This window comes from Juglans regia, chromosome 4 (assembly GCF_001411555.2).
Source record: "Juglans regia cultivar Chandler chromosome 4, Walnut 2.0, whole genome shotgun sequence".
In the NCBI taxonomy this organism is placed as follows: Eukaryota; Viridiplantae; Streptophyta; class Magnoliopsida; order Fagales; family Juglandaceae; genus Juglans; species Juglans regia.
The window spans coordinates 1,875,284-1,935,689 of NC_049904.1; the positions used below are offsets into that span (position 1 = coordinate 1,875,284).

Genomic DNA, 60,406 nt, shown 5'->3' on the forward strand with positions numbered 1-60,406 from the left:
TTTTCATTACTATCCACCCCATGAAGTAATGACTCTTGCAGAATTAGCATTTTGCTTTTGTTTTATTTTTCTGTAGCCCGACACTTGTGGCTCATCAATTTATATAATCTGTTCACAGGTGGGGAGCCACTCTTATGAACTCTTTTCTATTTAACGTTGGTCTTATTCTTCTTTGCTCCATCAGGTTAGTATCTTTGATCCTTTTCATTTTCCACTCGTATATTTGAAGTAGAAACTTTAATAACCAATTCTAGTCCCACTTATTGTTGAAGTATTTTACTGTGTACCATGAAACTTTCCACGTATTGTTTTTAACTCCATCAATTGTATAACATTGTTGAATCTGCAATTTCGCTTTAGCTTTTAAGATTAGATATCATATTTTTTTTCTCATGAATCAAATTGACAGGGTAAGAAATGCCTTTAAAGAAATAACTACCCTCTAAAATGCCTGTAGGCAGTTACATGGAAAATGGTCTTAATTTTTTTGTTCTCCTATCTCAGTGTGATACAGTTCTGCTCTACAGCATTTGCATACTATGCTCAAGCAACTGCAGCACAGGAAATATTTGGCCACACGCTGCAATCACTTCGTGGAATTAGATATTTGTACAAGTGAGTTATAATGGTTATAATGCACCGAGTTTAGGGGTGAAAAATTTTCGGTCCAAACCGGAAAAACCGACCGGACTGGACTGAAAATCATGTTGGTCGGTCTCGGTCCATGGTGTCTGAGGAATTCAGTTTCAGTCCGGTCCTGGGGTGTGGCTTTTTTGGATTGGACCGGACTAGAACGGACCGAAATGCTTACATATAAATATTTTTAATATTTCATATATATATAATATTATTTTATATAGTAGTTGTATAAGTTAATTATGTAATTTTCATCTAATCTATTACCATTAACCATATAAAATGTAAAATAATATATGTTATTAATTAACTAATATATCATATGATAATATATGTTTTTGTTTTTATATGATAATATATGTTATTATATGTAGATACATACTCTATTATTTACACCTAATTGAAGTAATTAGGTAATTTGTTTTTTTAGATACCTATGTTGCAAGTGAGCATGAATAATCTATGGACAATGAAATTATTTAATATTCATTAACCTTATATAAAATGTTAGAATTTTAATATAGGTCATTATGAATACTAAAGTAATAAGTTAGTAATTATTAACATTATAAAAAATTATAATTTATTATTTTTTTAATGAATTAGTTACATAATCTACATTAAAGAACTCACTTAATATTAATTTTACTAATTTAATTAATTTTTTTATTAATTTTATTAAGAAAAAAGGAAAAAATATTCCTAGTTCGTATGGGACCGAATCGGACCGATAGCTAACGGTCTAGTCTGAAAAAAAGGTGGACCGAAATTTTCGGTCTGTGACACCCACAGGGACCGAACCGATTACACCTCTAGCACTTATTAACTCTGATTTGGCAGGCATACCACTGTTTTGCTTGGAATATTAATCATTGCATTTGCAGGTACAACGTGTTTCAAATTGCCTTTGTTTGTCTTGCGGGATTGACCTTTGTGTATTACGCTGCTTTTGTAAGCTTCCTGCGCTGAAATTTTTGTTTTTCCTTGTTTTTGAAAGCACGTGTTGAGCCTTGCCTGAACCTGAGGATCTTACATGTTTCCTTCAAAATTTCAGGGATGGAGAAGAAGAAAACCCAGTGGCAGGTTTCAACTTTCCACTTAAGGTATGTTATGCTTAGAAGAGCATGCACCCACCTGGTGGCGTCAGATTTTCAGTTAATTCTCTCTTTTGGGGCGATTTCATGTCGGATGTGTATAGCCAATTTCTGCTCTACGTTGAAAGGTCTGATTTGGAAGGTCAGAAAAGTAGGCAGATATCATCCAAGTTGAATTGGGTTGCTGCAGTGAGAGTGGCGTGGGGAGTGCTGCGAATGCTGCTACTGTTTATTCTCTCTCTCTCTCTCTCTCTCTCTCTCTCACACACACACATTCTGTATGTATTATACCTTTGTTTAACTTGTGTTATATATTGGCTTGGGCAGCACACGTGGGAACAGGGTTTTGATAATTTACCCTTGATGTAATATAGCCATCGAGCACAAAAAAGTTGTAAGAGCCATCCGTTTTTACGATTCATAATTTTGTGTTTATACCTTATGTTGTCTTGTACTAAGTTCGAAAAGTATTAGAAAGGCTGATCAGAAGAAAAGCCTTTGCGTGCCAAGGAAGATTATGGAAGTTGTTTGATTTGATTAACGTGTTCTGGATTTCAGCATACCGGGTCTTGTTTTAAGCTTAAATGAATTTTCTTTTTATTTTGCCCCAAAGTTGCATTTATCACTATCCAGTTAAAAGTATTACCTTTATGGTTTGTTGGATGGCTGGACTTGAGAAGGCGAATTTGGATTTGAGTCCTTGAAATCTAAATCCCTTGTTTGGTTCTTTTTTTTTTTTTTTTTTTAAGTACATCCCTTGTTTGGTTCATATATATATTTTTTCTATTTTTGGATTTGCACTAAAGCCATATAAGATTTTTAATTTTTTTTTAATTTTGAATTTGAAATCATAATTGATTAGAAATTTAAATTCAGTTTTTTCTCTTCAAACTCAACCTCAAGTATTCCATGTTTCTTGAGTTCATTATTATTATGTTTGGACTTTGGAGAAAGAAAATATTATGTTTAGAGAAAGAAGAATGTTATGTTTAGAGGAAAAATTTGTTATGTACTACACTCTCATTTTACATATATCTTATTAGGGTGATGTAGCATTCTTTATAACCTCGATATCAATTCTTATTTTTTCGAAATGAAAAAAATTAGTTGTTAATGGATAATACCATATTCACATGATGGGGTATGAGTGTAGTATATAACAAACATCTCTTAAGGAAAGGATTTGTTGGATGGATTTGAATTGCTTGCTCAATGGATTTGAATTGCTTGCTTAATGGATTTGAATTGACCTCTAGGTAAAATTCATCTTCTTTATTTTTTATTTGTTTCTTTTTCACATTTTTTTAACATTTAAAAAAAATTAATACACTATAGTCACTTCCTTAATCAGTAAGTGAAATAAAAATAAAAATTAAATACATGAGCGGTCAAAATGAGGGGATAAAATGAGAGGGTATGCCAGCATTATTCTATAAAATAATGTCAAAATCAAGCTCTTGTAAGATAAAATCTAAAATGAGAAGAATCTTGTAATAAAATGGGAGGTAGCCAAGCAATTGGAGAGACGTTTCGTTTGTTTTTAAAAAATATCTCATCTCAATTAATCATTATAATTTTTCTAACTTCCAATACAAAATAAAATAAATAATTCAATTTTTTCAAATCTCAAAATAAAAATAATATTAAAAAATATATTCTAACAATACTTTATTCAATTTTTTAACTTTAATCTAACTCATCTCATAATTCCAGGGCTACAATCTTATTTTCAATAGAAACCCAATAGACCCATACCATCAATGAATGTTTTAAAAAATTCCTTCCATTCCATGCCAACACTGATGCCTAGCACAGATATGAACTAACCAAAAAGATCAGCCAATGCTTAAATGAAAAACTCACAGTCAATCTATTAAGATAAATGATATTTACAGTCGTGTAGTGCATAATTATCGTGCAATTGTTTTGAAAAAAGTGAGTAAATGCGAGATCTGCATAAAAAAAAATTAATTTTTTAATAATAGATCATACTCTTTTTCAAAATGATTACACGATACTTACATATTTTACGATTATATGTAGCATTACTTATCTAGTAATTAGATTTCAAATTGAACTATTAAACTCATACCTACTCGGTTTCACAGCGAATGCCATCATAAATTTAAACTCACTCGGATGAATTACAAAATCAGTGAACATGAAAGTAGAGAACAAAATCAATCATCATGACGTTCGGATTAAGAGTAGAACTGTGGTGGCGAAACGGCATGTCGTTTTCGTATTTACTTCGTTCGCTGGGTTCCTCGGCGTTGGGGTCAAATACACGGCGTGCGGGGCCAGGAAGGAAACAGAGAAGGAAGCGTTGGCTAGGTCTGGTCTCTCTGGTCTGTAGCGGCAGCCTGGATTGAAAGAAAAAGAACGAAAAACAAGCAAGAGAATGGATATAGCTTTATTCTCTCCATCTTCGCTTTTCCCCGACGAAGATGACACTTCTTCTCGTACTCTGTCGCGCTCTTTTTATTTTTATTTTTAATGATTGCATATAGCTCTCTCGCTCTGTTCGTTTCATATCAAATACAAACCTGCCCATTTCCTTGTAGATAATGAGAAGACAGAGGCTCAGCAAAGCTACGAGGAGAGGAGGCATGAATTTCCCGGAATGGTAAAGCTTATTCCTTTACATGATCAATACTGTTAATTTGGATTGATTTGCTAAATTGGGTTTGGTTTGTTTGTGCGAAAATTCTACCCATAGGGGCATTTCTTTTTCCTTCTTTGGGAGTTCATAAGCGAAAATGCAAACCTGCACTTCCACATAGCTGGCTAGCCAACTGGGCATTTAAACGGGGTTATATTCCTGTTCTTACACTACCCATGCGTTTGCTTGTATGTAGGAGTTGTTCATCCGGGAATTTTCGTTTCACCAGTTGAATGCCAATTTACTCTGGCCTGGGACATTTGCTTTTGCAGAATTTTTGGTTCAGCACCGTTCATGGATAGAAGGCCGGCGATGCATTGAATTGGGCAGGTGGGTCTATTGCTCGTCGTTGTTAGTATTTGATGAAATTGTGACCGTATTGGTTCATTCTTGGCAGTCTTTAGCATGTGATTGGCACTCCTGTTGATAGTGATTTTTTTTTGCTCCTTGATTTTGTTATGTGCAGTAAAATCTTGTTTTGTTGTTTATTTGCGACTACTCCATATTCTATCTATTATGTGGATGTACCTTTTGTCTCTAGCCTGGTTGGAGCAATATGGGTAATGAATACATGTCAATACCCAAACTTTGTGCTTATGTATGAGGTTTGTGCATCGGTGACTCATTCTTCTGCAGCATGAATTCATTGAGGCAGTGGCTTGGGATATGAAACTAGTATGCCTTATTGAATTTTTAATCGTGGTTACTGCACATTTTAGGTTTCTTTATCTTCTGATACTTGTTTTTTATTGCTTACAATAATAGGCTACACTTAATTACCGATAAAAAAAAAATAGGATACACTTAATTATTCTTGATTAGTGTGCAATATGGTAAGTTCTCTCTGTTTAAACTTGATGTGTAAAGGCTGTAGTGTTTGTCTGTAGATTCTAAGTATTCTTTCTAATGGCAGTGGCACTGGTGCTTTGGCCATATATCTCCGAAAGTCTTTTTGTCTTGACATCACGACATCAGACTATGATGACCAGGAAATTGAAGAGAACGTAGCTCATAACTGCAGGGCTAACGGGATTATACCTGTCCTTCCTCACATAAAGCGTGGGTTCTCTTTTAATGCCCACGAACTTGTGAGTCATATGTGGTCAATTACTGAGGAGTACAAGTTTTTTAATGCAATCACTCTATAGAATGTGGCATTTCTCATTCACTGTTATTGGATTTTCATAATTGATTTTATTTTGGTGTAGTTGTCGTTAATACCAGACCATGCTTCTGTTTACAGATACATGGGGAGAAACCTTTCCTATCACTGACCCAGATTGGGACCTGATTATTGCTAGTGATATCTTATTGTGTAAGCTTCTGATCTTTTTTTATTTCACTCAATTAAACTGGCCTTTTTTTTTTGTGGGGGAGATAGGGGATATTTTCATGCAACGAACACTTCAAAGTACACGATATGCACTGACAGAAATTGGCTATTTAAAACAAAAGAAAAAAAGCCATGCATAAAATTAGACCAGCAAAGTGGGGGAGAAACCCACCATCCAAAGCTACAAGTTCCATACATTACAGTCTGGAGGTTTGGATATTCTTGAGATATTGTTGTTGAAAACCAATATGGCTCTTCCAGTGAAGAACTCTTTCCCAAGTCATCCCTGATTACATAATTACTTCAATGGTTTTAGTAGTTTTGTAAAGATTTCTGAGCATTGGTAAGATGCTAAAGCATGTTCACGATATTTTTTGACTCTTTGGCTTTGTGGTTCTTGGATTAATTTTTCAACTTGATTATGAACAATGTAAATCGATGAGAATTTTATGGTAGAAAACCTTGAATTAATTTCCATCTTAGAGGGAAAGAGCTAGTGTTTGTCTTTTGTCTTCGTGCCTATAAAACAGGAAACTACACTTTTTTTTTATTGGCACCGGGTGTCTGGGAACAGCGTCCCGACTAATCCCGGGGATGCACAAGCCCTCAACTAGGAGTTTCCTGCAAGTGCATTTCGGGTAATTTAAGGAAAAAATCCCCCAATCCGATGGCCCCTAGGGGCCTAGAGATTGTTTGCCGCTATGGGATTCGAACCTTGGACCTTGGAGGGAGCATACCACCAAGACCAAGGCCTTTACCACTTGAGCCAACCCAGGTTACTTGAGTGAACCCCTAGGGGTTAATTGCACACTTCTAGCGCCGTATCCCCTGCCCCATCCTGTTTGCCCTCCATATTTCTCTCCGAAAAAAAAAAAATAGGTCTTAATGTGTTTTTTTCTTGTCTGCTTGTAGATGTGAAACAGTACACAAACTTGATAAAGACTTTGTCCTTTCTTCTCAAATCTTACAAGCCCAAGGATAACAAAGCAGTTAAAAGGATGGAGATTGAACAGAATGGTGGTACAGTGATAAAAAAAATTATGTGTACATATGTGATGGACTGAATTGCTAATCTTGCTGATATTGTTATGCCTCTTACCTGCAGAAGCAGGGGTCGGGTTTCCCCAGCCAGTATTTTTAATGAGCTGGAGGCGCAGAATTGGGAAGGAGGATGAGTCCCTCTTCTTTACTGGCTGTGAGAATGTTGGTCTTGAAGTAAAGCACATTGGTTCCCGTGTGTATTGCATCAAGCCCAGGCATGCTACTGTTTCTGGAGACAATATATAGTTAATAGTTGAAGCTGAAATTAGAAATTGCAATCAGTTGAGTCGAACAAGGTCAATAATTCTTTGCACTCCCATTTTTCTTTTTTAGAATTTTCAGTAGATATGCTTACATCGGGAGTGTTTTGGTATTCCTTGAGCACAATAGTTATGTTGTCATTCAAGAGTTTGAGATGAATTTTGGTCAGCTTTTTCTTATTCATGTAAAATCATCTGTGGCCTCTCTGTACACAAATGACTGCCATTGTTTTGGAAGATTACCCATCATTTACGACCATGTCAAATATTGTAATGGCATCTTATTGGAGAGGGAGAATTGTTGATGGGGGACCATAACTCTTGTCTGAAGATGTAGATCTTGGCCGATTGTATGGTCTTGGGGATGTACTATTTTCAATTGTCAGGAGCCAACTAGCTAGGCTGTCATAGTACTGATATTCAGTATGTAGCATGTGCAATGTGGTCTATGTTCTCAACTTATGCTCGCATTGCAACCATAAGCCTCGCCCAGGCCAGCTCACATGAACTTGTACTTGGCTCTGGTTTCTTAGAACCCTAGTTGAATGAACCAATGACGTAGAATCTATGAGTTCTGACAAATTTGAAAGGTTTTCTTTTGGACCAAGACAATATCATACTCCTCCCCCTACTCCTTGGATGCCCTTGAACGATTCATCATCTTGGAATGTGACTGGGAGACAGGCTTTCTGAGAATGTTTAGTCTGGAAAAGCTCCCAGCTAGTCATTATAAAAATAGTCCCACAAATAATATGGCTGTCGTTTATCAATAATTGTTGGTAGCTGATTGCTAGTACTGCTATTATTTTGCTTGGACCACATGGCCTCTTTAATTATTTGATCATTGAACTCTTTGGCTCAAGTTCAATTTTTGGACAAAGATTGAAACAAGCATTCTTCATGGGCAATGAAATTCCTGTGTAAAAAGATTAGCCTCGACTGATATTAAATCAGTGGACAAAGGTAGTCGAGGTAGTCGACATAAGTTTCATCTCCTTGACATTTGTATCGATGACTAGGTTGTTGCTTTCAGTTTGTCTTGCACTAGCTTTCCAAAACTACCGATTTCTTTTGTGTTTGCATGTATTTTGAGAGTCTGACCTAAAAAAGTACTGCTTGATTAGGGAGATATCAACGAGTTGGAAATTGGCTTAAGCTCCTATTTCGGCTTGGTTGCTTAAGCATAGTGCATGTGACATGCATTAGATCTGATTTTATTTCAAACACAAACATGTAATGCTCCAAGGGAGCTCATAGTTACATTTGGGCCCCATACTCCCATACTAGTCAAATGGTAATTGGAGCTCTCATTAAGGCCCCATTTGGATTGCGTTTGGATAATGAGATGAGATTATATGATTTTAGATGAAAGTTGAATAAAATATTATTAGAATATTATTTTTATTATTTTAGAATTTGAAAAAGTTGAATTGTAATGATAAGATGATAAATTTGTAATGATGAGATGAGATGAGATGAGATAAGATGAAACTGTTTTGTATCCAAACGGGATCTAAAACTATTATAATGAACAAGAATTTCTTCCTCTCAAATAATCTCGGAAACTCAACAATCAAAATGGATTGAGGAGTTATCATACAAGCATGTTTATAGGCTATATACTCTAATCAGACAAAATCCTTAAGATGGAACTAATATCAAGTTCAAACTTCTAATTAAACCACAGAGAGAAGTGAGAACCAATGCCAAGTTCTAAATCACACGTGGCGATAATATCCTAACGAAGTAGAGGTTCTATAGCGTAGAAATATATATACATCGACATCCCCAGCAGTACTGCATGCAAACAAAAGACATGTCACGTGTGGTATATATGCACTCTCTCTCTCTCTCTCTCTCTCTCTCCATATATATATATTACTGGAAAGAGGAAATCAGAGGTTTTCCAGTATTGCGTGATCAACTGCATTAATCCCCAAAAGACTACCACAAGGTTGACGTTTCAACGTTCTGAAGAGTAGATCAGGACTTCGACCAAGCAATCAAGTTATACACTTTCAGAATCATATTTACACTTTGACACCACAAATTACATACATATATATATATATGTGTTTTTCAGCTGCTATATATATATATCATATGGAAGTGAAAAAAATACACATATAGCAACTGTCCGTACAGAACCGTCCGGTAATGCTGAGGTAGAAAGACGAAGCTTCGCGGAAGCTGCGTAACACATGTAGGGTGGGGGCAAATATATTTTGGACTTTGGTGCTCAGGCTCAACGTTAACCTAGATTGGGATGGGACTGCATATGCATCCATTCCGCGTCCATGTGGGTTGGTTCTGGACTCAAGTTGATCATAATCTATACATGAAAGAGGTGAAGAGATCAATTATAGGAAAGGTGGGCATCAGTTCGGGGTTATCTCACGCATTCTAGTGGCATATATATATATATATATATATATATATATATATATATATATATATATATTGATGCATGGGGACGACAAAAAAATGTATTTGATCTTTTGCATGCCCTTCACATGAAATCTGCAGTGGGCCTGTGATCTCTGGCCATTTCTTGATGACACAGGAGCCGAATGCATGCAAATCGCCTGTAACAACAGCACACACCTCTTCCCACCTGATCAAAAGCTTAAAAACTATATATATAAGCATTACCCAAAAAGATGAAAACAAACAAAATTGCACCGAATAATGTGTGTCGGCAAGAAAATGGTTGTAAACTCGCCATGCTTGATGATCTGAATCCAAAAAACAGATGATAAAGCGATATATATATATATATATATATATATATATATATATATATAGCATATAATATTACCCGTGATTAAGCAGTACTAACCTTCCTTGAGTAGAATGCCCAAAAAAACTCATGTTGATGCAGCCAAATATTTCATCCATATATATACATATATAGCCACAATTTGGTGTTGCAAATATGATCTTATATATATATATATATATATGTATATAGACACCGGCTTGAAGACTAATTTTGCTTTATCTACTTCTACCTGCATATTATAGCTAGCGAAGCTTCTTTCTACTTTCCTTGCCTTGGCACTTTGTGCAGTTTTCATGCCACGATTTTCTTGTGGGGAAACCATAATTAATATGCCTTATTTTAAACATTAGTGCGTTAATAATAAATTACTGATCATGTAACAAGGAAGCTGGTAAATTAATTATAGGCTTATCATGCAAATTAAGTTAATTAATTTGTTAGCAAAACTTGCCTTTCGAACATCCATAACATTAGCAGTTTTGTCCTTTCTATATGTTTTCTCGAGCGTATCATATCATGTGACATGTTAGGGTCATGATAACCGTCTGGTTTTGTACGGACAGACTTGGGAAGTTTCCAGGAAGGGTACTTTCCATGCATGCCACAGTGCTACGTGTACGGAGGAGGTGATTTGTACGTTCTTCTGATCTTATGGACTATGTAGCTCGATCCTGTACGTACGTGGTTATAACCGCAAGCAAAGCTAGCTAGCTATGGCCACAAGAAATTAATTACTTTGGCTGTAAATTATGCAAGTTGGTCTTGATCTTTCGCATCACGGCAATACGAAAGTGACATAAACACGATACAAACAAAGCATTGAGAGGTGAATCATTGCAAAGATTACAGCGTGATACGGTTACTCCCATTACCATTAGATGTTTTTGTGGATGAAAACAGCTAGCAAGTTAACATCTGAACCCAAACAAAATAGAACAAGTTGCATCGTTCTTGGCCCTTTTGTTTTTGATTTTTTGCATGGTTAAGTGGCTCCAGTAGGGAGGTAGTAAGAAATATTGGAATTCTCTTGGTTCAGAATACAGTATCCTGCATGTACCTTTTAGAGAATGATGTTCATGCTGACTCAATTGGTGAAACTGCATGGCCTCATCTGCATTTAGAGTTTTTGACTTGTGTTCATTAATGAGAATTAATGTGAGGGAGACCATCCCAGGTCGGGCCGAATCACACGGGTCCAGCCCGTAAAGCATCGATGGGCTTAAGAGTAGTCTGATAGTAGGAAATTAGTATGGAAGGATAGGATGGGCCGGGCCGAGAAGTGCAAGGACGGCCCAAGAGACCCAAAGAAGGCAGCGAAGTCGGATGCATAGAACGTGAATCCTTGGGTCAGAAGGTCTAATACCACTCCTGGCCGACAATCCCCATACACAGTGTCAGAGACAACCCTGGTCACTAAACATCAACGGCTAGATAAACCTGGAAGGTGGGTGCGCCAGGACGAAACCATGCCGCATTTAATGAAGGTCGGGGGCGGGCACGCCATGACGTGCACCCTGCATTGTCAACTGTTACCATGATCGGGCATGGACGACCTGTTGCTTGGTAGAACATGGGAAGGAGGCACGACCTGAATACAAAACAACATGGCCACGATCAGCTTGCCAGGGGACCACTCCGACCAGGTATATATATATATATATATATATATATCCCCTTCGCTAGGACAAAAAACTCTTTAGGCACTTTCATTTGAAGCTCCCTTAAATCACAAACTGAGAACCCAAGCTGACTTAGGTATCAGAGGTGTTTCTCATCACCCCGAGCCCTGATTTCTCTCATATTTGTAGGAATAGATCGACCCATCGTGGGGAGTTGCTCGGATTGTGAAACACGACATCAACAGTGGCATCATCTCTGAGATATATCCTATAGAAGCGCATCCTTCACATGTGGGCAACGACACATTCCCAGACCAATCGCTTTGATCCGAGCCCTCTCAAAGCCCAGACCAGTCTTTTGGGGCCTCTTTGCCTCGGCGTGTGGGGGCGGCCTGACACCCCCCAACTACCACGAGGGCCTGGGCTCATCCAGAACAGATTCAAAGGAGGGGCCATTGTCGCGATCCTCCGACGCTTCACCCACGACCTTGAATCTCGTCAGCTCAGGCCTTGGGCTCCACCAACACCGTCTCCTCAAAGGCAATGGGCCCCAGGGAGGGGCCTACAGTGGTCACAAGAGCTTTAACTTACGCAAACACTTCTTCTGTCTTGGAGACGACCTCCACCTTAGGAAAATCTGGCTCACCGACAATAGAAGGTTGTGGCACCGCTTCATCTAAAGCCAAGTAGGAACCGACTTTTGGTTCTGGAGAGTAGCCGAGGGAAGGTGATGAGATGAACACACAGCCGTCGCTCAACTCCACGACGAAAGGAGAACTTGACCCGACCTTTTCCCGATCAGTCAGTCGAGAACTTGAAGGGGCAGGGGGAGCTTCGGCCCCTATGATTGGAGGAATGGGGTCCTCCGGTAGGAGCGATTCTTCAAAGGAAGGGAAAGACCCAACCTCCAGTACAAGCCCATGGGTTGCAAGTTTGATGAAGGCATTGAAGAAGGTCATTTGAAGGCCATTGTCACCTTCCTCCTCTACGATGACGTGATCTAAAGACGATAGGGCCACAAGTGGTACAAAGAGGGGTGTTGTGGCTCCTGCACAAGGGCCCTTCGAGAAGGTGGAATGGGGATCCCAGCACAAGACCGAGAACCCCAAACCTCACTACCGGAAGCCTCGCCAATCATGTTGCCCCTCGGGATGGGGTGGGAATTGGAACCCCCAACCTCATGCCTAGACCACCGATAGCATTGCGACCCGCCCGATGACGCTTTTTCTTATCACCTGCTGCGAGACGGCTGGAGTGGCGTTTCTGACTCTGGAGCGAAGGGGGAGCTTCCAAGAAATCCCGACCAAGAACATACGAACTGTCGAGGGAGGACATAAATCTCGTGATGTTGGCAATAGTTAACACCACGTCGGTCTCAATGTCAAGGGGGCGTACCCACCCAAGCTAACATAGTCGCCAACCTCACCTCCTCCCTCTTGTTCAACCTGATGGACAAGCTCTTACTAATGGGCACGTACGATCAAATGTCTTCGAACAGGAGCTCCTAGTGGACCTACTCCCCCTCGGGATACTTCCATCCTGAGCCAGAGATGAAGAAGAATTGTCGGGACCAGTTCTTGATGTGGGAATGTCGCTTCTCTAGGCTAGCAATGAGCTTCTCGGAGGAACGCGCCTGGAAGCTACATAAGCTCCCATCGAGGCATAGTACCTGGTACATTGATAGAAACTCCCGAGCGTCTTAGGACCGGAGTTGAGCACCCTCCGGAAGATCACACAGCTGGCAACCAAAAGCCATTAGGCATTCGGGTGGACTTGTGCTAGGGCCAACCCCAGAAAGTTGAGGACGTCCTGGATGGGGTGGTAGAATGGAAGTTGAAGGCCGTTCGTAAACATCAAGGGATAGAGCACAACCCGAGATGCCATCCCATCAGAGTCCAACCACGGCTACGCATCGCCGATTCTGGAATGTCATACATCCTCCTTAGAGCACAAAGGTCATTAGCAGAGACCGACGTCTCCTAGCTCCGCCTGGCAAAGTACAAATAACGAGCGTCGGAAGATCCTTTGGGAGCCATTGGGAACCAGAAGGAAGAATGAACGAAGCAAGAAAGTGAAAGGGGAGGAACTAAGAAGGAAGGCCCGAATAAAAGTGCAGGAGGATGAGAAGTAGAAATCGTAGAAAATGAGGGAAAGGAGGGGGCTTTATATAGAGGAGGATGTGATGGTTGGCATTCTACAGACAACGAAGCGACCCCGAGCCAGAAATCCAAGGGACATGCCAGGTCTCGAGAAACGCACGAAGTGGCATTGTGGAACCCAACCGATGAGAACCCACGAAAGCACAAAGAGCAAATGACGGGCGCGTGGGAAGCATGGTCCAATACGCAGACCAATGCGTGGGCAGACCTCCCCCCCCCCGCACAGAACTGTCGGATAACAAAGGGGTGGGAAGAACTTGAGGCGTCGTCAAGTCATTGATAGTGCAGCCAAATAGTCGCGAGGTGCCGAACATGCACCAAGGGGAATTTACTTGAGAAAAGTGAAAGGAGACATTTTGAGTTCTCACCACATGAGTATAGTGGGAATTCACGGTGTACTGTGAGGAAAGCCTTTCCTAGGGTCGGGCCGAACCACGATGAGCTTACTAGGGGATCACTTCGGCCATGAATATATATATCCCCCTCGTTGGGGCAAAACATTCTTTAGGTACTTTCATTTGAAAACACATCAGCAAGGAAAATACTAGAGTTGTTCCAAAGGCACAAACTTCATGCATGAGAATTTCTCATCACTGAAAACTTGAACAAGATTTGATTGAGAAGAGGCCAAATTAAAGTACATGTTCTTAAACTTTTAATGAACTCATAGTGGACTGTTTAATTTCATGTGTCTGCTTCTAAAAGCTTTGACTGGACATAGAATGCATTTGACTACCTATAAATTAGTAACACGTGCACATGCAGTATATACTAGTCTAAACTTGAAATTTTACAGCTGACTTTCTTATAGTCACATATAATAATTACTACAAAAAAAATTATTTATTTGTGATCATTTAATTTCAACAAAATAACTATTTACAGTTAAAATAAGTATGTTTTGATCATAAATAACCTTTTCGTCGCAATTAAATAGTCACAAAAATTCATTTTTCTTGTAGTAAATTGCATTTGAATTAATTAAAAAATGTTTTTTGCACACCGCCAACTAGCTATCTATAATATATTATATGCTGATCTATCTCTTATAATTAATTCATATCATTGTTTTTGTATTAAAATTGGTAGAGACAGAAATTAGTTGTATAAATAATCCTAATCTGTATAAATATATATATACACAAATTATGGTACTAATTTGGGTCCACTTTGCGTATTTATTATTCGTGTTTCGTCGCAAAAACTTTTTGACTTGGTTGCCGCAAAAAACCTGATTTCTAGTACTAATATTGATTGAAATTTAAAACTAATTAATTCACTCCCAAATGGAAGATTGGCTTAATTTATAATAACCGACTCATAATTTTTTTTTTCTGCTTATATAGACGTATATATATTAAGAAGATATTTTACAAAAATACATGCAGTTCATGTAAAACATCTTATTAATAAAACGTATCTGAATAATATTTTTATTTTTATTTTTATAGGATATTTTATAAAAATATCTATTATTTAAAATATAATTACATAAAGCGTTATGAGAAAAATATTTGCGTAAATATTTTCCAATTAAAAATACGAAACTTCGAGGAAGATGCAGTACACACTTATCTTGCCTTGCTGACCCTGGCTACCATATAATCATTCATCTCCAGCGCTAGCTATTTATAACGGTAGTACTGCCTCGTTTTTCGTATCTCCCTCCTCATAACGCACATACATACAGAAATAGCTATTAAGAAATCAGCTTTTAAGCCGGCCTGGTATACGTACTTTTCTTGGTAGAGTACTAGCTAGTACAGTAATTTGGTTTTGTGGCACCAAGCATGTCTTCAAACGTAGCACTCCCTCCTCGTCACCATGAACCATGGCTGTTGGAAAATGGCAACCCCAAGAGCCTGAGCAAGGAGATCATGAGGCATGGCCGGACAGCACACAACATGTCATCCTCTTCCCTTCGCAAAAAGTCCGACCTCACTCTTGTCTCAAGAGTTCCTTATGCTTGCCTTAGACGCTTGTTGGCTAACCTTCAAGAAGTTATTCTTGGAACTAAGCTTTTTGTTCTCTTTCCTGCCATCCCTCTGGCCATTCTCGCCAATTGTTACGGTTTTGGAAGAGTAAGTAATAATATTTCATGTTATAAGTTATTAATTATGACAATTAATAATGGACTTGATTGATTAAATTCCCTATTAATTTAATTTCTCTGTTTAGGCTAATTAATTTGGAATAATGATATATCACGAATTAATCATGAGTACTTTGGACATTAGTTTTCATATGAAGTGGTAAATTTAATTCGCTTCATCTTGCTCTATCTTAGATATTATGTGTAAGTACTGTAAGATATATATATATATATATATATATTATAGATGCTTATGATCAGTTGAAAAAAATGGAAATATATATGGCCGTTCGAGGTTCTTATGAATGAGTCCTGGTTCTTCTTCTTATTATTCTTAATATTATGGTGATTGGGGCTAAATAAATAAATTTATTTTCATTGCCAAAAACTCTTTTAAAAAGAAGTACTGTAAAAAGAAATTAAGGATTGAATCTGTTTGCCGAAACGAAAAATGGCTGAAGCTGTTTATAATCATGCATGCGAGCTGTGAAAATGAGTGAACTGCAGATCCAAACAGCTCAAACAGGCAGTACTGGAATTATAATTTATTTTCATATCATATTGTTTTGTATTCTGCAACCAATATATACTAGTGTGCTGATTAGTTTTATCGATCGAAAACAGCCATGGATTTTCGCGTTGAGTTTACTTGGACTGGTACCATTGGCTGAACGTGTCAGCTTTCTCACAGAGTAAGACCAATTATTCAAATTTTCTATACTTCTCTAGCTACATGATATATAGTTTTTAAAGTTCATCATTTATAAAAAGCATTTTATCTGTGGGATCGATGCTGATCATTCTCGTTTTCTCTTCTTTTCTTTCCTCATAAATGCAGACAAATTGCTTACTACACAGGTCCTACAGGTATATAAAAGCCTGCAATCTGATCTCTCCATGCATCTCTCGATTCCAGCTTTTGATATTTAACCACTGAGTGTGCGGACAATTCAACCGATTGATACCAACGTCTTTGTCTTTTTGCATTTAAATGTACATTTTCGAGTACGAGGTCGACATGTCATTGATCAAAACCTCATGTCTATCAAAAGATATAGAATCATGTCATCATTATAAAATTATTGAAGCTTGATTTCTTTTCGTTGGAATATGTGTGACTATGAGGTTGATTAATGTGAGTATAGGATAATTAATAGGTCACACGTCAAATAAGAATATTAATTATATAATTTCAGTTCATGGTTGATATAACTTCAAGCTTGAATTTTGAGATGAAAGAGTGTTGTACGTGAGAGTTTATTTACATGATATCTTAGAAACCTTTAACATCTGAGAAGTACTTCATAAATCACATATTGAAGAGGTTAAATATTACTTTATGTTTGTGATTTTGCAGTGGGAGGGCTCCTAAATGCAACTTGTGGGAATGCAACAGAGCTCATTATAGCAATATTTGCTCTAAAAGACCGTAAAATAAGCGTGGTCAAGTATTCTCTCTTGGGATCCATTCTTTCCAACCTTCTTCTGGTTCTTGGGACATCTCTCTTTTGTGGTGGCATTGCAAACCTTGGTAGAGAACAAAAATACGACAGAGTGAGTTATATATATATATATATATAATAGTATTATGAAAAAACATTTTAAAATATATTCTAGTACTACATGATATTATACACACGTACGTACGGCTGAAGTTGGTGCTCAATTGACTTGATTTAACAGAGACAAGCCGATGTGAACACACTCCTGCTGCTGTTGGCACTGTTGTGCCACTTGTTGCCGATGTTGTTTCGATATTCTGGTGCCTCGGCTACTTTGACTGCCGAACCAGCCCTCCAGTTGTCGAGAGCCAGTAGCATTGTAATGCTAATTGGATACGTTGCCTACATTGTCTTCCAATTGTGGACACATCGCCAATTATTTGAATCCCAGGAGGTAATTTTATCTTAATTTGATATATATATATATATATATATATATATGCCATTCGGATCGAGCCGCATGCCGTATTCTACAAAATGATCTCAAAGTTCTTTATGTCAACTAGAATGCATGCAATGTCTCCTTTTAAAATTACGCAAACTTGGTGTAATAACAATATTATTGGTGCAACCTATGGCAGGACTCAGAACTAGGTGATGATGATGCTGTAGAAGAAACAGCCGTGATAGGATTCTGGAGTGGATTTACTTGGTTGCTCGGGATGACCCTAATCATAGCTTTGTTGTCTGAGTATGTCGTGGCTACAATTGAGGCAAGTAAAAGACATTAATTGAATTGTACACTCGACATGGCATTTAATTGGAGAAGCAGTACCATTGATATTCATGGCATCTGTTTACAATGCATGGTATAACTCATTATTATTCCATTAATCCCCTTCAGGATGCATCAGATTCTTGGGGTTTGTCTGTTAGCTTCCTCAGCATAATCTTGCTACCAATTGTGGGAAATGCAGCGGAACATGCAGGAGCAATCATATTTGCTTTCAAGAACAAGTTGGTGAGTACTATATTATATATATTGGAACTGGCTTTAATTTTCCTGTGTGCCATTTTTAATTAGTGAAATCTTTTGGGCACAAATGCATGCAGGATATAACTTTAGGTGTTGCTTTGGGGTCTGCAGCTCAAATTGCAATGTTTGTGGTGAGAATTTAAAACAGAAGCTAGCTAGCTGCATCAATTAAAGCTTTCTTCATGAACTTTTGACAAAAATACTAAGCAAATTAATATTCGTACGGTGTAAATACTCAGGTTCCATTGTGCGTGATTGTAGCTTGGATTATGGGAATCAACATGAATCTTGATTTCAATATACTCGAGACTGGCTCTCTTGCTTTATCTATAATTGCTACAGCTTTCACTTTGCAGGTAAGTGTATATATTTAGAGAAATGATAGTTGTAGTCATGGGTGGGCAAGCGTCGTACAATTACTTTAAAAAAAGTGAATAAATACAGAACTTACATGAAAAAAAAAAATTAAGTTTTTAATAGTGAACCTCACTCTTTTTCAAAACGACTTACACGGCACTTGCGCACTCTATAACTGTATAGCATTACTCATTTATTTATTCTTGCAGAAGCTCCCTCTTAATTAATTATCGTACTTCATTCAAATTGAAGTCTTTTTCACTCCCAATTTTGTAGGATGGGACTTCTCACTACCTTAAAGGATTGGTTCTCCTCTTATTCTATATTGTCATTGCAGCCTGCTTCTTCGTATCCAAAACACCACTTAGTAAGTACTCACAAAACGTCCGTTATTTTAGGTTATTTAGTCATGTATTCCCCACAAGTATTTAAATCTTAATTATTTGTAACCCCCAGACCAAGCAAATATCATCATCCCAGGAGTTAAGATGACAACAGAAGCAGTCTTCGGCACTTAACAAGTAATTTCAATTTTATTTTTTCACAATTACATGCATAATTAGTTTAACTACATGTAACATAATTATAGAGAATTGTAAAGAAACTTGCCTAAGAAATTTGAATGCAGGCGCGCGCCTTTTCCAGCTGGGGTCACTGATCATCCCCAGCAAGTATGCACTCAATATTCGTCAATCAAAAAGCAACAACAATTCAGGATTTTTGCTCGAGGGTTCATGCGCCTAAAGTTGAGATGGATTTTATATGCATGCTGCATATATGATTACCGAAACTGATGAAGCAGCTTGCTAATTGATGACAATTGGCAATACATGGTGATCTAGCATATCTCAAGATTAATGTCTTAATTTGTAGTTTTTACAAGAGTTTTGTTCATAAAAATGCCAACAGAGTGCATGGTGGCATATAGTTCAAAAGTTGGATTGTTTTAGTACTCTTTGTCCATGATCAGTAATATACCATTAATAAATGAAAATTGTTGTTGTTTGGGTTTTCAATCCATGAGTTTTGTGTTTCACAGTTTTCTCCATATGCTAGCTAGTTTTACACGTGCATCCTAAGGTTATTTAATGTGAAGCCCAGCCTGAGACCAAAGGCCAAACCCTTGGAAGATTGCCTCGCCGACTAACAAAACGGCATTGTTTTTGACTCCTGATCGTTCACATGAAATCCTAGTTTTCCATCCGTTCTCACTTCCCTCATTTTCTTTCTCCCCTCCCCGTTGTCTTCAATTTCCTCTCTCGTGACCAACAGTGCACCCCAATGCATTTACACCAACCACAAACACCTATGGCTGAACCTTAACCTCCACCGCCCTCCTCCACCAATTTAAGGCCTATGTAAGCGTCGTTGATCTTCCCCCTCTCTTGGTCCTGAAGCTCAACCTCAGCCACACTTGGTCCTCCTCCAGTCATCCTTGTCCTCGCCTCACCTTGTCAGCCCTACGCCGGCGATGGTGAGCTCCTCCTTCTCTTAGTCTCTCTATCTACCTCACTCTCTCAACCCCGAAGCCAAACCCATTTTTGGGTTAAAAAATCCCTAATTGTGTCTCCTCCCTCCGGCCACCATCGCCGACCAAGTTCTCCCCCTCTGCTCATCTCTCACTTTCTCTCCCTTCCCTCTATCTCTATCTCTATCGCTCTCTGTTTCTCTCTTTTCCTCTCTGTCACCGTTGCCCACTCTCTCTCCGATATCTCTCTCTCTTACTCTCTCTCTAACTCTCCCCTCACTCAAGCTGCTGGCTAGCCCTTCTCCCCTTCCTGCCTCCATCCAAAACCACCCTTAAAATTTTGGGTCAATGGTTGTAATGAGTATTTTGGGTCAATGGTTGTAATGAGTATTTGGAATTTTTATTATACCATATATATAACCTGTTGCAATATGAATCATAAAATTATTAACCTCTAATCCAATTCGCATATGATCTTCGTATCATAAACTTAAGAGGGTTGGTATGTTTGCCACATTCACACCAAAACTATATGGACAAGAGTGTTCTAGTTGCCAAATTGGACCTACAATTACATTAACTCCTTAGATGTTAAATTAAATCTATCATAGCTTAAGTAAGAATGACATGTATCATGTGTGCAACTCAAACTCAAAACGTCGCAAGGAAGCCATGTTATTGACTTCTATTACACGATCATTCTAAAGGAAGAAATGGTGAATTTTCTTAAAAATCAAGAACCTTAACTGTTATAGGTACGGTAAAAGTAATCTCATTATTCAAGCTGATTGAATGTGCAGTTTAACACATCAGTTAGAAAAATTCTATGTGAATATGCTACGTTATTATCGATTCTCCTTCCTCCATGGTGATCCTTGATAACATCTTGAATATTTATGCATCATTCTTGGTAGATGATAGCTCCTCATCCCTCTCCAACAAACTTAAAAACAACAATCCTTATAAGCTTATAATCTTGTAATGGCATCTTCAATGTAGATCATGACATTCTAGTTAGTATATTGGCCTCCTTTGCCTCTCTTCCAACATATACACTACAAAAAAAGAGGTTTTGCCTAAAAAAACTATGATTTTGTCATAAAAAGTGTTTTGGGACGAAAAAAAATCGTCACAAGGTTGTCCCAAAATATTTTTTAAGATGAAATTAAACAAAACTGTTCGATGGTGTTCGAATGGCCAAATCTTTACGTCCAACTATAAAAGTATGTTCGAACGCATTGGGTTAAGTGGTCGATCGAAATAAATTCATTTGAACGTATTGACTCGAAAAAACGTTCGAATGTTAAATTATACGGTCGATCATAAAACTATGTTTGAACGCATTACGTTAATTGTTCGATCAAACTATTATACGTCTGAACGTGTTACTAGGAGAAGACATTTGAATGTTGATGTAATGTTCGATTTTGTCAAAAAGTATTCGAATGCTTATTACATTCGAACAAGGAGTTCATTGTGTCCAATTGTTGTTCGAATGTTGATTACAGACTATGTTCAAATTTTTTTTGTAACCGTTCGAATGGTTAGATTGACTATATATTCAAACAGTTGATGGTTATGCGAATAGTAGGAGTTTTTTTTTACCCAATAAAAACCAAATATATACATACATAATATATTTAAAAATGCATTACAATTTGTGCAATAAATATAAAAAATAGTCTCATAAGTGCAAACTAAATAATAATAAAAAAAAACAATGTTCATCATACATAAACAGTTGTAAAATATTTATAAATTAAATCAGTTGCTTGGATGTCTAAATTGTTACATAAGCATATTCATTTGCATCTCTCTTGAACTCCTATTGTTGATGTTCTTGTTGCATCAATTGCATCTCCATGTCTGTTTGTTGTGCCACTTGAGCCTCTAACTTATGCTACTTTGTCCTCAATTCCTCGATCTCAAGACTCACTTCCTCTAAAATTCTAGAAGTGTTGGGGGCATTGTTAGATGATGAGGACGAGCTATGAGACTTGACAATCCAAACCTCTCAAATATCCCGAACGTGGATCAAAATTTTTTGTAAAAATGTCAACATCACTTATTGAAAAATTTTAATCGGATGCAAATTCAGCACGCAAGATAACTATTTTTTCCTACAAATAAGAGAATGAATTAATAATATTATCACAAATATACAAATATGTTTAATTAAAATAGATAATAACACTTTCAAAATTTTCATGGGTATCGGGATGAATTCACCCTACATTACGATCATTATGTGATACATCATAATTTTTTCAGATCATAACTGTTATCTGATTTTTTCTACAAGACAAATATTTTATAGACATAAACTCATTAGAATACAACAAAAAACAAACTTGAGCAATTCATTATATAAAATAGCATTACTAGTTTCTTAGAGATTTGATGGAAAGATCTTGACCTTGCCTGATAATGAATCTTCAAGTTTGATTTATTTGTTTTGTTTATAGAATTTTTCTCCTGAAAATAATTTGTAAATATTAATATGAGGAAATTTTAAAATATGACCCGTAAAACAAATCACTTACTTTATATGCAAGATATTTAAACATGTCATAAAATTTTTCCCAATCGCAAGAGAGACATTCTAAAAAGATTGTTGGCGTGTCTCGCCCTTCTCATCGAACTTATTGTAATGCTCATAACATCTCAACTTATATTTGTGGAATACATTATACATAAGCTCATCAACAGTGTTACGCTCATTTCTCCAACCAAAATTAAGTTCGAAGTCATTATTGAGAAAAAAAAAATATATATATATATGAACAAATCATTTGCATATTCTATATTTTGTCTACACATTAAATAATATGATAAATCAATTAAAAATTACCAAGCAACACTTCTTAATAAGGCCTCTGACATCTTGGGGCACTTAATTACATGAACTCGTAGCCAAATGTGCATAAGTTCATGTAAGAGCACGCATGTGAAGTAAGCCAAGTTGTTGGTTCTCCTTCACTTTCGATATGTTCATCATAGATGTTAACCTTAATCTTACCCATTTTACGATATTTTTGCAGTGTGACGCCTCTAGTAGTTCCACACCCTCGACGAGATTATACAGTTAGCTCTAAATAAAATCATATTTATAGTAGAAACGAATGAAATGAGATACTTAGAAAATATTTAATATGTATGATTTACCTTAATTGAAACAAAATTATTATCAATATTTTACCTTGTTTTGAAAAGTTAATCTTCAATGGTGAGTCAGTCGCAGAGTTAGTAATGAATGGAGATGGGATGCGAACTTTTTTCCTCTTGGGTGTCATGATTTAAAAGTACTGATACATATATCACATAAAAGATTTGTCATAAAGTGTCATGTGAACACAAAACACATTAGTCATCCGTACGAGTTTCAGTTGACCATTTCCCTCCTCATCTGTAGATATTTCAGATGAGTCAACATTTTTCTCAACTGTTACATCAACAATTTCAGCTTTAATATCTTGCCTATGTAAATGAATCATCTCATATTGGTTCAAATCTACAAATATGTCAAAGATAGGTTGACACTGTTGGTATACTTCTTGAGTACATGGATCATCTTCTTTTTCGCCTTGTCCCTCCCTCTATGGGATGAAATCATATATATTCTTGAAAAATACTTTTGTACAGTTCGCCATTGATTTCCTAACTCATGTCCATCTAAGTAGTACTTGAGAATCCAAAATAAAAGGATCATCATCATATTATTTTCGTGATGTATTCATACTCAAGAAATATTCATCATCATACACTCTCATTCGATGATTGCTTAAATCTCACCAATCACACTTAAACATATCTACTACAAGCTCCTCCAAATATCTCAAGCAAATTATATCAACACAATAATCCTATAGAAATCAATATTTCCTCCCTCATGACTTTCTTCGAATAAGACACCACTATTTTATATTTTTTTTATAATGTTCTCGATCCATTGTGTAATACTTATTTTTTAAGAAATACACACAAAATATCAAACTTCACGTCTCAATGGTCCACGCACCAATGCATACAAATCGAGATATCTTTCGGACTACAAGCATTCATTTCTACAACTTACATCGTAAAGAGAGCATAAACATACAAAAAGTAAACCATCATAATATAAATTTCATAACTCAAAAATAGCATCTGAAATATCATCATCCGTTATTCAAACCATTTTGGGAACTTTTCTTCATGTTAATAGTTTAAATCAATTACTCATTATTTTTTGAGCATGTTAATATGATCATTGAAATTGAAAATTACTAAATAATTTATAATCTTACATTTTTTATGGAGATTACAATATTAATTAATAAATAATGACAACTTACTTCAAATGTCTCTCTATCCCAGTGCAATTGTTTAGCATATACCACTGAATTTTTTCAAACTCTCTTTCAGACAAAGCATAACCACGCTCTACACCAAGCGCGTTCGTGTTGGAAAAAACAAAAAAGATGATTTATTTGTTTTGCTTAGTTGACATCAAAGTTTTTTTTTGTCCGATCAAATCTCATGTAGACTCCATAGAAGTACTTGGCACATAATGTATGTCACTCATTGTCAATATATGCTTATTATCTCGCCAAAATAACACAATTATTTTTGCATCCATGTATTATATTGTAATTAAACCCGAGTTCTCACTTCAATTGCTTAATTTCATAGAAGTTATGAGGTAAAACATTGTCCATGGAAATGCTTATTTAAATAGCTCAAGTAACATATTGACAATTTTAATTGATAATCAGCACATGAATTTATATGAAGCAGTATAACTGTAAATGATAACTTACTATGCCTTTTGCATTTTGGATATACCTCACATTGTGAATTCTTCCACAAGCGTGCAAAAGTGTTATGGCCCACATCATTTGCAGTTGATGTGTCCATAGCACTTTTATTCATAAACATTCTCGCACTAATACCACTTAGCATTCACTTCATATCCTCATTGTAATCATCACCACCAACCTCTGGCTGAGCATCTTCATGCGGAGACTCGAATAATGGATATGGTTCACCTTGCAAAATCAAATTTGTATAACCTTAATCAATACCATTGACAAAGAGATGCTCGCCCACCAAGTATATCCCATGAGAACGTAAATTCTTGCATTTTCGACACGAGCATCTAATTCGCCCATCAGTATCAGTTGTACTGTGTGCAAACTCTAAGAATTTCTGAACACTTTCACCATATACGTTGTAATCTATACCTAATTGATCACTAACTTGCATCTAATTTTTATCCATGCCTAAAACCCTATTACAAACAATCGCATGCACATTAACAAGTAAGCATATACTTATCCATTGTGTAATTTCTACGTTTCATCGGGTTGTTTATCTCATTCGATATTGTAAGATCATACTCACTAACCTATCAACTATTGTTAGTCACGTCCAATGAAATTTCTGCAGCATTTCCTTATAGTTCTCCAAATATGCTCGTTTCATTGAGTGCATTGACAAGTAACTTATATGCACCATCAACTCAACTGCATAATCGAAGAACAATATGGGATGATTCTACCAAAATCACAATGTCGAACAGGAATAGACACAGTTGATAAGTTTGCGACAATGATCTTACAATTCCAAATTATTTACTTTGGACAATTCAAGAGTTTTCAGCCCATGTGGGTTGATAACTCCTGAAAAGGTCTAAAGTTTTCTTCAATGCAACATACAATAGATGAAATTATCACAAACAATACATACAAATAATTAAAGATGGATAAAACTTAAAGAGATAAGTCTTTTATTTGAATTATATTTATAATTGTGTTACAGTTTTTAAAATCAAATAAAATAGTAAATTTCTTCTTTTGCCTTTTAATATAAATGTCTTTTTTTAAGTATTACTTTTTTCAAATTAATTATGTTCTATAATATAAATAGTGATCCATTAGAACATGTGTTCAACTGCTTATGGCCCGTTCGAACAATTAAGTTTATGTTCGAACGATAATGATCATTTTCCATTCTGATTGAATGGATTATGACTTGATTGAAATGTGTACACACAAAACAATTAGTAATTGTATTAATGAGACAAGATTGAGTATAATATTTGTTTCCTTCATATTATTATTTTCTTGCATTTTCTAATAATAATTATTTTGTAACAACTATTGTTTGTATTATTTTTAAAATTTCATAATCACCATGACTTATAGGGGAAGGAGATGTGGCAATACAAGTTAACCCTTCAACGAGGATGTCCAAGAGAAAACAAAATTACTCGAGTGTTAGGTGAAGTTGGGGGACTTTTAGGATCTTTGCTAGGAGGGACGGTTCCTTGCACCTGTCTTTATAGAGTGTGATTGGCAACCAATCATTGACTAGAATGATGAAGGGATCAACAATATCGTCTCCTATATTGACATTGTATATGAGTTTTATATAGAGTTTGATGGGGCCAACCAGATAATCAAGCATACACAATCTCCATTCTAGATGTATTTGTAACATTTTTAGCGGACGCAATCGCCAAATTCCTTGGTATTCCTTGACTGCCCACTGCTTATTCGAACGTGTTGTCTAGGGAGTCTATAGTTGAGGGTAATGGGGAGATGGCTGAGGACGAGGGCACTGATGTAGATGGGCTAGATGGCTTCCCTGATCATGAGATTCGACAGCTTGTTGTGAGTCCAGATGCTCCTCCCTATGATGAGATGTAAAGCATCAGACAAGCTGATTTATCATATTTTTTCAAGATAATGAATTTAATCATCACCAACAATATCGATCCTCGGCAACACAAGACTGAGGTTGGCATGGATCGGGCACAGTTTATAGTACACGTCACTCATGGGGAGCCTATCAACGTAGCGAGTTATATCTTTACTAGGATTTGATCAGAGTTCCATTATATTACGATCCATATCTAGCCTATTGGGGTCCTAATCACACGATTTTTATTAGCCACATAGGTCCAAGTAGATGTTGGTGAGTGTGTCTGGGAGCTGATTGGACCAATCAATTACTCCACATTGTCACGCAACAAGGGACACTCCAATAAAAGGTCTCATGCCCCACTACGGAGACAGTCGAAATCTAGGGAGAGGCACATCGGATAGGACATGGGGTATCGGGTGAGGCCTCTACACAGGGGGCAATACGCATTATTATTTATGAGGAGATTGTAGACATAGTGCGTGCAGAGCTCTGTGCACACACAATTGAGGTGATGGATGCAGTGTGTATAGAGATTCAGAGTGTCAGAGAATAACATACGTACATAGATTACTAGCATCTTCATAGAGTTGAGTCGAGATGTGCAGGCAACTTAGGTGACATTCTTGACTCAGCTGACATAGGTCGAGAAATACCTAGCAACAGCCTAGACGGTGGTTAAAGATTTAGGCACGTATTGCCTTGTTATATTTGCACTTTCATAGTTTTTTGTATGGGCATTACATGGGTATGTTTTAAAACTACTTTAATCATAGTACCATTGCATAATTGCTATCATTAAGCATCACTTCTATCTCATTTATTTGCTTTTATTTTTCTCTAATAATTGAGCTTTTTAATGTCCATATGTTTTTTCCTTTTCTAAACTAATTATTAATTTTTATTCTACATATTCTTTAATTCCTATTTCTTAATATAAATCAAATATTTATCCGTAATTAGTTTATTTATTGTTTTGACATTAAAATAAATACAAATTCTAGTCATGTTCGAACATACTATAGAAGCCTTTAAACAGACCTTCCACTCCCGCCAAAGATTTGTTCATCGATCCCTCCAAATTTTTGGTTCGAACTATATATTAGTTGTTTGAGCAAGTATTAGTACCGATTAAGCGTTTACTATCCATGTTTGAACTTTAATATTATTCAGGGCAACATCTTCCGTATCAAAATCAATCGATCGAATGAAATATAAATTGGTCAAAGAAAAAATTCTTTACGTTCGAACACTAAAATAAATCGTTTGAATGGTAAGACAATTTCCTGCTAAACTTATTAACTTATCCCACCAATTTTTCATTCGACATTAATGAATATCCGTTCAAATGTTTATTTCTTTTATGATCGAGGGTTTTAGTATGCGTTCAAACCAAAAATTTATTGGGGAAGTAATTTTTTTCCTAAATATCTCATTTGGACGTAATATTGATTGTTCGAACGATAAACGAATTTGTCAATATTTAGGAATGAAATTTAAATTTTGTCCCTAAAGCTATTTTTTGGGATGATTTTTATTTCGTCTAAAAAAATCGTCCCAAAAAATTATTTTTGTTATAGTGATAAGTTATATGTCATCTAATAGAGATCCACCATGATATAATAACACCTTTGTCAAGCCTTACTACATAATGAGGACAATATATTAATTAGGTTTCCAGGCACCAGTACTATAGTACTATAGATAATAATATCAAGGTTAGCCAAAGGCAATAATATTATGAACATATATAGTAAAGCTTTATTGCTTCATTGAAGTCCTACAAATTCTAGGTTAAAAGTGTTAAACTTATTACAAATTTTAATACAAAAATCATACTACGGTCATGCAATGGGTGGCATATCACCAATGTAAGTATATATTGGTTTTGCTTGGTTTTTATTTTAAGTTTCGATATAACTAGCTGATACATGGGTTCCCAAATCTATGTAATCAAATTTGTAATATATCAATTATATTACTCTTTCTTTTATAAGTTTGTTACCAAATAGAGGAGGAGGAGGAATCCTCCTCCTTTCTCATTCCCCCTCTTCTTCTCTCATTTCTCCATCCTTCATTTCTCTTCTTTTCCCCCTTTATTTCCCTCCTATCTCCATCCCTCATTCCCTCTTCTCCCTTTCCTTCCCTCATTTCTCTTCATTTCTTAATTTATTTTGTTTCCTTCAAGGTTGAAAAGATAGATTTACAGTTCTCTGGCACCTCTTGTGAGACACAAGTAGCACAAGATGTTTCCTAGGCTGATCTTTGGGAAGATAATGGCGGATCACCGGATCAGATCGTTTAGATCTAACTTTTATGGCTGATTTCGAAGTCTATTGGAGTAGATCTAAACTGTAATTCTTCATTTTCATATCTATTTTTCTGCTTTCATTGTTGTTTCCTTTTGTTTAGTTTTTTTTTTAAATCATCTCTTGGATATTTTGTCCATAGAGGGTAGTTGGCTTGTGATATGAGAATTTTTCTGTATATATCCAATCATAGATGTAATTTTTCTCTGATAAGGGTCCATTTGGCAATACAAATCCTCTCAAGTATTCTCAGATATTCTCAAATATTACATTTCCAAACATCACTCAAATACAAAATACTTTTAATTGAAATCTCCAACTTTTCATCTAATTATTACCTAATTATTACAGTTTTCCTAAACTCCCAAACAAAACACAAAAAATAATATTACAACTTTTTCAAGTTTTAAAATAAAAATAATATTAAAAAGTTATATTCAAATAATTTTTTAACCTTATAAAATTTTTATTCAATTTTTTTTCTCATTTTTTAAAACTTAATAAAATATCTTAACTTAAACTATTTTATTACTATTCACAAATATATTGAAATATTTGAAATATCCAAAAGGCACCAATTTGTTTTTGGAGTCTTGCACAAGCAAGAGATGTCTTCTATAACTTTTTTACAGGCGAACATATATATATATATATATATATATATATAAATGGTAAATTTATAACATTTTGATAATTATTTTATAACTCTATCTTAAAGGAAAAATATTTATATAAAGAAAAATTTTACTTATCATCCTCTACATCACACACTAACATATGATTTATTATTTTTGTCATTTTATTTAAACACACATATATTGATGTATAGATATGCGTATTTAAATAGAATGAAAAAATTAACAAATCACATATTGGTATGCAGTGTGGAGATAATAAATAGCATTTCTTTTTCATATAAAATTAAACATATTTTTAATAAAGTGGCGGCACAATTGCAATATAGGCCCTATATTACTTATTATATGAGAAATAAATAACATTATTTTGTGTATTATTCGTGAGAGATAAGTATATTGGAGGTCTAAATCATTCCCTCGTATAGAATCTAATTCTTTATTATGTGTATATATTAATTATAGTCATAGACTACTCTATAAATATAATGATTGTTATATATATATATATATATATATATATATATGTGTGTGTGTGTGTTTATACAAATATATCTAAAGTTCCTTCCAAAAAAATCTAAAGTTAGTTTATAAACAATCGCAAATAATAAAATATAATAGAAATAATTCGTTTAATCAAAAGTAAGTAAACCGAAAATAATATAAAACCTGTTTTTTTTTTTTTTAAAAAAAAAAACGAGTTGTTCTTAAAGGCGAAATGTAATTTTGTCATGAGCTTGACTTATAAGAATAAAATTTTAATAAAAAAAACTTTAACTTCATGCATTTTAGACTCTCTTTTTTTTTTTAATGCAAAATGGCTAACAGTTTTTTTTTTCTTTTTTCTTTTTTGAATCAAACCGAAGTGTACTACTTTCATTCCTCTTCAGCAATTACATTTTTATCTTTTTGTACATAATATTATAATCCTTCATGACCCTCTTCTATCCAAATTCTCTCCTCATTTACATTGAAGGAAAGTTTAGCAAGAAAATGAGCTAAACTATTACATTCTTTGTATGCATGTATAACTTGCCAATTCGATCTGTTCCTCATAACCCCTTTTATATCTTTAACCATCTGACCATACCACTCCTAGCTCAACTCAACTCTATTAAGTGCCTTCACCACATTCAGTGCATCACCTTCAAATAACACCTTTGAAAAACTTAGTTCTGCAGAAAGCATCATAGCTCGCCACAAAGCCTGTAATTCAAATACTAGAGGGTCATTCACATACCTTTATCACTACACAATGAGGCCAAGACTTCTCCCTGATTATCCCTTATCACAACACCAATTTCCATCCTGCTCTCTTTTTGTTTCAGTGCAGCATCCTAATTCACCTTAACATGGCCTTCTGTAGGAGCTTTCCATTTGCATATTCTCCTTGCTCGAACTCCATCCTCTTGGTCTCTGTTTTGTTTTGTTGAGCTTGCTGAAATTCTGCCAGACTAGCAACTGCTTATTTGAAGATCACATCAGGCCCTTCGAATTTATTTTCAAAAACAAAAGCATTTCGCTTCAACCAAATCCTCCTCAGTACTACTGCCATTAGCTCCAACTCTTCTCGATTTAATTTAGCATGCCCATAACTCCTGCATATCCCTCTCACTAGATAACCATTTTTTAACAAGACTTGAATTATCTACCCATACATCAATAGTTTCACTACAGCTCCACAGAGCATGGGATATTGCTTCCTCCTGCCTTTTACATATTGGACAATGATGGTCTTTCACAACTTTTATGCAGAACATATTCTTTTTTGTGGATACAATTATTTAATGCTTTCCACAAGAACATCTTAACCACACCAGGTATATTAAGACTCCACAGTACCTTCCATATTTCTATAACACATTTAGACACATCTTCTTTATCTATTTTCTTTCTGCTTATCTCCAGGTGATAGGCACTCTTGACATTAAACTGTCCATTTCTTGAGGGGGCCCAAATTTGCTTATTGGGCAGACCAGATAAGCTTATAGGTAGATTGCACACCATTTCCGCCTTTTCTTCATTCAAGGTTCCTTTGACCAGCTCTTCTTTCCATGTTCTAGTATTCTCAACAATAAGTTCATTCACCTTTGCATCATCTGCTAGCATTGTTCTTGGAATTTGAATTATGAAAGTAGAAGGTTTTGGGATCCATTATTCAAAGAGCCCCATAAGCTTCTCCACATCACTAATGGCCTATATCCCAGCTTAGAATCCAAAATCTTGGAGTTTTTGAAATATTTATTCTTAAGGACCATGGCAGTCATAGACTGAGAGTTTGACAACACTCTCAAGCATTGCTAGGCTAATAGAGCCATATTGAAACTTTCAATCTCTCGAAACCCCAACCCCCTCCATTTTTAGAAGCCCCCATTTTGACCCAACTCCTCCATTGAATTTTACTGTCATCCTTCTTGAAGCCCCACCACAATTTGGCCATTAGAGCTGCTATTTCCTTACATAATTTTTTTGAAAACTTAAACACACTCATTTAATAGGTTGGAATGGCTTGTATAAAAGCTTTTAACAACACTTCCTTACCTGAGGGTGACAAAAATTGGTTCTTCCAGTTATTGATCTTCTTCCATACTCTCTCTTTAATAATTCTAAAAGGGTTATATCTAAATTTTCCAACCATAATTGGCAGACCCAGATATTTTTCACAGTTACTTTGCTACATTAGTCCCATCTATTTTATTAGTCCTTCTTTCACAGAGGCTTTGACATTGGGGATGAATAGGACAGTAGTTTTGTGCTTGTTTAAACTCTGGCCTGAGGCTTCTTCATACAATTCAAGTATGCCACTTATCGTTTTCCACTCCACCCAGCTTACCTTCCCAAAAATAGTGCAGTCATCTACAAAGAGTAAATGAGTAACCCTTATACATTCTCTTGCCACTGAGACCCCTTTCAGTTATGCTCTACTCTCAGCCTTATTAAGCATTGAACTTAAACCCATAGCACGCAAGAGGAAAAGATAGGGAGACAAGGGATCTCCCTGTCTTAACCCCCTTGTAGGGAATATAGTGTCACCTGGTTTGCCATTGACCAATGCAGCCTATGAAACTGAGGTAATGCATTTCATTATCAATCCAATCCACCTTTCCCCAAAACCTAGCTTTCTCATCACTGCCTCAAGGTAAGCCCACTTTACTCTATAGTATGCCTTAGATATATCCATATTGAAGGCCATACTATCATCTTTACTCCTTTGCCTTTTTGCAAAGAATGAAGCACTTCATAAGCAGCAATTACATTGTTTGAGATTAATCTCCCTGGAATGAAAGCACTCTAATACTTTGAAATTATCTCATTCATTACTCTCTTCAATCTGTTGGCAAGAGTTTTTGTTATAAGCTTATACATAACATTGCATAAGCTTGTTATGTATAAGCTTATAGGTATAAAGTCATTGATAGTTTTAGAATTCGCCACTTTGGGAATTAATGCTACATATGTATGGTTTAGGGTTTGTTTCATTCTTCCACCATTGAGAATCTGTAGCACTGCATCACATACATCATCACCCACAATATGCCAAAAGGATTGGAAAAAGCAAGCTCCAACCCATTTGGTCCTGGGGACTTCAGTGGTCCCATCATCTTCAAAGCAACCTCTACTTCCTCCCTCATGAAAGTCCTATCCAAAGAATCATTCATTACACCAGTTACACTTCTCTCCATTTCTCCCAAGCACTTGTTGATCACTTCTGTTGTTGGATTGGCACTTCTGTACTCTTCAACAAAATGTTCTCTGAAGGCCTCTGCAACTCCATCCTGCTCTACTCTCACATTTGCCTTACCATCTATAACTGAAAGGATTTTACTCCTATTTTTCCTCTGATTTGCATACTCATGGAAAAATCTTGTATTTATGTCACCTAAGTTGTACAAATTCCTCTTGGCCCTTTATTTCCACATTAAATCCTCCTGTTCCATCAAATCTCTTACCTCTTTCTGCAAACTCTTCAACTCCTCCACATTATGATGTCCCAACTCTTCCAGTACTTCTTTAATTCTTTTTTTTTTTTTTCAGCTGCTTAGTCTCCTTCACTCTCCCTTTATCTTTTCTTTTAAAATAGCTCACCAAAGCCCCACTACAAGATTTCAGTCGAGATTGAACCCTCATCATAGGGTCATTTATTGACTGCCCTTCTACCCATTCTTGCCTAGCCTTAGCTCACAATCTTCTTCCTTGACCCAACTTGCCTCAAATTTGAATGGATACTGCCAGCTTCTCTGTCTACTAACAACCCCTCCCATTGACATCAAAACATGTAAGTGATTTGAACTTCTTACTGGCAACCCCTCCAGCCTAACTCCCATAAACAATTCTCTCCATCTGTTGTTAGCCACACACCTGTCTAACCTCTCTTTTGTAAATGAGAGATCAGAATGCCTATTACTCCAAGTGAAAAAACCACTGCAGCAACCAAGATCAAACAAAAAAATTTCCTCTAGCACCTTTTTGAATTGACTTAGTTGAGTTTCAGCTCTTTTGTCTACCCCCTACTTTCTCATTTTGGGAGAGAATCTCAATAAAGTCCCCTACCACACACCATGGTTCCTGCTCTCTTGGTTTCAGGCTTCATACTAAATCCCATGATAACTTCATTTTCCTTGTCTCAGAATGTCCATAAAACCTAGTAAATAACCATTTTCTACCCTCCCCTTCTCTACTAATCTCACCATTAATATGCCAATTAGAATAACTTTTTATTACCACTTCCTCATTATTTCTCCAAAACAAAGCCAAACCCCCTTCTTATAGAATCTGCTACAAAACAACCTTCCATTCTCAATCTCCTCTTCAAACTCTCTAATCTACCAGCTTTAACCATAGTTTTAATCAAGAAAATCATATTGGCCCTCTTATCTTTTGCCATTAGGCAAAGGTCTTGAACTATCCAAGGGTTGCCAAGCCCTCGAAAATTCCAACTGATAAGATTCATAATACCAGGAGCTCCGCAGCCACCGCCCCTAGCCTTTCCTCCTCAAAAGCCTTCCCTACCTCCACTCTAGCTTTATTTTTTTAACCTTCCACCACTCTCTCCCTTCCATACTACCAAAATCTCATTTACAAATGGGATTAATATTAGTTAGCATATATGCAGGCCTTCCTCGAGCTCTTCTTTTTCAACTACTTTTCTTCCCTTCTCAATGACTTTTTTAATGAATTTGAGATTCCTTCATAACCACCTCTAAGCTATCACATCTCATGGACGGATTAAGTTCATACTCACTAACCACCTCTATTGGTATTAATTGAATTTCCTTTCCGGATCTGAGACTAAAATTAAGTTGATCCATACCAACCTCAGTTATAATTGGTTCATCTAAAAGTTACATCCCCTCCTTTATCTCAGCTACCACTCCTCCCTTCTCCCTTTCCACATTCCTCTCCTCTACCACCTTCTCCCTCTCCCCACCACCAAATGCTCCATCCTTATCCTTTGATCCTGTGAATGAAGCTTGTGAATCCTCATTCCTAGTTTCACTGCTCTTCTGCCCTCCCATTTTCTCAGACCATCTACAATTCATTAGCGCAGCTCTCAACCAAGAACCATACTAGAATTCCCCACCATTTATCCTATGTTTCTCAATCTCCCGTTCCATGCATCCCTCATTGTCATGAACAATTCTGCCACATCAAAAACACAACTTTGGTAGTTTCTCGTATTGAAATGAAATCCACATTCTCTTCCCTTCCACCTCAATGGTTCTTCCCCTAGCCAATGGTTTATTCAAGTCACAGTCTATACTCACCCTTAGATATCGACCCCAAGCCAGCCCATCCTCTTGAACATCAACCCCCTTAACTCTCCCAATAGAACTTCTAATCTGTTTTTTTACATGTATTTTTTATATATAATTTTTAATATTTTTAAATATATATATTTTTTAAAATTATAATATCATTAAAAAATACTTCTTTAATTATTAAATAAAAAAATAAATCAACACGCTATCGGACCCAACTTCGGTGGGTTTAGTATTTCTGTTATTATTTATTAACCACTTTAGGTAAGAATATGAATTTACAGATTTTACCCCTTTTAATTTCTGTCTTCCGCTGTGGTCACCAACGGCCGAACGTATCTCCATCCCTGCAAGGCTGCAACTATCTCCTCCCCTGCAACTACCACGCTGTCGAGCCTTATCTCTTTTCTGCCCCTACCCAAGATCTCAGTTTCCGTCCCAAACCATGAGAGAAGAGAGAGCCGTAGTGGTTTTCCGGAAAATTCCAAGCCTCAACGGATATTCGCTGTGCAGTCTCACCGAGACCACGGACCACGAACCGCTATGGAAGACCGCGCAGCTCAGCTGCTCTGGCAGTGGTGCCATTGGAAGTCCGTTTAATTTCGCCTGCGTTTCTGTGGTGGCGGAAAAGAAAGACCAAAGGGAGTTCGAACCGACTCCGGCTCAGCTCCTAAAGCATCCGCTGGCTATAGCCGCTTACGTTCCCAAGGAAGCCGCGATCTTTACTGCCGGTGCCATCTCCGGCGCCGCCTCCAAGACCTTTACGGCTCCACTCGAACGTATCAAGCTCCTTATGCAGGTAATTTAATCGATTATTGTTATCATGTCGTTTGTGTGCTTTTTTGTTCAATTTGTTGTATACTGTTGTTCAAATGCAGGATAAAAAATTCTGTTTTTAGTTGAGATTGCTAAATATATATTTCATATAGGCTTTAATAATCATAAAATACGTGTCTTTTAGTTCCATTGGAGTTTCTCTGTACTTCAAAACGACCTGTGATTTTGTTGCAGACTCATGGGGTGCGAGTTGGGGGAAAAAGTTCTAAGAAAGCCATTGGTTTCATCGAGGTATGAGATATTTCGTTTCGAATGTCATGGTTGTTGCATGCAGTCTTTTCAAATTTCAGGGATTCCATGCATCTGATTCAAAGTTATGTGGTCTAGATGCATGTTCTCTCCGTTCTCTTCCATTGCAACATCTAATTTCATTGATATGACACGAGAAAATAAAATAAAATATAAAATTCACCCGTCAAGGTGCAGCTTGATAGTCAAAGACTCAAAGTGCAGGCTTGGGATGAGGTGTTGACTCAAAGTACCACTTAAACTAAGAGAGGGGCTTACTGAAGTAGAGTTGTGTGTTAGGTGGCTCAACCAACACAGAAACTGCCAAATTTCACGAATATGAATTGTTCAATTTGTTTTTACAAGTAAAAAAGGTTTTATTGAATCATGTAAGTCACCCAAGTACACAGGCAGTATACAAAAGATAACACCTGATTACAAGTTAGGAATTGTTCAAATATATGGTGACTGCTAAGGTCTCCTGAAGAAATGGCTGCTCTACATATTGCTGGATAGAGAAGGTAACAAGGCAAACACCATATGGGTAGGGTATAAGAGATTGCTGGTTCGGTTAATGTTTTTTTTTTTTTTCAGAAGAAAGGGATAGCTCTGTTGCCGGTCTTGTTTCTCGTTATATGATTCTATTCTAATAATATAACCATGATAGATATCATGATACCTGTTGGATATGCTGGCCATTTGCTAAATACTGCACATGGGATGGATCCTCTCTCTCTCTCATTTTCTCTCATTCTTGTTTTACTCCCTTAAAAAAGAGCAGCATTGTTATCAACCAATTGAAGATCTTGCTTACTAAACTATCCAACTATCTCCTTGCTTAATACTTCGTTTTATTTCTCTGGCACTAGTAATTGGACCTTTTGTGGATTCTATTTATTTCTTAGACAACGTATAACAGCAGATTTTAATGCTGATAGCATCCAGGAAAGAGGAAGTTTATGATAATTGAATATTTGGAAGAACACTTTCTGCCTAATAAAGCGGTTCATATATGTGCTGCTTTTTTTTCGTCGGTGTGATTCACGTACAACTCTTGCTATGATCTCTTGGGAAAATGATTAAATTTTATTATAAACTTGCACAGAATATGTATATTTTGCTGGAGATTCATAGTTTATCATCCTCTGAAACTCTGTATCTGATATTCTTATGTTGTCTTACAAAAGTAAAGGCCATAACATTGATTGGGAAGGAAGAAGGTATCAGAGGGTACTGGAAAGGCAACCTCCCTCAGGTTTTTAGTGTTTCCCATACTTGGTTCAGATTTGGATATTCTCTGATAAATTTTGACGAGGCTTCATTAACTTACAATTGATTAGAACGTCTTTTTAAATTGCTCAGGTGATTCGGGTCATACCTTACAGTGCTGTCCAGCTCTTTGCTTATGAAACTTACAAGGTTGTTCCAAAACTCTCTTTATGCAAGTCTTATCCTTTACTTTCCTTGAATCATGTAAGAGTTTCTTGTCTGATGGAGTCTTCTTGTCTATGGATGCTCAACAAGAATCCATCGCAAATCCTTTACAATCCTATATAATTACGGAAATAAATGTCTACATTTTAACTTGCAGAAACTTTTTAGGGGAAAGGATGGTGAGCTCTCTGTTATTGGAAGACTTGCAGCAGGTGCTTGTGCTGGCATGACGTCAACTTTTGTAAGTAATGCAGTAGTTTATTAGATTCTTAGTTGTTGGGCTTTATTGGGTTTTCCAAAGTGTATTGTTTTTGTGTTCTGTCTATTTGTCACTTATCTTTCATTTTACATGTCTTATGTCTATATGCATTTTAAAGCTTTTTTTATGTCTACGTAGATAACTTACCCTTTAGATGTCCTGAGGTTACGATTAGCGGTTGAACCAGGGTACCGAACTATGTCTGAGGTAACGTTAGTTTCTTTGTTGCCTGTATGACAAGATGAACTTTCCATGCGAATATGAATTTTGGTTTGTTGTCTCCAGGTGGCATTAAACATGCTGAGAGAGGAAGGATTTGCCTCGTTTTATTATGGTCTTGGACCTTCCCTGATTGGAATAGCTCCTTATATTGCAGTGAACTTTTGCGTTTTTGACTTGTGAGCCCATTGTAAATTCCTTTTTCTATATATTTTAGGAAAATACAGTTGAATGTTATATGTTAAACATTTTCATATTCTGTGGATACTAGAGTGAAGAAGGCTTTGCCAGAGAAATATCAAAAGAGAACTGAAACATCTCTCCTAACTGCCGTGGTGTCAGCTTCTCTTGCCACAGTCACATGCTATCCCTTAGACACCGTGAGAAGACAAATGCAAATCAAGGGTACACCTTACAAATCTGTGTTGGATGCCTTTCCAGGTAAGTTATTATCATTACTCACCAACTAAATTTTTTTCTTTTTTTTAATCAGTGTTCGCCAACTAAAATTAGAAGGTGCAATATATAGGAAGCACTGAAGAAATAGGAAAATGATCTCTGGGCATTTTATCTTTAATAGTTCATCTTGCTGATTCTATCCAAAGTTTAGATAGTGAGCAGCTCAAGAACTTGAGATCGCTTTTGGGTTAGGGACCTGACCCTCACTCCTCCTCCTAGGATATAATGTTAGGAGACGTTTGGATTCGAAGATGAGCTGGGATGATTTGAGATGAGCTGAGATGAGCTGAGATGGATTGTGAATAGTAATGAGATGAGTTGTGAATAGTAGTGAGATTTATGAGTTAAAGTTGCTAAATAGTAGTGAGATGAGTTGAGATGAGCTGAGATGAGCTGAGATGAGCGGAGATGAATTGAGATGAGCTGAGATCACTTACGAATCCAAACGAGTCCTAGTCATAAAAAAACTTCTTTTTTTCTTCTTTTTGTACTCTCTCCCTGAAATTTTTCTTTTTCAGTGGCTGATAAGAGATATTAACCTTTTTCAAAGCTTTCTCTTATGAAGGGTACTTTCGTTTTCATTTATCCTAACAGACTTGATATTCACCTCCTTGAAAGGAGTATTGAATATAATGACCTCACTGTGAGAAGATTTAGGTTGTACATCTTTTCTCTTAGAGTTTACAGGTTTGGTTTGGCTGTTAATATTTGCAAAATCTTCTTATTAAAAAAAAGACAGGCAGATTTGCAAAATCTTCAATGGTCTGTCAAAGGTGTGAAGTCCCATGTGGCCATGTGGTCATTTGTTTGTGGGGAAGTTAAAATTTTAAATCTATTGTCAAAATCATTGTATATGACTGACTATATACGAATATTTTTGTGCAGGTATTGTGGCACGTGATGGAATTATTGGCTTATACCGGGGTTTTGTTCCGAATGCTTTAAAAACCTTACCAAGCAGCAGGTTCACATTAATATCAATTTCATTTCATATAGAATGTAACCTTAGATTTGTTCTTGTATTGATCGGTTAGTACAGTAGTATAATTTGTACAGTCACTTCCAAAAATTACAGGCATGCTTGCTGCATAATTAGTTGATTCTTAAATTTGTTGTCTCTTTCTTTTCTTTTTCTCGAGCAAACGAATATAATTTATCATTATCATTTTTCCTACACTTTGTACATGATAAATCATTTTTCCATCTTTTTCCTACTGCAGCATTAGGCTTACCACCTTTGACATTGTTAAACGCCTAATCGCGGCCAGTGAGAAAGAGTTTCAGAGGATCGTGGAGGAAAATCGCACCAAATTTAGCCCGGATGGCAAGTAGAAGGCCGGGTTTTATGTTTATAACCATTAGTTTCCTGCACATTGTTCTTGTGGAGATCGTGTCCCCATAGAAGTAGTCATTATTTTTTGGACTTGTATTTGCCAAAAGTTCCTTTGTTATTGTTATATGTAAGATTTTTTGAGAGATGAGAATCCCAGGATTGTATTTTTATGGTAGTAAGGAATTAGGATGCCGATTCTTTATGTGGAAATCACTTTCCACCAAAATACCAGCTCCTTATATGGATTAACTATGATATGTCGAGACACTTTAGATTGCACTGATACCTTGTCTGGAGGTTCTGTTTTGTTATTCAATGAAATTATGCTCATTTTGAACTTTTCATATCTGGTGTAGTAAAAACATAATTAAAGATGAACTGATGCTGCATAATGTGCATGTAAATCTACATGCACAGTGAATTAAAATGAAGTAATTAAGAAGTTGTCAGCACATGAAGTAATCTTATATGCACTATCCATTAACACTGTCAGATCATTTTACCAAGCTCTAACAAGTCTTGGGTTGACTATGTTCCCATGGAAGATTATATGGTAGACAAAAGCTTTATCAAAAGTGGCTTTTTTTGTTTGGACAACAATATTGGACAAGATCTTGACTACAGATAACCTGAGGAAGCATCGGGTAGTTGTGACTGATTGGTATTGTATGTGTAAAAAGTAGGAGGAATTAGTAGATCATTTGCTTCTACATTGCGAGGTGGCCAGGGTTATGTGAGATATTTTTTCACAAGAGTCGGTTTGTCTTGGGTCATGCCTCTTAGATTGGTGGATTTCTTTGCAAGTTAGAGAGGCATTCACGGTAACTCCCAGGTGGCAGTCATTTGTCATATGGTTCCGATTTGTATGTGTTGGTGTATCTAGAGTGAAAAGAAATGTAAGAAATTTTAAAGATTGTGAGAAAACAACGGAATAACTTAAACTTTTATTCTTTAAATTTTTGCTTTTATGAGCATGAACCATTGTTTGTAATGATCTAAATATACATGACTTGCTTCTTTGGATTGTAAACCTTAATTAGATGTTTCTCATGTATATTATCTGTTTACTTAAGTTTTACCTATTTCTATTAATAAAATTCCTATGATCAGCTATCAAAAAAAAAAAAATTAACACTTTGTAGTAATTTATTATTTTGTTTTCTTTTGTAGTCCGGCGGGCAAGCTTCACAGTTCCTTGTGCCAGTTTTTTACAAAATCAAAACCAAATAGCCCAAAAAGTATGGAACTACACGGCATGCTCATCTGTCGAATGTCACTGACAGCTTTGGAATATTTATTATTATTTATAGGTTGTGTAGAACTATTAGAGATTCTCAACACTGGTCTGATTTGACTGAAGTTTTGTTTTTTCTTTAATTCCTGTGAAACAATTCGGGGATCTGCTGGGTCCTGGTCTATCCAACAGTGTCTTTGCACGGCACGATTTCTTTTTTTTCTTTTTCTTTTTCTTTCTTTTTTTCAACTTCTTAATTTGGTGCTCGATCTTTGTTCTATTTGAGCACCTGATATTGTCAACCTTTTTTTCATCTACTGGTGCAAGAGATTAGCAACTTCTACCTGAAAATATATATATATATTCATATGAAATCGTTTTGTTGACGTCTTCTTTGATGATTTGTTCTATTCACCTTACGGTTTTGGTAAATCGGTAGTTCTGAAGATAACGCAAACAAAGAATCAAATCAGGCCAATCAAATATCAAACATCATGTTTTGAAAATCTGTGTTTGATAAGACAAAAGTACCATTTGAATTGAGAGATGAAATGAGATGAGATGAGATAGGATGAGTTTGAATAATTTATAAATAGTAGTGAGATTTGTAAGTTAAGATTAGTTGAGATGGTTTTTGAACATTTTATGTGTTTGGATTGAAAGTGAGATGAGATGATTTTAAGTTATTGAAGAGAAAATAGATGTCAGTCTTACAAATGATTGTATAGCTTTTGCAATGATTTTGTTTTATTTATAAATATATTTATTTGTTGAAAAAGTTGAAGACATAAGCTGTGTTTTTGTCGTGTTACTAATTAAAAAGAAAAGTTGAACGTTTTTCTCCTTTTCTGCTAGCATTATAAAAAGTTATTATTTGAAACTTTGTCGTTTTACAATGATATCAAAAACCATTTTCAAATCAGCATGCGATGACCGTTTGGATAAGAATTAGTTTTTTCGTACAGAGTGAGATGAGATGAAACCCCTATCTCATCTCATCAATCCAAACCACATCTAATTATTAAAATTAAGTGCTATATTCGTCATCTTTAATTATTATATTTGATTCTTATTATTTAACTTATATTACACTACCGATTTATATACAAAACCTTCGTACATGGTATTAAGAGCGAGACTATCGTTTTTCTTTTTCATGGCAGATCCCATTTCTTGGCCTTTAAATTTTATGTATTTAATGTTCACTCCTATCTTTGTTCGTTCAAGCCAATCATCAAACACCTTCTTCTCTTCCCTTTCCCCTCTTAATAATTTCATCATCATCAAACTCGTGAGAACTGCCTTTTGTGGAAAGCTCAAATTCTCCTTAATCTCAAGGGTCATGGCAATATCAATGGTCCTTATCCTTGCAAGATTAGCTGATTTTAGTTGCCTTGAACTACTTACCTTTCGGAACCCAACTTGGCCATGGCCCATGTCACATTGTCACCTGCAAGTGCTTAACCTCTTGCAATCAGAGTCATGAATGAATTTGCATTTTCAGCTTACACTCTAAATTGGAAAATTAGTTGATTGGTAGAAAAATTAAAGTTTCTAGAACGGAAAATGGTTTGCGCTCAAGCCATTTTTGGGAATCTAAGTGCATTCTCAATGGATTAATTAAAGTTAAAGTACATTTTTTATAAATATAAGATGAATTTAACTTTTGACTATTCTATTCATTTCACATAAATCTCTACGTCGGAATAGTTATTTTTTCACTATATAACAATAAAATAATATAAAATAAATTTGGCTTTAGATATTCACATCAAATATTCACATTGGATTATCTATTTATTCATTATATAACAATGAGTAATTAATAATTAAAAAAGTATTTAATTTTTTTAATTATTAATTTATTTTATTTTATCATATTTTACTAATTTCTATCATTCCCATATAACTATATTTTTTTTTATCAAACTTGGACAGAGTATCCATGAACCCGTGCACTTGAAGAGAGCATCAATTCAACAGACATTTCTAAAAATTGGACATGTTGATTTGCTGGAAAGAAAAATAATTCATAAAATAAGAATTTGGCCTATGAACAGGAGCATTCAAATTTGGAAATTGTTTTGAATGTAACTATAGCTATAATCCAGTGTGATCCTTTTTTGTTTTTTAATGGTTAAATACTCAATAGATTTAGTTTTTAATTAATTCATTGAGGATGCTCTAGAAATGCTTGGGAATGAGATGAGATGAAAATCTGTAAATAGTAGTAAAATTATTTATGAATAGTAATAAAATTGTCTGAATCTTGATGTTTATGAATTTTTGAAAAATGAGAGAAAAAAATGAATAAAATATTATAAAGTTAAAAAATTATAATAATATTATTTTTATTTTTAAATTTGAAAAAGTTAAATTATTTTTTATATTTTGTTTAAAAGTTTAGAAAGATTGTAATGATTAGGTAATGATTATATATAAAAAAAAAATGAAAGTTGAAAATTAAAAATTAAAAAATACTTATATTTAAATTATATTTAAAAAACAATAAGATGAAGATAAAAAGAAATAGTCGCATCTTCCAAACAAAAATCTTGCAATCAGACCTATACGGCCACGATAAAATGAAATCGCCCATCGTCCCATTTTCCTTTTGCTTACACACATATTATTTAATAATTATTTAACTATTTTTAAAAAATTAATATAATATATTTACATTGTTCGTGTAAAGCGAGTGAGTGAAAATCTAATATTTCTTAATTAGAATTAAAAATTTTAAAAATTAAACAGTAAAAACTAAAAACTAAAGTTTAAAGTATGTTTAGGAAGAACAAATTAATAAGTTTTTCTACCCAAAAACTATCCTTGCTAAAAAAATAAAAATAAAGTGAATTATATTTTTTGAGATACAACTCTTTTCGCAATCATATATTTAATTGAGAATTTTTTTATAAAATAATGTTACTTTTATAAATTATTTTATAAAAGCGTCTCATTTAAAATAAAAATATAAAAAAAATTATTTTTTAATAAATGAGAATATTTTTACAAAAGATTTTTAATTGAAAATATTTCTACGAAACAACATCATTATTATGAATTATTTTATAAAAATATCTCTTATTTAAAAAATATATATATAAAAGTATAAAAAAAAAAATTATTTCTAACAATTTTTGTGATATCAAATATCTCAGCGTTTTTATTTTTTAGTTAGGCTAAAATTAGGAATTACGATAGTATCTCATCAATCATCATTATGTCAGCACATTTAAGGTATACCAAGGTATACCAATCGAAGCCTGTCTTTCTAAAAAAGAAGTTTTGGACCTTTTGAATATATATATATATATATATATATGTATGTATGTATGTATATATATATATGTGGTGTCTAATTTATCTTCGATTTGTATCGTTTTCAACAATTTACATCTATGTATAAATAAGTCAACTTTAAGCTTAAATAAGTAGTTGGTGGTTAAGTTCGAGTTTTTGTTCATGAACATCTAATTTCTTATTTGAATGAGAGTCTATTCAAATTTTATATATTCGATCTTATAACTTTATTTATAAATAATTTTGATAAACAAACTTTAAGGTTTTATAAATATATATTTATATTTATATTTAAAAGAACTCAAGAAATACACATAATATTAAAAATATAATTTCCTCTTGATCTTTTCAAATATTTAAGATATTCTAACCATAATGTTAAAATAATACTATAAAAGTAATAAATACAAAATTATTTAAGTAATACAAATCGAGCTAAGTTTTACATGTCTTTTATTATTTAATACCGTATTGTAATTTTATATTCATAACCAGCTTATTGAATTAACGAATCGAGCCAAATTCAAGTTTAACTAAACCAATTTCAAATTTCATTTATTTATAGCCTTAGTCATATGCGGAGAATAGCATAATCATATGAGAAATGATATTTGTACTTTTAGGATGTGCAAGTCTTATGCATACACTTTGAAAAAAGTGGATAGATCCGAAATCTACATGAAAAAATTATTAGAGTGCAAGCGACTTTTTTTTTTACAAACTCCTTGAAGTTTTATTGCTAATCAAACAGAAATATACATCAAAATCAAGTTTACATAGCTTATCAACCAAAATCAGATTGAAAATAGCATCGAGTCGATCTTCAATCCAACAAGTTGAGCCCTTTGAAATCGGGGCAATCTTTGCTAAGGTGTGTGTTACTTGATTCCCTTCTCTTATGTAAATGCAATGTTCCAACCCTTTGCTTGCTTTAGAACTTGCTTGATGTCCTCAATGACTTGTCCATTCCATTCTTAGGTTTCTTCATACTTTCGTATTGCATTGATGATCACTTCATCATCACCCGCCAGAGTAACTCTTTGAAAGCCTAACTCTTGATAAAGCTCCACTGCCCTCCTCATTGCTAAAAGCCTATTCCTTTTGTTCCATATGCTATACATGATTGATGCTATTTTTTGCACTTGATACTTCTTAAACACAGTCATCTTTTCCCACTATGAGGGGATAAAACTATTGGCCTTAGGCCCCGTAGGGGACAAGGGAGGCATGCAGAGAGTAAGGGCTATGGGACAACATGGACGTAGGGCTGTCAGGAAGTAATGGGTTGTCAGGGAGGGTAGAGGGTATGGTGGGTGCAGGGGCATGTCAAGGGGGCGCGGTCAGAGGCGTGGCCTTACCTGTAGAGGGGGGGCACGTGGGAAAAGGCATTCAGTATTGTGAGGGAATGCCCATCTTGGAAGGGCCCAAGCCTAGGAAAGTCCAACCACGAAACCCGGGCCAGAAGAAGGGAGCTAAAGACTTTGGGCCATAGAATCAAAGACCGAGCTCGCAATACCTTGCAGAAGGGCCATAGAGACGAAATTATACGTCCAAGGGAGGAAGTCGGGAGCCCGGGGTGAGAGAATCGGGAAGTGAGCACAAACCTAAACAGGATTGGCCTATCGACTCAAGGCTCGGGAGGATCAGGAGGAATGCTTCAGGGGTCGACTAATTAACAAGCCTAATCACCAGGCTGGACGAGCACTACATCGGCATGCATCCAGTCCCAGAGTCACAGACCCAAGGCATAGCCAACCCGAGTCAGTGTCAAAGAATCCGGCGTGCGATGGCAATCCCATGAGCCAAGGACGGCTCACCCGTGATCTGACACCTACTGGCATGGCAGGGAAGTGGCGGCCAGACAGACGTAGGGTGACTGGCACGGCGCGATCTCCCGCTAGGCCGTGGACTCCACTAAAGCAACAGATAATGAGCGATGGCAGGTCTGATGTCTGATGCCACGATCTCCCTCAACAGAAGAGCCCGAATTAGGTATAAATAAGAGATAACCCTCATACGGGAGACTCTTGACTCAATTTGCATAACAATTCAACCTTGTTCTATATTTCATTCTTCTTACCAGAGAACTATTCACTGACTTAGGCATTGGAGTGACCTTGGAGACCACAAGAGCCTGTATTTCTTCTTAGTTGTAGGCACCAAGGAGCTTGGGCTTTACGGAACTGTTCGGGCTGTGAAACATGACATCAACAAGTATAAATAAAGGCTCTCTCTCATTCGTCTAGGGGTTTGATCTTATTCTCCTAGCTTCTTCTTCCTCGTCGACAGTTCTTTCAAACAAGGGAGCTCTAGCGAATGCCTCTTCTTCAATAAATTTATATGCAGCATCATTATTGTACAGTGAGATATGAGAGACCATGAGAGACTGTAAACAAGAATATTATAGTAGATTTCTCCTCCCTAAACGTCTATGGACGTAAGAATTAACCCGAACCACGTAAATTCATGTGTCCATTTCTTTTATTTCTATGTTTTCCATTCACAACCATAGACGTACGCACCGCCACCATATAGCCGTATCGGAACACTACCGGGGGCTCCAAACAACATCAAATGAGGCCCAAGTAGCTCTAGTGGGCCGATAATTACTCTTTCTCTCATTCCGGCCTGTTGAGTGATTTTTACCGTATCAACACCCACATTCTTATAAAATCATCTTCATTACTCAACTACTTTGCACTCTTATTTTATTGAGCAATACTATGTATAGTTCCTATTTTGGAGATTACAATGTAAGCCTAGACAATTTTATCTTTAAAAGTTTTTAAAATTATAAAACTATATCTCTTAAAATGATATTTTTTTTTCATTTAATAAAGAGTCTGTATATACCATCTTTAAATAGAGACTGCAAATAAAATTTCTCTATTTTTATTATATTGACACGAGACTAATTATTAGAATTAAGTGATATAGTAGTTTTAAAAATTAAATATGCCTTAGAAATGATTGGATGAGATTAGTAACTTAATAAACATCCAAAAGTTATCCGTACGCAACAACATTGTCCTTCTCATATTCCATCATTACACTATGATTTAAAATTAGTTTAAGCTGATATCCAACGCTACTGATTGACAAATTTTCTTTAATTATTATTAGAAAATCTACTCAAGTGGACAACCACCTTTGATGTTTAGAAAACCTCGTGCATGCTCCCCACGTGTCAGCGGATCCTGCCGCCACGTTCTCCTACTATTGTTTCTTCCCCACTCATCTCACCACCTGTGGCACTCACACCTCATGAAACATTAACTAAAAAACGGCACCTCAGCTCAAAACCGTCACAACTCGGGACTTGAGATGGATAATGTCAGGAATTTAGTAGTTTGATAGTGGCTATTTGGTCATTTAAGCAAGCCATTGGCATTTGGCAACCTCGCATTAATAAACAGTTGAGATGTATATATGTGAAGAGATGTACTATTACGTGTGCTCCAAGCGAAAGCCAAGTCAGCCCCACCCTCTACCTCTCGCTCTCTCTCTCTCTCGTCCCTGAAACTTCTCCAAAGTGCATGAATTTCTGGCACAGATGCGAGGTAGTTAAGCCCGAAATACTGTCGTCAGGACGAAACGAAAAAAGGGAGGCTCTTTGGCGTTGGTTTATGATTGTGAATAGTTTGGTAGATAGATAGAGTTGGGTTTGTTTTGGCTTGGTTGGAATTGGTGCTTTTCAGCCTTTGAGGTGGGAGTGAATGGGTGGTGGAGTGGGTTAGGGTTATTGCGTGAGCTGTTAGTGGATGAGTTAATCAGAGAAAAATGCGTAAGTCTTTCAAGGATTCCCTCAAGGCCCTCGAAGCTGATATTCAGTTTGCCAATACCCTGTAAATTTCTCCTCCCCTGAATTTTACTTTTTTTTTTTTTTTTTTGTTGTTGGTGGTTTTGGTTTATGAAATGAATTTCCTCTGTTTTTTGCGTCTCTCTCTTTTCAGGGTTTTAGCTTCTTAGTTGAAATAGAGTAATTTTTTTAAGTGTTGGATATAATAAGAATCCATATACGAATGGATTTTGGGTTGTATGTGCAATGGGTTCTGGGCTCCAAGTGATTATGTTGGTTTCATAACTGATTATGTTGGGTCACAGTTATGGACTTCGGGGGCTTAAGCTTGGAATTGAGTCTTTCTTTTAATTGAATTTCGAAGATGACTCTTGCCACTGGTTTTACATTGATCTTCTATTGTAGTTTTGTGGTGTTTTAACTGTGAAAAACTGTGACATATGTTTGATCGGGAATTGGGATGATGGGTCCTTGACGGCAACGCATAAACCTGAGGAGTCACCCTAAGAGAGGATTTTTTTCTTTCTCTTTTCTTTCGGAAGTTTTCGGAGTGAACAGTACAAGCTTGTTAATTCCATTTGCTTACGGTTCCTAATATTTTTGAGCTCTTGCATTGTGATTGTTGCATGTTATAAATATTCTTCTTCTGATATAGTCCTTAATCCATCGATCTTCCTTTCCCGAGCAGATGGTAATTATAATTTATCCATTTAGACATGCATTCTGAATATTCTGAATATTTTGATCCAGAGCTTCTGAATATCCGAGGGAATACGATGGTGGCTGTCTTCAGATGAGATTATCCTACTGTCCAGCTGCTCATTTTTTACTCTTTCTTGTTCAGTGGACTGATTGTCACCTTGCGGGTGCCTTGGGTTTGCTTAGAATTCTCATATACAAAGTAAATTGCATTTTAAATCTATTCAGTTCTTTTAATTGGTATTTTTATTTTCTGCCTATTTCTTTTATTTCTATCTAAAACCTAATTAATAAGTAGCTTTATCTTGTGAAGGGTGTGATAGTGTATTTGGTTTGTCACAGGCATATGAAGATGGGAAGACAACCATGTATATTCATGAAAGGAAAGCCAGTCTAAAAGATTTCTATGGTAAATAGGATCAAAATTAATTGATTTTTTTTTTCTGTCAAGTTCTTTCACGTACATTTTGTTTGTTTAATTCAGTGCATAAGATCACCGTATATTTTCTCCGACTAGAAGTTTGTACTGTCTAGGAATCCTTTTTTTAGCACCACTTTGGCTCTTATAACAGGGGTAATATTTCCCTCTCTATTGCAACTTCAAAGGGGAATCACTGATGTGGAAGAGAGGAAACAGAGAGAAATCTGTGCCACCAAATACAAGAGAAAAGATGAAACGGACAAAGGCAAGCTCTCTGAAATTGATTTAGAGAGAGAAGAAGAATGCGGTATTTGCATGGAGATGAACAGCAAGGTCGTACTGCCGATTTGCAACCATTCAATGTGTATGAAGTGCTACCGAGTTTGGTATGCTATTTGTCACAATTTACTGGCGTTTATTATAATTTATGTTTTCAATCGTCTGCACCATGTTATTACCCTATGACAACAATGGAAGATCTTCTACTTATTTATGAGATGGGAACAAAAAAACCAGACATTTCATTCAGTTTTCTTAACAAGAGAACGGCAAACAAACTTAAAACAAATTATTTGAGAAGTACTGGATGCAATTTTGTACCCAAGGCCTGTAGCCTTTCTTTTTGTTATTGCTTACCAACGTTTGAGACATGTTGTCAAGAAAGTGAGCATATCATCATGTACTCACTGACAAGTACATTCACAGAAAGGAATTCAAGACTGTAAGCATATAGAAGCAAAATTCTACTAATTCTAACTCCCCAAAGCCCAACCCGTTTCTTTAGTACTGCTCTTACAGTAATCTACTGACTGCATTAACTCCTTGATGTGCGAGTCATTAACAAAGTGTACAACCAAATTCACCATCTCACTCTTTTTCAATTGCAACTTGCCTCCGTAGATTTACCATGTTGTTTTGCATCATCGTTCAAGGGCTTTATGTTGCAGAATCTACTTTATCATGTACAGTTTGCTGGGCTCTATTAGTTGCTGTATATCAAACTTTTTATCAGATGCACCATATTTTGTCCAGTTTGATGATGGAACCTGTTCCATTTTGTGTTTATGGGGGGGAGGATTGTTGTACTTGTCCCTTCGAAGAGACCTCCCAGAAATCATGGTTCGCATTTTTAGGATCTGTTAAATGCTTCTTCCCCTGAGAAACATTATGCTATCAGCTCGAGGAACAGGTAAGTCTGATCATTAGCAACTAGGATAGGCATTTCAGATGACGAATATTAACATAAGCTATGATGAATTTATCAAAAGACTTGATTTTTGCATTATGTCAGATCTATACAATAGCAAATCCAAACCTAATTTCTTAAACTGATCATGTTGTTTTGTTGTTTCATGGCTGCGATAGGCGAGCACGATCTGAGTCATGCCCGTTTTGCCGGGATAGTCTCAACAGACTTGACACAGATGACCTTTGGATCTACATCAGTAACAATGAAATTGTTGATTTGTTCACTATCTCCAGGGAGAACTTGAAGAGACTTTTTCTTTACATCGAGAAGTTTCCTCTTGTTGTTCCAGATGCCTTCTGATCCTCATCACAGGTTGACTGATTATATGGGCAAGGGCTGGGAAACTTCTTGTATATAGAAACACCTTTGTCTATTGTACATAATTCTTGTCTCCCGCAAGACACAATTGAAGCTGTAAATTGTTTTCAGTACACCTCTAAAGCAAGTACATAATAAATCATTTGATTTTATTCATTTTATTATGTTATCCATTTGCATATGATGTCAGGTATGCAATGGAATTTAACTCCCAAATGTTCTTTCCTTCATACGTACATTTGTTACAGACAATGACGGAGGTCTGCCAATGTAGGACCGGATTGAGATCCTGCAATTGCCTATTCCAACTGCAGAAAAATTCGGAGAGTCAAACGTGAGATGCCACGAGTACAGGAATCTTCATCTCGTAGATACCTTTCTCTTTCATTCTCTTTCTAAAAGCCCACTAATAAAACGGTATCTCAACAGATTGCTGTGAAACTTTCCTTCAGAATCTCCGATATTCAAAAGCAAAAATGCCAAGAAACATACGGTTTGGTTTGGTAGATATCCTGTCTTATATAATTATTACAATATTTTTAAATTTTTACGTAAATTATAATAAACAATTCAACTTTTTTAAGTCAGCCCACCATCTGATGAAGAGTAGCATTACTCATTACAACTCAACACGTTCACATGAAAAACAAAGGCTAGATTTAGTTCTTACGAAATGTATGGTTCGTAGTGAATATGCTAATTTTTCAATTAGAAATATTACTCTTCATCCTAAATCTTATTATTCTCAATCACACTTGTTGATGTGATACATTTTATGTGGCTTAAAAGGGTCAACCACTTCAATGTAAATGGGTCACATTACAGGTGTAATTGAGGATAAGAACATACAGACTGAACAAGATTTCTTACTAATTTTTAGCCATCACATATAAACCAACACTCATAATTTAACTAATGAAAGATTGAAAAGCTACAGTTGGATAGACAAGTAAACTAATGCAGCAGTTGCAGCTGCGCAAAAAGTTACTTCTATTTCAGAGAGAAATAACTGAACTAGTAGTATGAACACAAAATCCACAATCCTTTCACACTGGATCAACCATTAAGCCCAAGTCGATATGTATCGAATTTCAGTCCTCGTCTTCGTCATCTTCCTCCTCTTCCTCCTCCTGCTGCGAAAAAAAGAACACAGCAATTATAAGCACTGACACCAGAACTCGTACAGCAACAATGCCAGAATCAGCATGAATGATACAAGACATAGAAAGTTTACATTTTGACCTCTGGACTGATATGCTGATAATTGCACCAAAACAGAGAACAAGTAGATGGGAAAACCACTTCAATCCAAGTTTTTTCCGAAAACTAATGGACACACCAAAAATATTGAGAATTTTTTAAAAACATTTGTGCAACCCCCATTACCGAAAACTTCAATATATAAAGAAAAGAAGAAAAGATGTATTGCATAATGTGCTCTCCTAGTTAAAGCACGGCACCAGGTCTGAATAAATTCAAGTAATTCAAACGTTTGCTTAGTTTTCTACATTAGCTCCGTAACTAGTTAAAGCTACGTTCCCATAATAGTCCCAATTTTCTTTTTGGACCACGTTTTTCTGTTCCCCATGCTAAGTGTACTTTCACTTCACAATCAGGTAATATGTATAGCCCTGAATACTTAGAAAAGTAATTTGAAACTCAAGACTTACAGATGAACAATTTGAGTCTTGAGAACCATATAGAAGGCCAATTCAAACCTAAGGCACTTAAAGAGGAAGCCAACTTATGTTCTAAGAAATATTTAACCCATCATAACGGGTTAAAGAAAACGATGACAATGCTTTCAAATGAGTAAAAACTGTAAATAAATAAACCCAAAAAGCATGCCAGATAACAAAACAAAAAAGAAAAAGAAATTGCAGAAGCAGGACTACCTCTGCACTAGCTTCATCCTCTTCATCATTCCCTTCATTCTCATCATCTGCTGTACTCTCCTATGAACAAAAACATTTTTTTGATAAAGATGAAAAGCACGACCAAATAAACCTTCCGAAGTACCAACGATAGGAAACAAGAAAGAGATATCACATATCCACCTGTTTCTTGTTGTAAGCCTTCATAAGCTTCTCATAGTCAGATTTCCTTTTTGCAGCCTTGGCTTCATATGGAGCTTTTTCCTTACAAACAAGGAAATAAAGCTTAAGTGAAAAACAGGTGCTCCTTTGAATATAATCGAATCCAAAATGAAGATCACAGAAGGTTGTTCAACAAAAGAACCATCTCCCTATTACCAAATGTTTTTATCTTAAGAAGGCTCCTTCAACAGAAGACAATGTGCCAATAGCAGAATGACCTTGACTAAAACAAGATCCATTCAAATCCATGTCCTATTCTCAAACTTACTACAAAATCCACCTCTGTCAAGGGTTTGAGGGGGTAAAAACAACCATGGATCATTTAGGAATATGTTAAGTGATAGTGATTCAGCCAATCTACAATGACTTTGGGAAAATTTCAGTGTCAGCTAGAAAACAAATGGTTTCACAAAACCTAACATTTTGCATAAGCATTTCAGAAAGTTCAATTTTTAAGTCAAAGAAAACTTCAGAGGCTGGATAACCCCCCAATATCGGTATCATATACGATTAAAACATGAGTTCTTACTGCATCAGACATGGATTTCCACCGCTGTCCTCCAGCTTTTCCGACCTTCAATTAAATCATACAACAAATGAATCAGTTGGCCTTTTTTTAAGACAGAAACAGAGCAACTCTGTTAAATAACTTACAGCTGACACAGCTTTAACATCAGGGTGCTCTTTCTTGAAGTCCTTCCTGAACTCCTCACTATTACGTTAAGATGAGATTTATCAGATTGATTTTGAAAGTCCCTTCTCCGAAAAAACCAACTAAAATGTACTAGAGAAAGCAACAGAGAAGAATACGAACAGAAACACAAAGAAAGCACTAGGAGGCCGTTTTGGTTTATTGGGGTCTTTCTTGGCATCTCTTTGCTTCTTTTGACTGCTACTCTTGTCAGCCTTCGTAGCAGCTTTTCGCTTCCCAACCTTTCTGAAAAATTGAATATACATGATACATCACTACGATATTCCTGTAATCACTGTACATCAAGCATGTGAAATCAGATAATGAAAATATGATATACATAGCAGATTGGCAGTGAAACAAATACTCTAAACAGATCATCTAAAGTAATATTTTAGAGTATATCATAAACCTAAAAAACTTTTTAAAAAAGGAAGAATTTAAGCAAAACGGAAGAACTAACCTGTCATCCACGGGCTTCAAAGATTCCTTTGAGTACTTGGCAGCCCCCTTACCCTTGGAACTCTTCATCGTTACAATTTCCTGTACTAATTGCATCATAATAAAGCAAGTCAAGACATCGTTAACTGTGATACCATTTTCAGAAGTAATAAAGTCTGCTGATCAATGTTGATAAAAGAAGTAAAACCTTGGCTGAAGAAGCCAGGCCAGTGTTATGACTATAATAGTCAATGTACCACACCTAGTCACAGATATTAACCTCATAACGCAAATTGAAACATGTCCACAAGTGTGAGCGACACAATAATTTCAAAAGCACCCAGACACCCGATGCCAATATAGTTTTTAACTTTTTGCTACCATAATCAACTTGGTTGCTCTTCCTATGTACTGGGGGACCGGGGGTTACATCCTCGTCCATCCTTAATAAAGTATTCACCTAACTAATCAAAATAAGCAATTTGGTTTAAACCTACACTTCCTTTATAAATAAAACTTAAATCCTTATTCTTTTTTTCTATGTAAATACATCACCAACTTCGAATGTGGTAATAAAACTTCAAAAGGGAAACACTCAAGCAACTTGGTATGAGAAGTTACTGCATAACAATGATAAATAGTAATCCACAACAGACGCACGCGCGCAGGAGAGAACCAGCTCACAAACACCGATATATGATTAGAGATTTCGAATAATATATTCCGCCCCAAAATAAAAGCACAACTACAGAGAAAGTTTCAATCGTAAAAATTATACAAAAAGATGAGGAAGAACTATAAGCACAAATAGAGTCTGAATAAACCAAAAATACTGATGCTTTCTTTTTGGCCAAGTATGATTCTTTCCTAAGCCCGAAAAAATCACGTTGTGCTTTTCTTTAATAATCTTCTCATGCTTATTCACCAAAAAAAAAATAGTGTTTTTTGTTTTCAGTATGAGTTAATTTTTAAAGTAACTCACCAACGACAGCAAATTTTAAGTCACTCCTCGTGTTTCAAAATTTTCTCAGCAACCAAACATAGTATAAAGAGGAACAAAAGCCAAGTAAAAAAATTTAGAAAAACGACTTTACCTTTGAAAAAAGGGAGCGGCGAATCTTTGAAGAGAAACCGAATCAGATCGAGACGAAAAATCAAAACTCAGAGTGAAGGAAGTATCAAGAAGCCAGAAAACGCTAGGAAAGGAAAGAAGGTGTACAATCGAGAGGTATGAAATTTTCAACGAGAGCAACCGAATTAGCCAGTAAACCTCTGTTCAGGGTTTGTCGTCAGGGGCGTCAACCACAACTGAGGAAAGTAGTTTTACCGATTAAACCGGTTGCAAAGGTTCGGAGTCATGATTTTATACGTTGTATTATAATTTATTTATTATAAAAAAATGATGTTTATAACTATAAAATAAATTTGTAATATGTTTTTTAATTATTAATAATAAACTTTAATTTATTATTAAAAAATACGTTATTCAGGATCAAAGGTGCGTGATATTTATGCGGGGGAATGCGATGTCGTGGGAGATATTTGTGTCTGGTAAGAACAGCTGACACGTGGCAATTTCCAGAACTGTATGACTTCGAACTGCTCGGGATTTGACACCTTCAACTTTCGAGTTTCCGCGCGAAATTTTTTCACCCCATGTCAGGACACTTTTCCACCCAAGTGGAATTTATAAATAAATCTAAATAATTTTCTACTATTCATACAATTTTCACATATTATATATATTTTTAATTTTTTTCTTTTAATAAATATTTAATATATAAATAATAAATAGAAGAATTGAATTAGTTTAAAAAGAATAAATTTTAAAAAAATATATTAAAAATTTTAAAAATTAAAAAAAAAATGATATGTGAAGGTTGACGAAGTAGTGTAGCATTCCTTTTTTTTTTTATTTTACAATAAATATAAACTAAAATTATGGTAATGCAACCAAGGGTAAGCATCGATTAAGTTGGAATTGAATTCTCTTAAATCCAACTTTAACTTTGTATGAGTCCAAATTTGAACTCATTTGTGTAGGATTTGATCAAACTCTGATTTGTTAGAGTGGAGTTGGAGCGGAATTAGATTTGAACTTTCAGCTTTAAACTATTTTTTTAGTTTCATATTTAGCTCATTCAAAAAAAAAATTTTGTGAGATTTCAATTTTCAATTTTTTGAAAAAATTAAAAACTAAAACAAAATTATTCACTGCTAATTTATTTATATATAAATATCTAACTTATTTTTATTTTAGACTTATGTTATAGTGTAATATAGTGTCTAATTACATATTATCATACTATAGTATAACATATTATTTTTAGTGTCTAATTACATGTTATTATATTTTACTAAATTTGTATTATGTGTTATTAATTTATTATACTAAACTTCTTAGTTACTTTTATACTAGAAGCTGGTATGGGCAACCACTTATCCCTCCATATCTTGATTCTTTTCCCATTCCCTACATGCCACTCCAAACCTATTTTAACCGGTTCTAGTGATGAGATTAGACTTCTCCAAATCAAAGAAGGCCTAAGACTTAGCTTTGCATTTAATAGTTTTTTATTCTTAAAATGTTTTTCCTTCATAATTGTGGCAACCATCGAGTTAGGATACTTCAACAATCTCCATCACTATTTTGCTAATAATGCCATAACGAAACTTTCAAGATCTCTGAATCCTAGTCCTCCCCTTTGTTTTGAATCACTCATCTTTGTCCAGCTCCTCCATATAATCTTTCTCTCACTGTTTTTTTGGTGACACCTAGGGGTGTAACCGGTCCGGTTCGGTCCGGTTTTGGATAAAATCTAGGACAGAACCGGTATGTACCGGTTTTGTATTTTCAAAACCGATTACGCACCGGTTACCCTCCTAAACCGGTACTTTCGGTTTTACCGGTTTCAGGTCAGGTCCGGTCCGATTTTTCGGTTTTTTTTTAATGTAAATTTTATAATTTGTTATTAAAAATTTGTTTATAAAAAAAAAATTGATTTAAAAAAAACTGTTTTATATTTTTATTAATATATCAGACTATAAAATAGTATCAATATTAGACTATTGGTATAGTTATAAGTTATATATTAATATTAGTTATAAACTTTTAGTGATTTAGTATTAATATTTTATGTAATAATTTATAAATTATAATAAGAAATTATTTCATCTATGAATATATATGTTATATATAAAATTTCACATAAAAATTTATAATTATACATTATATATAAAACTTATATATATTAATATTTAATATATAAAAAATATTTTGTATAAAACTTATATATAAAAATATTATTTTTTATTCTTTTAATCAACCGGTCCAGTCCGGTTCGGTCCGGTCCAAAAAATCCCGGAACCGGCCGGTTTTTACATTTTAAAAACCTATTTCGGACTGGACCGATTCAAAACCTGTAAAACCGGTCCGGTTCGGTCCGGTCCGATCTGGTTTTCCGGTTTGCCGGTTTGAGTTTACACCCCTAGTGCCACCAAAATCTCAGCAGCATAGAAGACACTTCAATACATAATTTCTGAGGAATCTTGAATGCACTCATTGAGTATGTAGCTAATGCTTGCAAAATTGGTTTGATCATCTCTTATTTTCCTGCCTGAGACAGGAATGTATTTTTCCAACTACTAATTCTCTTCCACACTTTATCTTTTAATAACATGAAAGTGTTATACTTTGATTTACCAACTATGGTTGGTAAACCTAAGTATTTATCATTGCTACTACACATTGTAATACCTTCCTCTGGCAATATTTGTTTCTCGACTTTCATTGCAGGGTTGGAACTGAAAAACATAGTTATTTTCTGTTTATTTAGCAATTGGCCTGATGCTCTTTCATACTTACGCTGGATCTCTTTTATTTTCTACCACTCCCTGGTTGTTGTCCTTCCAAATATAACACAATCATCTGCAAACAACAGATGATTGATGCTAGTTCCACCTTTTTTCACTGCAACTCCTTTTATTTCACCCCTATAGTCAGATTCTTCAATTAAGGAATTTAGTTCAGCACAAAGAATGAATAGACAAGGCGATATTGGGTCTCATTGCCTTATACCTCTCGTTGGTTTTATGACTTCACCAGGCTATCCATTTATAAGGCAAGAATATGTCATTGTGGAAGCACATTCCATTATTAGCTTGATCCATCTATCTCCAAATCCCTGCCTTTCATAATTGCTTCTATGAATCTCCACTCTATTCAGAGAGTTTTGGTTGTGGTAATCGATTATTGCTTGACTGAAATTGGCCGAGTAGACTTGGGTGAGCAAGTTGGTGGAGCACACTGAGCGAGCAAGTTGGTAGAGCGCGTTGCATGGGCCATGCAACATGCGCTGGAGGCAGGTTTGTTCTTTGTTCTCCATCACATGTACCATGCATGGCTCATGTATGGTGCACGTTCTACATGCGTAGCACACGCTTAAACACTGGTTGTTAGTTGTCGGGAAATTGCTCGCCAAGTGAGGTGACCATGGGGGCATGAGCATTCGTGCAAAACAATTTGTCCCGACGGAATTATATTGGGACGTCTAGGTCGTGCCCGAGTGGGGCTATATGGCCGGTGTTGTACACCACATGAAATAGTTTTGTCAGTAGAAATAAATTCACACAAATTTTGAGAGAGACAAACCGGGGAGTTTTAGTCATTATAGTCAATTTTTGCTTGACTGAAAATTGCCTGCAACTGGTTGCAATTTCTTCGCCTTCCACTCTCTCATTTATTAATTTTTTTTTACCGCTAAGTGAATTTCGTTGTGCTAAACGCGGCCGACTAGCTTCATTTTTCAAGCGGGGGCTTTGTGACTTGTGGTCTGTTGCTTGAGCAGTTGGGGCAAGGGGCTTTATGCTTGAGCAAACTCAAGCATAACTTTGGCGAGCAGACTTGGGTGAGCTCGTTGCATGAGTATGTTAGGCGAGAAGACTTTGGATGAGCAGCTGGGTAAGTAGCTTCTGTCCGAGGAGTGGCTAGTAAAGCATGTGGCATGGGTCATGCAATGTGCTGAGTCGAGTGGGGGTCGGGATGTTCCTGTGCGACCGTGAGGCTTATGGTCGAGGTGCTTCCAGGCGATTCAGTTGTGCATGTGGGCGAGCAGTTGCTCAAGCCAAGTGTTTGCCTAGGCTAAGTACTTGCTCAGGCCGAGCGGTTGCCCGTGTGCCTTTGCATGTGGCTGAGATGTGCATTATTGGGTGGCCGAGCAAAGGGGTGCTCGCCACTGGATGGTTGAGCAACATGTCACAGGACGTGGCGAGCAGTTGATGAAGGCCGAGTGATAGAGGAGAGTGATCCCGGCCAAGGCTGGTGAGGAAGTGACACCGAGAAACTTGCCCGAGATGTATGTGGTGGCCGAGAAAGGTTCTTGGTAGAGGAGTCCTACCCGTGGTTGGCGTGGTCGACGAGTTCACGGCTGTGGAGTAATGGGCCAAGGGGTGGCCTCGACATGGTGCATGGTCGTAGGCGAGGGGTTGCCTGGCCGTGGAGTTGCATGTCTGTGGGCGAGGAGAGATCTTTGGCTTAGGTGCATGGCCGTAGGCGAGGAGACCAATGGTCATGGTGCATGGCCGTGGGCGAAGAGACCACTAGCTGTGGTGCATGACCGAGTAGTGGCGGTCCTCCAGTGGGCGAGGAGACCTTGGTCGTGAGCTGGCCGAGGAGTCTAGTGCACGTTTTGTGCACTGGGTACGTGGCTTCAAGCCGCTGTTGCCCACCATGTGTTGGAGCGTGATAGTGGCATTTAGGCAGGGATAGAACATGCCAGCAGTCCACATGGTGGCCACCGACAACCCTACTGTGCCACGGGGCGACTGGGCTTGGGAGATATCAGCCACATGCACCTGGCTGTGTGGCAAGGTCCCAGCTGTGGCCTAGTGGTTGTGGACCGTCTCCAATGAGATAGATAATGCCGGGAGTTTGTATGGTGACCACCAGCGCAGCCCCCTGGCAATGCCAAAGTAGGGTTAGGGCTCATCTGGGTGCATGCTGCCATGCACCGTTGTGCA

General features: G+C 36.1%; 6 protein-coding genes across 17 annotated transcripts; 5 read left to right on the plus strand and 1 right to left on the minus strand.

Moving 5' to 3' along the window:
- The first annotated feature begins 6 nt into the window (after positions 1–6).
- On the plus strand, positions 7–1,932 carry LOC118343769 (LIMR family protein At5g01460-like). Of its 3 annotated transcripts, none has more exons than XM_035689427.1 (6): positions 7–25; positions 119–184; positions 505–615; positions 1,521–1,587; positions 1,691–1,739; positions 1,835–1,932. In XM_035689427.1, the coding sequence occupies exons 1-5, from the start codon at positions 21–23 to the stop codon at positions 1,736–1,738; spliced, it is 297 nt and encodes a 98-aa protein (XP_035545320.1). In that variant the 5' UTR covers positions 7–20; the 3' UTR covers position 1,739; positions 1,835–1,932. The 3 variants fall into 3 exon arrangements, with proteins under 3 accessions (XP_035545320.1, XP_035545321.1, XP_035545319.1); XM_035689428.1 differs by having other exon boundaries at positions 1,859–1,932; XM_035689426.1 differs by having other exon boundaries at positions 1,691–1,932.
- Positions 1,933–4,022: 2,090 nt separating this feature from the next.
- On the plus strand, positions 4,023–7,285 carry LOC108995195 (protein-lysine methyltransferase METTL21C). 5 transcript variants are annotated; one of them, XM_035689056.1, is made up of 8 exons: positions 4,023–4,192; positions 4,295–4,356; positions 4,589–4,722; positions 5,306–5,451; positions 5,636–5,707; positions 6,638–6,745; positions 6,831–7,043; positions 7,080–7,285. In XM_035689056.1, exons 1-7 carry the CDS (start codon positions 4,132–4,134, stop codon positions 7,010–7,012), a joined length of 765 nt encoding a protein of 254 aa, XP_035544949.1. In that variant the 5' UTR covers positions 4,023–4,131; the 3' UTR covers positions 7,013–7,043; positions 7,080–7,285. The 5 variants fall into 5 exon arrangements, with proteins under 5 accessions (XP_035544949.1, XP_018826254.1, XP_018826256.1 ...); XM_018970709.2 differs by having other exon boundaries at positions 6,831–7,285; XM_018970711.2 differs by having other exon boundaries at positions 6,837–7,285.
- Positions 7,286–15,218: 7,933 nt separating this feature from the next.
- Positions 15,219–19,531, plus strand: LOC108995179 (vacuolar cation/proton exchanger 3-like). The gene is made up of 12 exons (XM_018970685.2): positions 15,219–15,667; positions 16,303–16,370; positions 16,517–16,545; positions 17,036–17,232; positions 17,362–17,574; positions 17,762–17,893; positions 18,025–18,141; positions 18,234–18,287; positions 18,396–18,512; positions 18,790–18,880; positions 18,970–19,034; positions 19,142–19,531. Exons 1-11 carry the CDS (start codon positions 15,377–15,379, stop codon positions 19,029–19,031), a joined length of 1,371 nt encoding a protein of 456 aa, XP_018826230.1. The 5' UTR covers positions 15,219–15,376; the 3' UTR covers positions 19,032–19,034; positions 19,142–19,531.
- Positions 19,532–35,652: 16,121 nt separating this feature from the next.
- Positions 35,653–40,481, plus strand: LOC108995199 (probable envelope ADP,ATP carrier protein, chloroplastic). The gene is made up of 10 exons (XM_018970719.2): positions 35,653–36,167; positions 36,380–36,436; positions 37,626–37,688; positions 37,796–37,852; positions 38,025–38,108; positions 38,265–38,333; positions 38,412–38,524; positions 38,617–38,786; positions 39,690–39,768; positions 40,025–40,481. The coding sequence occupies exons 1-10, from the start codon at positions 35,814–35,816 to the stop codon at positions 40,134–40,136; spliced, it is 1,158 nt and encodes a 385-aa protein (XP_018826264.1). The 5' UTR covers positions 35,653–35,813; the 3' UTR covers positions 40,137–40,481.
- A 7,450-nt stretch (positions 40,482–47,931) lies between these two features.
- Positions 47,932–51,324, plus strand: LOC108995101 (E3 ubiquitin-protein ligase AIRP2-like). 2 transcript variants are annotated; one of them, XM_018970602.2, is made up of 6 exons: positions 48,089–48,519; positions 49,224–49,374; positions 49,515–49,581; positions 49,745–49,979; positions 50,626–50,782; positions 50,959–51,324. In XM_018970602.2, exons 1-5 carry the CDS (start codon positions 48,455–48,457, stop codon positions 50,750–50,752), a joined length of 645 nt encoding a protein of 214 aa, XP_018826147.2. In that variant the 5' UTR covers positions 48,089–48,454; the 3' UTR covers positions 50,753–50,782; positions 50,959–51,324. The 2 variants fall into 2 exon arrangements, with proteins under 2 accessions (XP_018826146.2, XP_018826147.2); XM_018970601.2 differs by lacking the exon at positions 50,626–50,782 and having other exon boundaries at positions 47,932–48,519.
- Positions 51,325–52,022: 698 nt separating this feature from the next.
- LOC108995197 (high mobility group B protein 1-like) lies at positions 52,023–55,724 on the minus strand. Of its 5 annotated transcripts, none has more exons than XM_018970716.2 (8): positions 55,483–55,724; positions 54,411–54,490; positions 54,071–54,193; positions 53,911–53,968; positions 53,786–53,830; positions 53,218–53,298; positions 53,056–53,115; positions 52,023–52,290 (listed from the first exon to the last, which is right to left on the minus strand). In XM_018970716.2, exons 2-8 carry the CDS (start codon positions 54,476–54,478, stop codon positions 52,252–52,254), a joined length of 474 nt encoding a protein of 157 aa, XP_018826261.1. In that variant the 5' UTR covers positions 54,479–54,490; positions 55,483–55,724; the 3' UTR covers positions 52,023–52,251. The 5 variants fall into 5 exon arrangements, with proteins under 5 accessions (XP_018826261.1, XP_035544960.1, XP_018826259.1 ...); XM_035689067.1 differs by having other exon boundaries at positions 54,411–54,495; positions 55,483–55,671; XM_018970714.2 differs by having other exon boundaries at positions 52,023–52,293; positions 55,483–55,669.
- Positions 55,725–60,406: the final 4,682 nt, after the last annotated feature.

Bases quoted from the DNA above. Each gene is read 5' to 3' on its own strand.
- LOC108995195 (XM_018970709.2), top strand. From the start codon at position 4,132: ATGGATATAGCTTTATTCTCTCCATCTTCGCTTTTCCCCGACGAAGAT. The intron at 4,723-5,305 runs GTGGGTCTATTG...TTCTAATGGCAG, and splicing joins CGATGCATTGAATTGGGCAG to TGGCACTGGTGCTTTGGCCA. The intron at 5,708-6,637 runs GTAAGCTTCTGA...GTCTGCTTGTAG, and splicing joins TGCTAGTGATATCTTATTGT to ATGTGAAACAGTACACAAAC.
- LOC108995197 (XM_018970714.2), bottom strand. From the start codon at position 54,478: ATGAAGAGTTCCAAGGGTAAGGGGGCTGCCAAGTACTCAAAGGAATCT. The intron at 54,194-54,410 runs GTTAGTTCTTCC...TCAATTTTTCAG, and splicing joins TTGAAGCCCGTGGATGACAG to AAAGGTTGGGAAGCGAAAAG. The intron at 52,294-53,055 runs GTAGTCCTGCTT...TTTTTTTCGCAG, and splicing joins AGGATGAAGCTAGTGCAGAG to CAGGAGGAGGAAGAGGAGGA.
- LOC118343769 (XM_035689426.1), top strand. The intron at 185-504 runs GTTAGTATCTTT...CTCCTATCTCAG, and splicing joins ATTCTTCTTTGCTCCATCAG to TGTGATACAGTTCTGCTCTA. The intron at 616-1,520 runs GTGAGTTATAAT...TTGCATTTGCAG, and splicing joins GGAATTAGATATTTGTACAA to GTACAACGTGTTTCAAATTG.
- LOC108995101 (XM_018970601.2), top strand. From the start codon at position 48,455: ATGCGTAAGTCTTTCAAGGATTCCCTCAAGGCCCTCGAAGCTGATATT. The intron at 49,375-49,514 runs GTAAATTGCATT...GGTTTGTCACAG, and splicing joins TTAGAATTCTCATATACAAA to GCATATGAAGATGGGAAGAC. The intron at 49,582-49,744 runs GTAAATAGGATC...CTCTTATAACAG, and splicing joins CAGTCTAAAAGATTTCTATG to GGGTAATATTTCCCTCTCTA.
- LOC108995199 (XM_018970719.2), top strand. From the start codon at position 35,814: ATGAGAGAAGAGAGAGCCGTAGTGGTTTTCCGGAAAATTCCAAGCCTC. The intron at 37,689-37,795 runs GTTTTTAGTGTT...TAAATTGCTCAG, and splicing joins GGAAAGGCAACCTCCCTCAG to GTGATTCGGGTCATACCTTA. The intron at 38,334-38,411 runs GTAACGTTAGTT...TGTTGTCTCCAG, and splicing joins GGTACCGAACTATGTCTGAG to GTGGCATTAAACATGCTGAG.
- LOC108995179 (XM_018970685.2), top strand. From the start codon at position 15,377: ATGTCTTCAAACGTAGCACTCCCTCCTCGTCACCATGAACCATGGCTG. The intron at 17,575-17,761 runs GTAATTTTATCT...AACCTATGGCAG, and splicing joins AATTATTTGAATCCCAGGAG to GACTCAGAACTAGGTGATGA. The intron at 18,142-18,233 runs GTGAGTACTATA...AAATGCATGCAG, and splicing joins TTGCTTTCAAGAACAAGTTG to GATATAACTTTAGGTGTTGC.